This window comes from Podarcis gaigeae, assembly GCF_964106915.1.
Source record: "Podarcis gaigeae genome assembly, chromosome: 8".
NCBI classification, from domain to species: Eukaryota; Metazoa; Chordata; class Lepidosauria; order Squamata; family Lacertidae; genus Podarcis; species Podarcis gaigeae.
Genome location: NC_139684.1, coordinates 28,443,657 through 28,513,473, shown reverse-complemented (window position 1 = coordinate 28,513,473; position 69,817 = coordinate 28,443,657). Strand labels below are relative to the sequence as shown.

Sequence of the window (69,817 nt, the reverse complement as noted above, 5' to 3'; positions counted from 1 at the left end):
CCAGCACGAATTCCCCAGATGTCAGTGGCATCCTGTTAGTTGAATGAGGAGCTGAATTTTCATGGCTGCCAGGACTCCCCCTTCCCCAATATCTAGAGAGCAAGTGTAGTGGTTAGTGTGGTGGATTCTAAGACCAGGGAGAGTGGATCCCCACTCAGCCACAAGGCTCACAGAGTCACCTTGCGCCAACCAGTATATCAACCTTGCCTACCTTACAGGGTTGTTGTGAGGAGAAAAGGGGGAGGGAGCTGATAATCAAATATCTAATATTCTTTGCTCAGACATTGTTATTTTAACCCATGTGTGGCTGTACTCCTCCTCTGTGCCCACTTTATAGTTTTGTTGTTCATCTTTTTAATTTTCATCTGCTGTTATAGGGGTTCCATTTTATACACATTATAAAACGGAAATTTCAAAAACGACATTTTTCCTTTACTAAGATCACAATGTCTGTGATCCCGTAAAATGTATACACTGCTAGATTGCTGCTTTAAAAACAACAACCCAAAGTGGTATTCAAATACATTATGAAGAGAAATGAAATCTTTCCGCCCCCAAAAGAGGGCAAGTTGGTACACCACCTTGCAGGAAAAATGATCTATATATGTAATGAATAAAATTTTAAAATCCGGAGAGCCCCCCGTCCCCGCTCTCTGGGGCATCTTGCCGTCCGTTGTTGGGAACTGGAGACTTGGTTGCTCCTCCCGCGGTTGTCACTCAGCCCTCCTTCCCCCGCCCCCCACTCCGGGGGCTGCGGCCTCAGCCCTTCCCTGCCGCCGAGGCGTGCTCGGGGAGGCGGAGGCTCTTGGCGCAGCCAATCCTGGGAAACAGGAGGCGGAGGCTGGCCGGCAGCTGCTGCCTCTGCTGCCCCCCGCTCCCCCCTCTCCACCCTCGGCGGGCGGCATTGTTTGCGCTTCCCCTTCCCCGGCCAGCCCGGGCGCGGCGAGAGCGCGGCCCGAGCCAGCGAGCCAGGAAGGAAGGCCCGGCGGGTGCAGCGGCGCGCGTTTTGGCACGCGCCCAGGGCGCACGGAGCAGGGGACCCTTTTGGCACCGCCGCGCGCGCCTCCCTCTCCCGGGGCGAACAGGTGCTCAGCGCGGCCGAGGCGGAGCGCGACTCTGCCCGCTTTGTTCCGGCCTCTTCCCCCCCCCCCCACTCCCGATGCTGCGTGGCGGGAGCCCGGAGGCTGCCTCGGCCTGCCGCCGTGCCCGGCTGCCCTCGCCACGGTAAGGGCTCCGGCGGGGACGCGGGGCCTTTGTTCCTTCGCCCTCCGATGGGACTTGGAGTTGCTGCTGTTGCGCTTGAGACTCAGGTTAGCGGCGGGCGGGTGGGGGTGGAGACTTCTCTGTTTGTTTGTTATTAACGATATTTCTCCCATCCACGGTTGCCAAGTCCAAGAAAGTGGGACTGGTCCCCAAAGGGAAAACACTCAGCGGGAGCGATTGGAGGTTTCCTTTTTTGGATGGGTGTTTGTGTGTCTGTCAAAAATAGATAATAGACCTTTGTGCCGGGGTTGGTGGTGGAGAGGGGCTGTTGTCAAAGTGACGGGTAAGTAGGGTGGTGTTTGGAATTGCTTGGCTGTGCACGGTTTAGAGGCAAAGAAAGAGGGAGTTCCCTCAACTCCCTTCTAAATATTATGGGGGTTATTTTTATTTATCGTAAGAGTTGTTTTTCTGGAGTGTAAGGCTTGGGGGTCAGCCCCATTGTTCAGTTGATAGCATTTATACCTGACCTTCTCCTCCAAAGAGTTCAAGGTGGCTTGCAGGGTGCTCCCTCTTCATTTTAACCTCACAACAACCCTATGAGGCAGGTTAGGCTGAGCGGCAGTGACTGGCCCAGGGCTATCCAGTCACCTTCATGGCTGAGTGAGGAGTTGAACCCTGGTCCAGGTCCTACTCTGACTCTCTGACCTCTGCCCCATGCTACTCATGGGCCTCCCAGTAAAGCTGTCTAGAATCGTTCAGTTAACTGTTACAGCTCAGTAGAACCTCCATATCCAGGGGCAGCCTATATGACAGCCCGTGGGGTGTGTGACCTTCTTCTCTAGCTGCCTTGGATGACTTCCAGGATCATCCAGTGTTGTTGGAAAGGTGAACTCAGGTCTATATGAGCCTGGGGCTCTTTCCTACCTTACTTTCCCCTTTGGGAGGGGCTGTTCATGGAATTACCGCCCCCCCCCCCAGTAGCAGGAGTCCCCCTGGGGTTGAGGTTAGGCACTGGAATAATCCAGAGGCAGGAAGGCATGATAGAAAATAAAGCCTGGTGCCATCAAGTTGGAAAAGTACCGGTACGTCTGGCCAAATCTTTTCTTCCCTTCTGAAATTCAGCTCTCAAATGATGGAAAACGAATTCAATCTATATTGCTTCACCCTCAACCTGTAAGTGTGTTGCACCTCTGTTTTTAAAATAAAAGTGGGCTAAACATGGGTTTAAGGAATCTTTGCAGCCGCCGCTACCCTGCCCTCCCCCCAGGCTTGCAGTTTGCGGCATGATTACTCAGGGGTAAGCCCCACTGAACTTCTTGAATCAGATCTGGCTGTATGGCTAAGCCACAGGGTACTTAAACTGCACATTAATCCCACTGATTCCCAAGGGGACTGAGGGCTGGTCTGTCAAGTTAGAAGAAGCATGCATGAGCTCCTGTTTTCCGGTTGAGGGTTGGAGCTGATTTCAGCCAGTTGGGGATGGGTCCTGATTTTGGTGAGACTGCAGACTGAGGGCAGCAGCAGAGCCAAAGCTGGGCGCAAGCTGCCCAGGAACCATATATATGCAGGAGGTGGGCTTGCATCTCAGCTCTCCTGAGTTGTGGAGTCTAGCGCTACCTCTGCCAATCCACAAGTCATTAACTTCCTGCCTGTTTTCTTGGAAGCAAGTCCTGTTGAGTTTAGTGGTGTTTGCTCCCAGGATTCCAGACATGGAATGCCTTGTGGAGGGCACTCGGGGTCTCTCCTGTGTCTTACAATGAATGCCAAGAGAGTTTAATCCCCTAAATTTAATTCTCCATTGCAGGGCTAGGAGACCTGTGGAAAACTGCCCAGGTCCATCTAGCTCAATATTGTCTGCACTGATTGGCAGCAATGGCTCTCCATGGTTTCAGGCTGGAGTCTCTCCCAATTCTACCTCCGCTAACCTACATGCATTTACTTGTGCTGGACACACACCCAACCCCACCATCCCTGACTATTGAGCATGCTGGTCAGGAGCCTGGAGGCAACATTTGCAGGGCTACAGGTTCCTCTCCCTGGCTCGGCTGAATGTTTAATGCAATGTTAGCTGCTTTGGAGTACAAGTGGGCCTTTGGTGGTTCATTGATAGATTTGTTTGTTTTTAAAGAAGAAGCTCAAAGCGGTTTGCAAAGAGAAAAGGTTTTGGTCAGTTTACTTGTTAAATGCTACCAAACAACAGTTGCGTTCTCTGAAGCACAGTTGGATCGCAAAAAAGAATATTGCTTTATAAATATTTCAGTCGAGCTATGCTTTCCCTCACTGCAGCCATAAAATTGGTTAGCTGTTGTTGCGAAACCAAGCAACTTTAAAAAAAAATAATGAAATGAATTATTGCATTTTCCAGAAATGTTTGATTAGGTAGATTTATGTAATTTGGCTGAATAGCTCTTCCCATTGACTTCTATCAACAGCCATTTAGCTGTTTGTTTGTCTTTTAAAAAGCAGAAGTAAGGCAGAGCGGCGGCAAATCTTTGAAAACAAAAGGCGCTTTTGCTGACAAGGCAGCAGGCTGGTTGGGAAGGGTGCAGTTGCTCAATGGTTAGAGCACCTGCTCTCCATGCAGAAGGTCCCAGGTTCAATCCTCAATGGCTATATCTTCAGTTAGGACTGGGAAAGATTTAATGCCCGAAATCCCAGAGAGCTGCTGTTAGTCAATGCCTGCAATACTAAGCTAGATGGACCAGTGGCCTGGCTCAGTTTCCTAAGTCCAGTTACCATTTGCACCAGTGTTTTGCGGAAACTTTTGCAATAGTTGACCTCATTCAAACTGGAGCGGATTGCTGGTCTTGCCTCTGTTGCTTTAGGGGACTTGTAGGTCTAAATGCATATTGAAAAAATAAGAAGGCCTTTAATAATAAAGTTGGTCCAATCACAGGTCCGTCTAGCCCACAAGTGAATAATGTGCAGTCCTCCAGAGGTTGTTTTTGTTAATTCTCCAGCCAGCTTGCCCACAGATCGATCACACCTGACTCTATAGCCTGTGGGGTTTTAGTTTCGTTTTTATATTCTTAACTCTCTTTGGTTATTTTATGCATAAACTGCCTTGAGATGGAGGTTTGGAAGGTGATTTATAAATTAATGGTAATAATGATGAGCCTTGGCATTTTTTGCCGTGCTGGGGAAGCCTGATGGGAGTCAGCCAACACGTGGCAGAAGGCCACAGGTTAGGCACAAGAAACCTGGCTATCAAGGTTGCCTAATGATGTTTGCACCTCTGTTTTGTTTTTAAATGTTTTAAATAGGTGCAGCTTGGCTCACTTCCTTGAGCCATACAAGTGGGCTATCTGTACAGTGGGGCCACAGAGAAATCAGGGGTGGGGATATGGCATGCCCTCCATCATCCTAAAGTACAAAAATAAACGGAACTTGCTTACCCCTTTGCAAAAGCCCAGTTGTGACCGAGCATGCTCAGTAGCTGCAGAATGTTGGAAAAGAAAGGCAGGAGTGGGATTCTCGGCTTCTGCAGGGAGGAATGGCTGGCAGGGACCCAGAATGGAGCACTCCTGTTCAGAAGGGGTTGGCTACGCTGCTGTACTCCCACTGCAAATGAACTATGCTTTCTAAACAAAGCAGCTGCCTAAAGAGCTTGTGATAACAGCACTTCAGCTGGGTACCATCTCCAAAGACACTTCCCTGGAGTGGCTCGCACATGACTCATTTCTTAGGCAGCAGGTTGGCAACCAGATGCCCCCTGGCTGAAAGGGGACTCTAAGTTGCCAACCTCGGCTGAGAACAGGCAAAGAGTTTTAAAACATTCTGCCCCTGCCATCATCCAAACTTGGGAAGCTGCCTTTTATTATGAGTCAGGCCACTGGTTCGCCCAGTTCAGTATTACCTGCGCTGTCTGGCAGGGTTTTGCAGGCAAGAGTCCTACATGGAGACATCAGGAATTGAACCTGAGACCTTCAGTGTGCAAGTAGGTGCTCCGCCATGGAGCTACAGACCTTCCCTTAAAATCAAGCCAAGATTCTAGTCCTCATGGTTCTGATTTAAATAGGAACAAAAAGAGCTTCCTTGTAGCAGGCCATACCATTGGTCCACCCAGCTCACGACTGTCTACAGTACACAGTGACTGGAAGCAGTGATCTTACCTGGAGGGGTCTGTTCCAGCCCTACCTGGAGAAGCTGGGGATTGAACCCAGGACTCTGCATTAAAATCAAGTGTCTCCTTAACCACTGAGCTGTGGTTCTCCCCTGGTCTCCGTTATTCCCCTGCCTCTGTTTTCTCTCCAGTACAAAGGATATTTGAATATAGCCCTTTTTATGGGTGATGCAGGCTAATGAATGCATTTCAGTACAAAGGGTTTTGCTTTAATCTTTGGGATTACAGGCATTGTGATAGGATATTAGTGAATTTTTTTGGGGGGGTAAATATTTTTAAGTTTCATTTTATAATGTGTATATAAAGCAGAACATTGATAACAGCAGGTGAAAATTGGAAGATGAAAAAAAAAGCTGTGAAAGAGGCACACAGAATGAGTACAGTTGCACATGGGTTAAAATAACAAGTAAGGAATATTAGTGTTACTTAATTACCAAGTGTGGTTCCAGATTGGCCAGGCATGTGACGAAGGTTGTTTTGAAAACAATGGTTCTGCTGTAATAAAAGAATGCTAAATTATATGAAACGAGTCCAGAGGGTTCTAGCCCTCATCATCCAACAGGCTGCAATAAAGGAATGCCGGATCACCTAGAAAGCAACCGGAGGTTCTAGTCCTTGCCGAAATCTAAAATTACGTGCAGTTTTCTGCATTATACCTGTAATTGTTTGTGTTCCTGGTGCGCATAAGTGGAATGAGGAAGAGAAATAGCCACTTGGAATTCTCCTTCTGGTGGCCTGGATGGTGCTGGCAGCTCCCTTCCGTGCGGGGAGAATTCCAGCCAGGGTTTCTGTGCCACCCTTTTTCTGTGGCAGAAGGAGAGAGCTCATCTCAGCACTGAAGCTGTGCCTGATGCATCTCCCCCCCCCCCCCCCACAACCAAGCACCTTCCCTCCCCTATGAGGGAGGAGCAGATTTCTGGGAGGATTGGCTGGCCTCCCAGCAAGCTGGCTGGCTCAGAGAGAGAGCTTTCTTGAGGTCTGGCCATCCTACTGGCTGCCCCCTTGTTGCAGATCCTGTGGGGGTGAGCCAGGCAAGAAGACCTTATGCCGTTGCTCAGGGGGTTGGGAGAAACCCAACTTTGAGCCCTGGGTTTCACAGTCCCTTGTCTGATGCCTAGGATCCTGCCTGCTCTCTCCTGAGCTTCTCCTCTTCCTCCAGCAGCTGCTGTCTTCCCCGCCTGCCCCTCTTGTGTGTTCATGCGCGCCATGTGCCTGCTCTGCGCTGTTTTCCTGATCCTGCTTGCGCAGCTGGGGAAGAGGCGCTCTCTGGAGAGGTGCTCCAGTTTCACACTGCAGTCCATGCACTGTCAGGTGGTTCCCATGCCTGTTCCCATTATGAAATGGGGGGGGGGGGAGAGTGGACTATTGCTCTTCTCTCTCCCCACCCCCTTCCTCTAACCCTTGTAAGGATCAGTCGCATGTCCTTTGTGATTGATTGGCAGGAGCTCCGGAATAGACAGCAGGTGGCGCTCTTCCATGCTGTGCATTGTTCACTTGTGGGACGTAGGAGTTGCCATATGTGAGAGTCGGACCGTTATGACCCATTTATCTCAGCATTGTCTACACTGCCTGTGCTGGCAGTGGCTCTTTGGGTTTTCAGGAGATTCCCAGTCATACTTGGAGATGCCGTTTGGGGATTGAACTTGGGGAAAAGCAGCTGCTCCTTCCCCTACTCAAAAATGGCCAGGGTCTAATTTGCACAGTTCCGAATAAATGGCTGATTTAAACTTGGAAACCGCAGTATATGATGCTCAGTCCATTGTGGTCCATCTACCTCAGTATTTGCTATACTGACTGGTAGCAGCTATCCAGGATTTCAGGCAGGGAAAATTTGTCGGCCCGAACTGGAGGTTGCAAGGAATGACCCTGGGACCTTCTTTATGCAACGTGTCTACTCAACCACTGAGCAGAGGCCCTTCGCTTAAAAATAAAGCAAGGTTCCAGTCCTCATTTTTCTGAATAAAGGACTGTCTCTAAGTGGGAAGAGACCTTCTACTGAGTCACATCTTTGGTCATCTAGATCAGGGTTTCCCAAACTTGGGTCTCCAGCTGTTTTTGGATTACAGTTCCCATCTCTGATGACTGGTCCTGGTAGCTAGGGATGGTGGGAGTTGTAGTCCAAAAAAAGCTGGAGACTCAAGTTTGGGAAATCCTGGTATAGATCAGTGTTGCCTGCATGTATTAGCAGCAGCTCTCCATGAATTCAGGCAAGGGTCTCTTCCAGATATAGCTGGAGACACCTCGAAGATCTTCTGCAGGCAAAACAGGTGTCACAGCCTTTTCTAAAAGGGGCATCAGGCCAGTTCTTTGAAGCCTGCAACCAACTGCAACCCAATTTTCACTTCCTAGTGCAGCACTGAGGGATGCATCCCCTGCCGGTACTACTCAGAGTAGGCCCATTGCCTGCTGAAGGCAGCCGGTGTGACCTGTGTTCATTAATATGAATTTTGTTTGCACTGCTTACTGCCGGGGGGGGGGGGGCATAAGCTACTCGCCCTCCTGCCTTCCCCAGCAAATGACACTGCAAGGGAATGTTCAGAAGCTGAGCTGCCAACTTGAAATACACCGCAGTGGCCTTGGATTCCCCCAAATATTTGTCCTGCTCAAATGAGAAGCAATCAGTTGACCTCTCGCTTGACAGTGCGAGTTGACCTGTGACTTGGCAGTTGTGCCCTCTGCCTGGAATACTTGACCAGGTCATCTGGGATAGCTGCTCAATCATGGGAGCATCTCCCCCTCAGCTGTTTCCTGCCATAGGAAAGGACCCCTTTGTTTCTTAAGGCTCCCTTCTCATAGAGAGATTGTGTGTGGAGGGAGAAGTTCTCTATCTCTCATAATGCTAAAATGTGGGGCAATGAGTTCAGGGCAGAGTTTAAACTGTGGAACTTATTGCCCATGGATTTGTCTACCAGTGGCCAGTGTTAGAAACTCAGATATATAAGCCAGTCGCCATAGGGTACCTTAAACCTATGTTGTGTTCACCACAATGGAATGTCTAGGCGCCGTTTTGTTTTTACAGTGGAGTTGCGTTGTCGTTGTTGTTACTCATTTCTGTGCCACTTTATATTTTAAAGAACAAATCTCAAAGCGGGTTGCAACGCCTTCAAACATCAAACAATCCAGGATAAAACAAATTTGAGCTTCAAGGAGAATATTTCAGATCCTTCTCTAAGTGACATTTTGCTTTCCCCAGTCACCAGCCTGGCATCCAGAGTTCTCCACATGGTCGCAAAACGCGCCTGGAGCCTGGCTAATTTCTAACACGGCCAGTGGCCGCTCTGCCTCCATTCTTGGAGGCGGCACCCTGCCTCTGAATACCAGTTTCGTGGAATCGCAAGCAGGGAGAGCCCTTTTATATGCAGAAGTATGTTCTGTCCCACTGAACATACCGTTACAATAAATACGAAGTCAGCTTCCAGTCTTTCTCATTCATTCAGCTCAGAGTTGTCTACACAGACTGGCAGCAATAGGTCTCCAGGGTTTCAGGCAGGCTTCTCTCCCAGTGCTACCTGGAAGATGCTGCCACTTGGGGATGACCACGGGACCTTTTGCTCTTGTCAATGAGTTATGGTCCTTTTCTTTCAACATAATGCAGGGTCATAGCTGTCAACATCTCCCTTTTTTAAAGGGAAATTCCCTTATTCTGAATGGGAATCCTCGCAAGAAAAGGGAAAAGTTGACAGCTATGCGCAGGGTTCTAGTCCTCATGGTGTTGAATAAATAGCTGATTTAAACAGCAGCATAGGAAACATGCCTTGTGCAGAGTCAGAATACTGGCTCCTGCCAACCAAATCTCTTATCAGAAGCTAACAAAGCATTTTGGACCTCAGGCAGAACCCCCAAATTAAAATGAGGCCGGTTTGAGTTTTGCCACTGTGGTACCATTTGACACCCCTGCTCATCCGCCAGCGGCTGGATTGTATGCCGTCAGAAGTGGCTGCGTTCCCCCTTTGTTGGGTCTCGGCGCGGCAACTCCCAGCATGCCTTGCTTTGAATCCTTGGCGCCGCGTGCGAAGCACATCCTCCAGGGTGGTTAATATTTAATGCAGAGCTGGCTGGGCGAACGGACCGCAGTCTAGGAAATCGAGAGAGAGAGAGAGAGAGAGCGCAAATCCCAGAGTCTCTGAGGAGGTGGCATTGAAAGGGGTCTGGAGTGGGAGGTGGGGAAGAAATGGTTTTGTCTCTCGGCTGCGCCTCAGCAGCCAAGGATTATGGACCCTCTTGTGTGGGGGTGCTAGCGGGGGGTGGGTGGGGTCGGCAGCTGTGGTGTGCAGAGTGCTTTGGCACTCCAAATGATGTCATCCAGGCAAAGCTGCGACTCTGGTCATCCCCCGAAATCGAAGTTGACACGCAGATTAAAAACGGGGGCCCGGATTCTTCTTCAAGAGAGAGCGAGAAAGAGCATAAAACTGAGCGTTCCTTGTTCATTTTATGGCTCGGTTTCGTGTGTTCTGCTCTTGCCCTTCTTGGGAGGGGCAGCAAGTTACGTGGGACAGTTTCCAGCAGCCGTTAGGATCTTTTGAGAAGGAAAAATATATAAAGTGCTGGAGAGGTGGAGCTGGCTTTTGTTCATTGTTCCACCTTCTGTATTTCTCACGTAAAAAGCCTTGGCTTATGGGTGGTCGCGGTTAGGATTTTGGTAGCGTATTTGGACATGAAAAAGGAGATGTGGAGAAGATTGGGGGTGGGGAAGCAAAGTGATACCGGAGGGGAATAACCACAGTGAAACATTTTTTTTTCTTCAGCACAACATGAGGCCTAGAAACTTGATGCGTTGACATCAGGATTCTCAAAACAGGAGTCCTGGCTCCGTGTGCTTCCAGTGTGTAAAGTAGCCCTGGGTTGCATATGTACTTTGCTAGCTGCCTGTTGGTTGTTTGAGAGCGGCATTCGATCGTGCCGGAGTTTGCAGATCATAGAATCATAGGAGTCGGAAGGGACTCCAAGGCTCTTCTAGTTGAGCCCCTGCAATGATGTGTTGTGCAGGCGCGTTGGCTAGAGAAGTTTGTGGGTTGCTAGCTCTGTCCACACAGTCCCTGGGATTCAGCCGCTTTCTGCCACATTCAGCCACTACAAAACTTTAATGTGGCCTTCCCGAGCCTCCTCTCTCTCCCCATACTGTGTTCTGGACTACAACTCCCATCATCCTGTGCTGGCTGAGGCTGATGGGAGTTATAGTCCAAAGCAGGGGTCAGCAAGATTTTTCAGCGGGGGGGGGGGGCGCGGTCCACTGTCCCTCAGACCTTCTGGGGGGGGGGCTGGACTAGATTTTGAAAAATAAATAAAAAATGAACGAATTCCTATGCCCCACAAATAACCCAGAGATGCATTTTAAATAAAAGCACACATTCTACTCATGTAAAAACACGCTGATTCCCGGACTGTCTGCGGGTTGGATTTAGAAGGTGATTGGGCCGGATCTGGCCCCCAGGCCTCAGTTTGCCTACCCATGGTCCAAAGCATCTGGAGGGAGTTCAGTTGACAAGCAGCCCTTCTCAGATGGACTTACCTGCCAAAGAATTTCTCTGTGTTACAGAAGATTCTGGGGCATCAGTGTACACCCAGTTTGTGCAAGGCGTCAGTCTGGTCCGGGCAACATTGTCATTTCATTAACAGTGATTCCTGTGTTGTGGGAAGTTGGGCTCGATGGCTCCTGAGGTCCCTTGCAACTTGATCATGCTGTCGGTAATAGCATCACGTCTCTGATTTTCATTTCTTCAACAGACCGTGTGTCTGTCGTAAGGGGTTCTTGGAAATCTGTCCAGATTTGCAGACAGCCTAATTCTTTGCTGAAAGGTTATTTAGTTACTGAGTTTCTTTATGCCGTTCCCTTAGTGGAGGAGGGTGGGGTGTTGATCTGTAATTTGGTACAATATTGCAAAGGGACTTGTACATCCCTCCCCAAAAAAATTCTCAATGCAAAGCTTAATTTGTTGGAATTAGTGCAGCAAAGGTCCAAGGATTTGTAATTAAAAATAAACAAATCACAAATTTTCACCTTTCAAACTTCGCAACTCTTTCTTTCTTGGGTGAGGAGTGATGGGGGCATTTAGGCGACCAGAGTGATACATAAATGGAAACCTTTTAGCTACAAATTAAAACTAGCATAATATCCCAGTTGGGTAAAAGGGTCTTCACCACAAGTGTCTACCTGCTGGCTTTCTAAACTTGTTTTAAATGTATTCTTGGGGCGGGGGGTGGGGAAGCGGGTGTTAAAACTTTTAAAAATCATCTTTCGTGTAAATTGCCTTGAGATGGTGGTTTAAAAGGCAATTGATAGATTAATTGTAAGACAGTCCTTCCCTCCTAGTATCCGATTGTAGTCAGTCCGGGCTAGACCCCCACCCACTGAATCCTTTCTACAGTTGCAGAATTATTGCATTTTGAAGGGGTGCACTTGTAATGTCCAATTCTCAGGCCCCACCCCCACCCCTAGTGCTTAGACTCTAAAGTGGTTCCAGAGTCCAGGAAGGGCTGTACCACCTGGCACCTGTTGACAGAATGAGGACAGCAGAGTGGGCACCTATGCCAGGCAGGGTCCTTGTCTTAGCCCCACCCCCTGCCGTTGTTAGCAGTTTTGGGGGTATTGGAGGAGAGCGTGAATCCCCCCCAAACCCCCCACTCCACAAATCACTTTGCAAATTGCAGAGGAATAATTTAAAAGGGGGCAATAGCATATTTCTCCTCCTATCATGGTTGCTAGGGGATGTATGTGGGCTCTTTTTTGGTATATTGTTATAGTCTCTGTTGTGTTGCTGTTTTGTCACGTTCTTATGAAATCGCTTTTGCCCTTAGCATCCTCGTTTCCTTTCTCTGCGAGCCGCTTTGAGTGCGGCTTCCCCCCCACAGAAAAGCACCAGGCGCATAAAATTGCGACCGCAGCAGCTCTCTGGTGCAGCCCCCTCCAGAATCTGACGTTCAGGACTGGAGGTGGCAAACTCCCTTGGGAAGTATTTGTAGAAGCCTGGGACGGAAAGTATAGGAATCATGGCCGAGAGTGGGTTGTATGTAGTGTGGCCGCTCACCTCCCGCATGCCACACACAAGTCTTTCCCAGGCTTCTGTGCCGGTTGGAAAGAGAGGGCATGGATTTAAAGCCAGGGGTCTGCGAGCGTCAGAGTTGGCGCCCCCCTGCCTTGGGCACGCCGGGTCCTCTGTGCCATTTCTTCTGCTCCAAACTGCCTGGCAGACTCCTCTTCTCTCTCTCTCTCTCTCTCTCTCTCTCTCTCTCTGTGTGTGTGTGTGTGTGTGTGTGCTCCTTCCTTCCACAACCCTCTCTGTGTGTGCTCTACACAGAGGTTGGAAGGGGGGGCAGGCGTCCCATGCGGCTTGTAGCAGGAGCAAGTCAGCTGTATGGTAATGGGCAGAGCGGGCGGTTGGGGAGGGCGTCGGAGGGGCAGGGCCGGTGGTCCAGCCTCCTTGGTGCCTCTGCCTTTGTCTCAGCTTGCCTGTCACACTCGGCTTCCCTCCTCTCCCTCCTTCTCCCATGCAGAAGTCGGCCGGGACAGCCTCCGCCGCACGCCTCCGGACGCCCCCGGCAGCCCCGGCATGACATCAGGGAACAACGGCAGCTCTGCCTCCACCGTCGCCGGCGCCCCTCAGAACGGTGAGAACAAGCCGCCCCAAGCCATCGTGAAGCCGCAGATCCTGACCCACGTCATCGAGGGGTTTGTGATCCAGGAGGGGGCTGAGCCGTTCCCGGTAGGTAGCCAATAAACTGGGGGGGGGGGGTGAGTTGGGGGTGGGAGAGCCTGAGGGCAGCGCATGGGTAGGTGTTGGTGGGCTGCCTTTGTTGTGGGGCTTTGGGAAGGGTGGGCATGGAAATCCCATTGCAAGAAAACTTGAGGGTTGTGCTTGGGCACGTGCAGAAGGCAAAGGGTTTCACCCACCCACACCCTGGTGTTTCTGTTTTCAAAAAGGCTGTGGGGGGAGAGTGAACTTGGCTGGGACTGGAGGGGGGCAGAGAAACTGGTCGGAGCACAGAGCAGGGTGTGTGTGGTTTACATGGTTGGGAGGATTCAAGGGAGCCCAGGGTCCCTCCTCGCAATATAAAATCTTACCAAGTCCCAAGCACGTTTCAAGTGCTGTGGTCCCAAGCACGTTTCAAGTGCTGCGATGCCACTTTAAGCAGCTGTGGCTTCCCCCAAATAATTAGAAGAGCCGTAGTTACAGGTGCTTCAAGTTGTAGGGGAGACTCCCTTATCCTCCGTTCACAGCTACAGTTCCCAGAGTTCCCTGGGAAGAGCTATTGATTCTTAAACCACTCTGTAGCTCTGGGAGGGAAATACAGGGTCTCCGAACAATTCTTAACAAATGGCACATCCCAGGATTCTTTTGGGGGGGGGGAATTCAAGGTGGCACTGTAGCGGTTTAAATGTGTCGCGTGGAATGTGGCCTCCGAATGCGCTGTTCAGAGATCCATGCCCAGCCAGGCCAGAGCCACCCACCCACAGCCCTGCGCTCCCATTTCTGGCGCTCTTGTTTCCAAGGTGCATATAGCCAAGCGTTTCTCCCGCTGCAGCTGTCAGTCGAGCGTCCGCCCTCCCCTCGTCCTGCGGGGCCAAGGCCACCCGGGTCTCCCTGGAAGAAGAGAAGGGGGAGGGGGCTGCCTTCCAAGCTGCCTTTCGCCGACTCCCTTGTCGAAGCACCTCCCTCGCCCATCTCTCCTTCGCTGGAGGTTTGTAGAACAGAGGTCTGGATGGCCGTCCGGCAGTGGAGATTCCAGGGGGTTGGACTAGATGACGCTCGGGGGGTCCCCTTCCTGCTCGACATGACTGTGGTTCTTTGCCAGGTGGGGCGCTCTTCGCTGCTGGTGGGGAGCCTCAAGCAGAAGTATGCCCAGGACCTCCTGGCCGAGAAACCCCAGCACCAGGACAACAACACAACCACCACCACCGACTCCGAAATGGAGGACCCCTATCTACAAGGTAGGCCCAGCGGAAAGCCTAGGTAAGCAGAGAGGGGGGGGGGAGACCTGGAGCATGTGCAGAGTGCCTTTCACTTGCTCCCTCAAGGAGCGTTAGGGATTGATGGGGCAGCTTCCCAGCAGAGAGGTGTCGTATCAAAAGGTGCAGAAAAGCAGAACAAATATTTGGCACAACCCTCTTCTGCAAAGGTGGAGAACCCGTGGATGTTTCTGGGCTCATAAGATCACCAGCAGAGGCTGCTGGATGAGCCTGTTCTCACAGTGGCCGACCAGTTGCCCCAGGGGGAAGCCAGACTGGGAGAGTCCCTTGTCTAAAACCCTTGAGAAACGCTGCTGGTCTGTGCAGGCAATAGTTAGCTGGAGGGAGAAAGGGTCTGCAGTTCCTGACGTTCCTGTGATGGGAGCCACATCTGGTGGCCGCAGGTTCCGCAGGTACCTGGCTGGAAAGACAACAATCAATTGCTGGGGGTTGGGCTAGATGACCCCTGCGGTCCCCATTCGGTTCTGCCATTCTGTGGTTAAGAGGTGCCTGATCCAGCAGGGCTTCTTAAATGTGGGTGCAAGGGTTTGGGGGGCTTTGCTGCCTTTTGTTGCTTTGAGGTGAGGGGTCCTAAAAAACTCTGCTCTCCTTCCCCAGAATCCAAAGACGACGGATCACCCCCGAAGCTGAAATGCGAGCTCTGCGGCCGCCTTGACTTTGCCTACAAGTTCAAGCGGTCAAAGCGGTTCTGCTCCATGGCCTGCGCAAAGAGGTACCTCCCTGGCAGAAACATCTGCCTGCCCTTCTCCTTGAAAGCAGCTGCCTTGCTTGCGGAAGGTCCTGATAGCATCTCCAGGCTGACAGCTCTAGGAATCTCCCCTGCCTGAAAACCCAGAGAGCCACTGCCAGCCAGAGTAGGCTGTGTTGAGCTAGATGAACCCAGGGTTTGACTCCATTATAAGGCGTATTCCCACGTTCCACAAATTTTTTGCTGGGTAGCAAAAAATTATATAGCTGATTACACACACACTAGGCTGCACTGCTTTTATCGTCTGTATTTTAACATGGTTGCTAATTATAGTGTTGTGGTGCTGTTTGGGTCTGATTACTTTCTAGAAATAATAATAATAATAATAATTATTATTATTATTATTATTGATTGGATTTATATACCACCCTATACCCGGAGGTCTCAGAGCGGTTCACAGAACAAAATAAAAACCTAAAACCACAAAATATACAATCAAAATAAAAACAACAACCCAATAAAATAACTTGTATGTTTTTAAGCTTTTTGTATTTTGCCCGGTGTTGTTTTAATTTGCGAGTTGGCGGGGTGGGAGAAGGAGGGGTAGAAATAAAAACAATCATAATTAATAATACAAGGTTGAAACTTTGGCCGTGCACAGGCTTTTGACCTTCTCTCTGTCTCTCTCTCGCAGGTACAACGTGGGTTGCACAAAGCGTGTGGGGCTCTTCCACCCAGACCGCAGCAAGCTTCAGAAGCCCAACACGCCTCCACACGGCCGGCGTCGGACCTGCAAGGGCTCCCTTCCCCCTCTCAGCAAAGAGAACAAGAAGCAGGTAAGAGCCTTCTGGAATTATCCAGGGGCAAGGAACTTTTTCGCACGCCGAAGGTGAAACTTGGGAGCATCGGGTATCTCTTTGTGCCTCCCTCCAGTGCACCTGCCACAGGCCCAAGGGGAGCATAGTGCATGGTTTTATCTTTCTTCTTCTTCCCCAGAGTCCTCAGTTTCTGACCTCTAAAATGGGCCCAGTTGGGGTCCTGCATGGAGGAACTGCAGCATTTAATCCTCTCCTCAAAACCCTGTGAAGTAGGTTAGGCTGTGAGAAGGCAGTGGCTAAGTGCCCAAGGCCACATCCAGGAAGCTTTATCCATGACCAAGTGGAGATTTGAACCCAGGTCTCATGTGCCACTCCCCCCCCCCATGTTATCCTCACAGCAAGTGGCTTTCTAAGAGGTGAGGCTAAGAAGCAGTGACTGGCCAGTGAGCTTCATGACCAACGAATAGGGGACTTAAACCCAGTTCTTTCCCAGGTCCTAGTCCTGCACCCTAACCACTACACCACACTGTCTCCCCTGGAACACGATAACAAATTGGTTGATACACATGCTTGGAAGAAGAGTTATCAGCTGCAGAGTGGACATTTGCTTTCAGGCAGTGCCGGCTTCAGTTATAATGATAATTTCTTAACTAAATTTGTATCATTGAAAGATCTCAAGAGTCAACTTCAGGGGAAAGGTATTATTTGCTGCATGTTAATCTGCCCATAATTTATGCAGAGATCCAAGGGAAAGATTTCCTTGCTGATGTGTGGGAACAGGAATACCCAGTTCAGTTTCTTCTGAGCTGTCTTGTGACAAATGAAGAAGCTCTTTTCGCACAGTCTGCAATAAAAGATTACAAAAGGGAAACGATATTGCTAAAGCTGAGTTCCTCTCCTTTTTTTCTTCATCTAACATTGCTGATGTTCGTTAATATTAGTACTGTATTCGCATTTTGGTATATTGTAGCGTAATTTCGAAAAGTTTCTCAATTTTGTTGAATTAAGTAAATAATTCCAGTTGGGTTCTGAATAAACGCACAATGAATCGTTCCTGTTCTGCATTTTATTGTGTGGTTACCTTCCTCTCATAAGCTGTGCAGACTGCTATTCCATGAGCTTGTGGAACCAAAGGGCGCAGTGGCTCCAAAGAAATTGAGGAGCCCAGGGAGTTAGCGCAGTAAACATACAGATGTTGTGACTGAGCCCTCCAGACAGCAGCTGCCGGCCAGAGAAGGCAGCACTGGGCCGGATGGGGCGATAGCACAGCCTCCTAAAGTGGGGTGCTCCTCTGTGTTTGCAGGCGCCGGTATCGCTGCCCCCTGGCTCGGGGCCCATTTCCGTCTCTGGGTCTCTGCAGCTGGCTCGCGTGCAGGAGGACTCCAGCCGCTGCTCGGACAACTCCAGCTACGAAGAGCCCCTCTCGCCCCTCTCGGCCAGCTCCTCCGCCTCCCGCCGGCGCCAGGGCGAGCGTGACATGGAGCTGCCCGATGTGCACGTCCGAGACCTGGTGGGCATTGGGCACCACTTCCTGCCCAGCGAGCCCACCAAGTGGAACGTGGAGGACGTCTACGAGTTCATTCGGTCCTTGCCCGGTAAGGATCGGGGCCTTCTGCCTGCCTGCCTGCTTAGGAAGGGAACCTTGGAGCGGTCCAAGTTGGGCAGAAATGAGCCTGTCCCCCTCTCTCCCAATTCTCTGGTCTGGTGGGAAGCCCAATATTTTCCAGTGTTGCTACTTTAAGGAGTTAAGTTTATGGATGGATTTGATTTGGTTACGGAAATATCCCAGGGGTCATTTAGCCCTAACTTCCCTGCATTGTGGGAACCACAGCTGAAGCATCATTGGCAAATGGCCACCCAACTTCGGCTTAGAAATCTCCAACCAAGGAGAGCTCACCAGCTTTTGAGGGTGGCTCTGTGGGTTAAACCACAGAGCCTAGGGCTTGCCGATCAGAAGGTCGGCGGTTTGATTCCCCGCGACGGGGTGAGCTCCCGTTGCTCGGTCCCTGCTCCTGCCAACCTTGCAGTTCGAAAGCACGTCAAAGTGCAAGTAGATAAATGGTAGGTAAATGGTGTTTCCGTGCGCTGCTCTGGTTCGCCAGAAGCGGCTTAGTCATGCTGGCCACATGACCCGGAAGCTGTACGCCGGCTCCCTCGGCCAATAAAGCGAGATGAGCGCCGCAACCCCAGAGTCGGTCACGACTGGACCTAATGGTCAGGGGTCCCTTTACCTTTACCTTTATCCCAAAGTTGGAACAGCTCTTATGAGAAATTCTGACTGTTTTCTGGTGATGATTAAAAACATAATAAAACATCAAACATGGAAAACTCCTGACAGAGGGCTGTATTTCAGAACTCCTCTAAAAGTTGTGTCATTCTTAATCTGCTTGACGTCCGACGAGAGGGCATTCCGCAGGGAGGGTACCGCTGCTGAGAAGGCCCTCTGCCTGCTTCCCTGTATTCTCACTTTCTCGCAGTGATGGGGCTTTTCCTTTCCTCCTGCCACAGGTTGCCAGGAGATTGCAGAGGAGTTCCGGGCGCAAGAGATCGACGGCCAGGCCCTACTGCTCCTGAAGGAGGACCACCTCATGAGCGCCATGAACATCAAACTGGGCCCAGCCCTCAAAATCTACGCCCGCATCTGTATGCTGAAAGACTCCTAGAGGCCTTCAGGCTGGGGTGGGTGGGAGGCCCTGCTGGCAAACGGATGCTTTCTTTCTCGGAGGCTGGGAAGGGGCTGGGAACAAAATGGACTCTGCTTTCTTCTGCCTCCCACTCTTCACAATGCAACTTGAGCATAGAGGCAACACCCCCAGCCTCCCTCAACGACGGGAGGGGCGCGGAGGGACCCCGACTCGGGTGGGATGTCCGTAAGCTAAAGCCGTTGTGGGGCTGTACATAAATATGTAGCATTAGCTTCCCCCCTGCAGCAATGGAGAGAGTCGTGCAACCTTGTTTTTTTAGTGGTGGGGGCGAGGACCCTCTTCCTCGCCCTGGAAGCTGCTTCTCCTGCGTCCCAGAGACCACCCCCCCCAAGGATCAGACACACCTACTTGAAACCTCAAAAGCCAAACAGGACCATTGCCTTAAATTTTTTTGTAGGCGTGTGTGTGCGTGCGTGTGGTGCCGGGTAGTGCCCTGTTTCCTCCTCCCTCCCTGCACCCTTTCCTCTTCTGCTATATCTCTTCCCAAGGTACAGCGGGGGAAGCAGTTGCCCTGATAGATCTCCTGATTCCCATGGGGGATCGTGCAGAAGGAATCTCCGTCCAGTCTCGCAGGGGTGTTTTGCTCCCGTTTTGCTTTGGTTTTTTTAAAACAATTTTTTTTAAAGGGGAGGAGTAAGTAGCCAAGCGCAAGTCGTGCAAACTGGCTGGCTGACATCCAGGACTACTGGGGAGGCCTCTATTCTGATTTGGGACCAGGTCTGCAGCTGCCTTAAAAATTTAAATAAAAGGCCCTTTTGGCCCCTGCCACAAACACCTCACCCCCCCCCCATTCTCCCCCTCCCATAATATCAAGGCAGGGCAGGAGGAGCCGGCTCTCTCCCTGAAGATGGGGCTGGCCTCAGGATTGTCGAGAGTGGGCAGGCTTTTTCCTCGGGTGATCAGGAACTGCGGGGAGTGGGATTGCAGCTGAGCTGCACCCCCTGCCCCTTTTGACGGTTTGTGTGTGGTGCCCCCCTTCTTCGTGCTGGCCACTCTCCACAGCCTCTGGGCTGCAAGCAAAAGGACTTTTTACTGTTGCCCCCCCCCCCCCCCCCGTTTTTAATAAACGCCTTTTGGAATTAAAAAAAAAGAAAAGACGCCATGTATTTAAAAGGCTTCATTGCTATGGGGCTGGGTGGTTGGGGGCAGGTCCCGGGACATTTTAGCTTCCTAGGGCGGAGAACGTTCAGCTGGATTCTCCAGGTGAATCATAACGTCAACACCACGGAGAGAGACGAGAACTGACAAGGCGAAAGAAAGGACTTCTTCATGCAGCACGGAGTTCAACAGTGGGACTCGCTGCCACAGGAAGCGGTGATGGCTTGGACGGCTTCAAGAGAGGATTGGAAAATTTTGCAGTCGGAGGCAGCCATGCTTCTGAATAGCTGTTGCTGGAAGCCACGGACGGGGAGAGGGCTCTTGTTGACGATCCTGCTTGCAGGTTTGCCCACTGTTGAGAGCAGGGTGCTGGCCTGATCCAGTGGGGCTCGCCTTGTGTTGGCAAGACAGCATCCTCCTCACCTTGGGGCAGCAGTCTCTCTTAAGGAGCACTGGGGATCTTGTGCCTAACTGCCCTCCAGTGCCTGCTCCCTCAGGGTTGGGGAGTCTCATTGGCTTTTAATGCAATTAGGATGAGAGGTGGTTCCTAAACTGCAATCTGAAGCTTTTTTCCCTTCATATTTTTCATTTTCATCCTTTTCCCTCTCAAAGCTCAAGGTTATGTGCACAAACCCCGTGAGGTAGGAGAGGCTGAGAGATGGCGAGTGGTTCAGTGTCACCTGTGAGCTTTATGGCAGAGCCAGGAAACACTGGTTTCCAGGCAGATGCATGGCTGAAACGAGTTCTTCCTAGAGCAGTTTTCGGCTTGGTATTCTGAAATTTGCAAAATGCACCCCATGCCTCTCACTTCTCCAGAGTGACTTTCCTTCCATCTGCCACCACCTCTGGCACACACAAGGCTTTTCCTCAGTTGCTCAAGCGTAATTTCTGTCACCTGAGGATGCTGGGAACTTAAGTTCTTAAAAGACGCTTGTTTCAGCAGTGGCTGGCAGGCAGGATGGCTACTTTTCCCACCTTCGGAGGCAGTTCCTGGGATCACATGGGGAAAATTGCCTGTGGGAAATCTTCAAGCAGGACCTGAACGCATCTAGCTGGCCACAGGGAGCTGGATTAAGTGGGCTTTCTGTAAATCTTTAGCAAAACTAAAGTACTTCACATTACATGTCTGGTGTCCCAAATACTCACCAAGTATCCCTGTTCATCTCATTTTTTATTTAAAAAACCCTTAGTCAGAAGACTGGTACGCTTTCCAATCCAGCCCAAGGTTCCAAAGACGCTTTTATTATCTTTTTTCCACAACAGAGAAATACAAAGCAATTTTTTATTTATTTTTCCTTCTTTCCCCCATTTCATTTCAAAACAATGCAAATGGCGTTTGGCAGCGAGGCAAACGTTGCCTCCTCTCACCAGTCCCGGATTCCACAATGCAAGACTTTTCTTTGAAGGGAAGGGGTGGGAGGGAGAGACCCTTTAAAAAAACTTTTTTAAAAATTCCTTTTTTCAGTTATAAGGTAATGATAATAACTAAGGATCTAGCTAGATGTGGCCTGGGCTTCTTTTTTATATATAGAAAAAAGTTGTTAACATTATGCATAAGAGTCCTATTTACACAGTTATTAACATGCGGATCAAAAAAAGAGAGGCTACAATATTGAATATCATACAACAATTCAAAACCGACTGAAAAGGGAACAAGGTTTTGTATTTTTTTTAAAAAAGGAAAAGATCAAATCAAATACAAACAGTAAAAGAAACAACTGATAAAAAACAAAATTATATATTTTTAAGGCTTAAAAAGTTTATCTTAAAAAAAAGTTCGTTTTTGTTTTTTAACGCAACTGAAGGGTACATAATACAGAGGTGGTTTTTAAGTCTTGTTGTTTGGGGAAGTTTTGTGGCCCCTTTCCCTTGCACTTTGAGAGAAACTGCCAAGAGAACTTTGTTTGAGGGAGGTGCAGCACCACCTCAGAAAGCTACTTTCTCTTTTGGTGATGGGCTCCTGGGGCGAGAGCAGTTGGCATCATGCCAGTCTCTTCACAGCTATCCAAGAAGCCACAGAAGACCTTAAGAGCCAGAGAGGGTGCCATCCTGTTGGCGCTTTGAGCCGTTCTTTACAGCACCCAGGAGGCCATGGCCTCTCCTCAGCCACTAGGGTGGCCACAGAGAGATGACCGGTTGACTCATGGCAGTGGGGGGTGGAGAGAGAGCTGGAGCTGAAGCAGTCGGGGACACATGTAGCATCTGGGAAAACTGGAAATGGCCAAAACATAGCAAGTGAAACTGAAGTCCCATTTGACAGGCTCCCCCCCCCCCCGCCCCATCAAGGGAAACTGCAATGTTGTCCTCTGCTTCCAATCTTGGGTAGCAAATCTAGTGTAGCAATAAAGCTTTAAAAGGCGTTTTCCCCATTTGACAGGAATTGGAGGAAAACAGCCTTGCAGGAGATAAGAGTCGCAGAGGATCACAGCACACTTTCTGTGTTTCTGCGGTTTGCAGATTTTCTGAACCCCATGGACCCTTCCCCACAATCAATGGGGCTTCCAGAGACTACTTGCTTAGAGGGGTTTTTTTTGGGGGGGGGCGGTATTCTAGGAGGTGCTCAGTCCTCTGGGGTCACTAAGAAGCTGACCCCTCTCAAGGCAACAGAACGTGGCTTTGCAAGCAAATGAGCCCTTTGGGACCCCAGAATTCTCTGGAATACTGGTGTGGATTTTTTAAAAAACCTCTCTAACCCCCCTGGATCTAGGTGCAAGGAGATCAAACCCCCTCAAACGACAGCAACTGGAGAAGGATGACAATTCCACCTATTCTGCAAATATGTGCCTGCTATGGCCATGCTAAAATGGAAATTGGAATGAGCAACTTGCTTATGTTTCTTTTCTGGGGCTAGGGAGGAACCTGTGCCCCCCCCCCACCACCACACCAATGCTGTGGGCACCTCGGGAGAACCATAGATACTTCCAGCCCTGCCAACCAGTGCTGGAGACATCCTTGGAGAGGTTGCAAGGTGGTGCCTTGAGCAGTCTTGAAGGGTAGGGCAGCCAGGATCAAGACCCACCCCCCACCTGTCTTCTGCCCCAAAACACCCTTGGGGCTTCGCTTCTGCCAGCTGACAGCCCTCTGTAAAGATGGGAGAAATGGACTGGCACATCTTACTGTGGGTGAGCCGAATGGCAGCATTACCCAGGAGCAGGTCAATGCCCACCTTTCCTCCCCGCAGAAGAGACACCCCCCCTCCTTTTCCATACAAGGAGAGAGCAGGGCTGGTGGCTACTCATACACAAAGATGGTGCTGCAGGTGGGCAAACTTTCGCACGGTGCCTCAAGATTAAGGTGATGGGCAGACAAAGCCATGTGTACTTCTGAATGGGCATAACACTGCCAGTCTCTTGCCATCTTCCTCCCTGCTGCAGTGTGTTTCCCAATCATATTCTGAAGGTGCCCCCTCATCTATTTCTAGGACAACCCCCCCACTCCTTTCCACCTCCTAGCCGAAGGAGCGGCAAACCCCATAGCCTCTGAGCATTGATGTAATCCTTTGCACCAACACTGGTGCAATGGGTCCTGACCGTGTGATGTTGCAGCATCCGAGACTCCTCATCTCCCACTGTGCCCACCCTAGCCAAAGGCCACTCCTGGGGTGCCCACCCCCCCCTGCAGCGATAACCTCACGCTGCCCCATTTTTGGCCGAGGCGGTCCTGTAGCGGCTCCAGAGAAGAGTCCTGAAGGGGGCCGGCTTCCCGTTATCTGCACTGCAAATTCCTGGCCCATTGGGTGCCAATTTTCCTATGCGAAATTAAAGTGGAACAGGGATTTTGGAGGGGAGAGAAGTGGGGATCCAAAATGAAAGAATGGGGGGGGAGCTGTGACTGGGGCAGAGGCTCTGTTACAGGGAAGGGAGAGGTGTGGACGTCTTCAAAGTGCTCTGGGATTGTCTTTGGCTGCCACCAACATGGAACGAAAAATCTCTTTCCCCTCCCCAGTCTCCCTGGCTGCCAACAGGGCTCCATCCAGTGTCTCTCTCTCTCTCTCTGTCCTGACTGGTGGCGGAAGAGGATCACCCCATGGCAGGAGGGGCGCTGCGGAGCAGGGACCGTGGGTTGTTTGACCGTGATGCCAAGGTGTCCTTGTCTTTTGCTCCCCGCTTCTGGGATTCAAGAGGGGGTGGCTGCATGGGAGCGGGGCCAGGCCAAGGGTGGAGGCTGCTCCCCGTGACTCAGATGAGCGAGATTCGGACAGGGATACTGGGAGACTCCGTCCTTTGAGGAGAGTGTTGACTCACTAGATGTTCAACCACTGTGTGTTTTGACATGTGCTTCATCAAATAGGTCTCCTGGAGAGGGAGAAAGGAAAGGTCAGGTTTCGGGGAAGCAGGAAGAGGCTGCCCTCTCCCAGCCTGGAGTGACGTAGATTCATTTCAGCATTTTTGGGACCTCTCTTCACCTCCACCCGGACCTCCTCCCACAGCATGCTTTGGGGGAGATTGAGGATCGGCCTGATCTACGGAGGGGATCTCCTGGCCCGCCACCGTTTCCCACAGGGCAGCTAGGGGAGAAACACCTCCACCCCACAATCACCAAGCAGAAAACTAAAGTAAGCTGTGCACCCACACCCCACAATATCCCGACTTGAGTATTGTCCTCACAACTATGAAACTTGGATGGCTTTCAAAGAGAATTGGACCAATTCAAGAGGGCATAAAGCTATTGATGGCTACTCTGATGCGTTTTCCTCCTCACAACAACTCTGTGAGCTGGGTTAGTCCCAGAGCGGCCAACTGACCCCCCCAAGGCCACCCCCAGTAGACTTCATGCCCAGTGCGTGGGGGGATTTGAACTCATGTCTCTCTTACACTCCCCACCTGCCTTGCTTCCTGCCCAGCCAACAGCCCCTGCTACTCACTGAAGTGTAGGCCCGCCCACACATGCTGCAGCAGTAGGCCTTGGCGTGCTTGATTGCGTGTGCCGAGAGGTGGATCTGGAGCGAGGCAGAGTCCGAGTAGGCCCGGTAGCAGTTCGGACACTTGTAGGGCTTGTCCTTGTTGTGCTGCCGTTGGTGAGACTGGGTGGGAAAGGGGCAGGAAGGAACAGGAGATTGACATGGCAGCCCTCAGAAGTCCTGGGGGTGGGGTGGGGAAGACCCTTAAACAAAAAGCCACCTCGCCACCAACCAAGGTACCCCCTTGCAACTCTGAAGACCCAAGTCCTTCTACACTACTACTTTCATTGAGATCTCTGCAAAATCTTTTATCAAGCCCTCCTTGCTAAATCTGCAGCAGGGCAGTCAGATGAGACTTGCACCCTTTCACTCAGCTCAGATCAAGATGCCAACCTTGCGAAGTTGCTTAGGCTGAGAGATACCAGCTGGCTCCCAAGGTCACACCCAGTGAGTTTCATGGCTGAGAGGGAGGAGGGATTTGAACCTAAGTCTGGCACTCTAACTGCTACACCACATGGGTTCTGTGCTGCAGCGAACAAAAAAATCACCAGGAACTGACCCCAGGCATTTTGTCATTTTCCTCTGGAGGTTGTGACATGACTGCAACTTTTAAAATGTTGACGCCAATTTCATTTTACTCTGTGCTACATACATACATACATACATACATACATACATACATACATACAGCTATTAGCTGCCTTTCACCCCAAGGTCCCAAAGCAGGTAATAATGTTCACTTGCTATTATCTTCAGCAATTAAGTGGAACCTCCGTCTTTAGAGGCAATATACCTTTGAACCTCAGAAACCGCAGGACAGACAAGAGGTCTCCTCCCCTCTTTCTGGGCCAAGCTTTTGAGCATCCAAAAGTATCTGGCTTTCTGCTCTTGGAAGCAGAGGACTAGGCTAGATCAGCAGACCATCAAGACCATTTTTTTTGGTGCTTGCAGCATAAGATACATAAATATTCTGCATAGGAAAACCGCAGTCCCGTCTTGCCACACAGGGCACCCTATAAATGCACCCCAATTATCTCTGACCCTCAAATGCTTTGACCCACTCTGGGACTTCCAATTCACTTCCCTGGCACATGCCACCCGAATTCCCAACCGACTGACCTGGAGGTTTGAGAGCTGTGTGAATGCCTTTTCACATCCGGCGTGAGGGCACTTATAGGGTCTGTCTCCGGTGTGAATTCTGAAAGGCAGCGAGAGAGAACGCTGAGGTGTTTTCCGCCTCTCCTCCATTGCTTCACTTACCTGACTCAGTTCAAAAACCAACTCCCGCAAAATATCTCACAGCGATTTCACATTAGGAAATGGTGAAATTAGTGGTTGCAAATCAGGACGGTTTTGAAAGGTATGGGCCACCATCTGGATTCAAAATGGCACCTCGATCCTAGGGTCCTGTCCTGTCCTAACACATAGCAAAGAGACAACTTTCCAAAATATGTAGTAGATACATAAAACAATTCCATGTCTACAGACATATTTAAAACTGTTTCGTATATGTTAAAATCCCACCCTAACCAAGTTCAAGAACTGCTGGTTTAATCTATCAAGTAGGAAACAAATCCTGAAAAATGTGCACCATTATGCGACAATTCATTCTGACGTTGCTGGTCAAAGAAGGTCAATTAGGACTAGGGGCTTGCTTTTTTACTTAACCTTGTTCTTGTTAACGAAAAGGGGGATTTCCAGTTTCTGAATTTCAGGTGGCCATCTTTGCTTCCCGTGCTCACCTAAAATGGCAACCCAGTCGACTGATCCCAGCGAGCATAAGCAGGTCCCTTACCTGGTGTGTTGCTGGAGGTGGGAAAGTTGGCGGAAGGATTTCTCACAGTAGGAGCAGTGATAGGGCTTGACGCCCAGGTGGATGCGCAAATGCTGCGCCAGGTAGGAGGCGTTGGCGAAGGACTTGGAGCAGTGGGGGCACTTGTGGGGCTTGGCCTCTGTGTGGGACTTGGAGTGGATCTGCATCTCCGACTTGGTGAAGAAAGTGAGGGGGCAGACTTTACACCTGGAGACAGTCAAGGACAAGAAGGGGGAGGGGGAGGCGTTTGAAAGACACAATTCTGCATCAAAACATAATCATGACCATCATTTATTTCTTTACTTGATATCTTCAATGTCCTGCAGTGCAGCAGCTTGGCATCCTCTCCAACTCTGCCATTCCATGATTCTATACAGTGGTACCTTAGGTTGAGAACTTAATTCGTTCCGAAGGTCCATTCTTAACCTGAAACTGTTCTTAACCTGAAGCACCACTTTAGCTAATGGGGCCTCCTGCTGCCACTGGAGCACAATTTCTGTTCTCGTCCTGAAGCAAAGTTCTTAACCCGAGGTAATATTTCGGGCTTAGCGGAGCCTGTAATCTCAAGCGTATGTAACCTGAAGCGTCTGTAACCCGAGGTACCACTGTATATAGATATCCTGCCTTTCTCCCAAGTTGGGATTCACGGCAGCTTCCAGCATCACAAAACATCATTATAAAATAGAATGTATTTTTTTTAAAAAAAAACCCAGTTAAAAAACATCCATTAAAATACGCCTAAACACATTTAGAACCAGGAATAAAAATGTAAGCTGCCCTGACAGCAGCCTAGTGGCCAGCATCACCTGCTCCTTGGTTTCTAAAGGTCTGTCTGAGCAGGAAAGTCGTGGCTCATTAGTTCACTGTAGCCTACTCTGACTGGCAGCAGCTCCGCAGCAAGCACATCCAACAAGCTGCCGCTTTTGTGTACAGCTTTTGGACTTCTCTAAGGCATTTCCTCTCCAACCATGGGTGGGAAGCTATTTCCAGCTCCATGGGTCAGACCATCATCAGGATTGGTCAAATTTGAGAGGTCAGCCGCCCATCTGTCAATAATGCAGCATCCTTACTGCATCACATGACTGAAAAGTGGCTGGCCCCACCCACCCAAAGCCCATTGGTGGGAGTGTCTCCTCCTGCTCACTGATTGGTTCATAGAGCTCAGTATTATCTACTCTGACTGAAAGCAGCTCTCCAGGCTTTTTTCCAGGCAGGGGGCATTCCCAGCCCTCCCTGGAGATGCCACTGCAGGTTGAACCCGGGGCCTTGTGCACACAAAGCAGCTGCTCCGCCGCTGAGCTGCACCCATCCTCCTATCTCGAGTTTAAACTGGCACAGTCCAAGAACAGTGACCCTCTTCCTGACATAATTTTCATTTGATTTTACAAGTATTAAAATTGTAAAAAATAACCTAACACATATCCACAATTAAGAGATTCCTCCGAATCTCTGACTTCCCCCCTCCCCCTCTAGGGGTTCTGTTATTAAAACTTTTCCACTGCATCTTTTTCTGTACTCCATTTTTTTAAATAACTTCATTATCTCCACAATACCCGTTACATTACAAGTGTTATTGCAATCCTGCTAATGTTTTCATCTGTTTACAGTGGTCTCCAAGATAAATTATACATCTTCCCCATTCCTTATTAAAGTTTTGGTCTTCTTGGTTCCTGAGCTTTCCGGTCTTAAACCTGTCCATCCTTTGTATGCCATTCCAACATCAATCTGTACATTTTTGACAGTAATTTTATATTGTTTGCTAGCAGATCGTGTTGAAACCTTGAGATTTCATAACTGAAAACCCCTCTTTTTATCCATTTTGAAGACACCATTGACCCTATTTCTGTACACAGAATCACAGAATTGAAAGGGACCCCCAAGAGCCATCTAGTCCACCCCCCGCCATGCTAAGGGGCCTGAGGTCCCTCCCACGTACCTGTACGTCTTCCCCTCTTTGCCGATGTCGCCCGAAGCCAAGATGGGGTAGGGCACCACCAGCACAGGGGGCCCCGTGGGGTTCTCCGCCTTGATCTTCTTGCGGCCACGCTCCGCCTTGGGTGCTCCCCCCAGCAGGCTGTGACCCTGAATGGTCTTGATGGAGTCCAAGAGTGGGGGGCTGGTGATCCCTGAGATGAGGGTGGGCGAAGAGGCAATGAGACGGCTCTGTGTGGTGGAGGTGGGGGTGGAGGGGGTGCTGGTGCCCGTCCCAGCGCTGGATTCCGAGGTGCTGACGGCCGTGGCGCGGGACCCCAGCCCCAAACCTGGAAGACAGAAGCCAGGGGCGGAGGGAGAGGACAGCTTAAGACAAGCCCCAGAACATGCCAGGAAGGCTGAGGGGGAAGGTCTTTGGCAACAGCTCAGAGTAGTAGTGGTTCATAAGCATTTGCCAGCACCGAATGTGGAGGCAGAGTGTAGCAATTGTGACTGGCAGCCACCCATGGCCCTCTCCTCCGTGGATTTGTCTCTTGTGAAACCGTCCAGGTTAGTGGCCATCGCTCCCTCCTGTGGGAGGGAGTTCCGTGGTTTAATTACGCCCTGTGTGGAAAAAGTCCTTTCTTTTCTCTGTTCTGAATCTTCCAACATTCAGATTCACCGGATGCTCACACGTTCTGGTCTTAGGAGAGAGCCGTCTCCTCTAACCGGTAAGGCACAAGCTTGAGCTTCGGAATACAGCATGATCGCATCTTACTCAAACCATTGAACAGCCACCAACAGCAGGTGGCAGGGAGGGGGAGAGAAAGAGAACATCCAGCACTCCCAGAACCAGTGCCCCTAGCTTAAATAAATAATAATAATAATAATAATAATAATAATAATAATAATTAAAAAAAAATTATTTATATCCCGCCCTCCCCAGCCGAAGCCGGGCTCAGGGCAGCTAACAATAAAACAGTACAACAGTACTTTTTAAAATAAAATAAAATAAAATAATAAAATAAAATTTTCAAATTTACAAACAATCATCAAGCAAGCAAACAAAAATCCATAAATTTCCATGGACTTCCCCCCTTCCCTTTGTGGGTCCTTATGTTTACTTTTTTCCCTCCTGTATCTTCTCTGTTCATCCAGTTCTATTAAATCTCCATTACAACCACAGTCCAACGTTTAACAAACGTCATTCCAATCCTACTAATTATTTTAATTGTTTACAGTGATTTTTAAGGTAAATTTTATATATTTCCCATTCCTGATTAAAATTTTGGTCTTCCTGATTCCAGCTTAATAATAATAATAATAATAATAATAATAATAATAATAATAATAATACTCCACCCATCTGGCTGGGTTTCCCCAGCCACTCTGGGCGGCTCCCAACAGAATACAAAAAACACGGTAAAACATCAAACATTAAAAACTTCCCTAAACAGGGCTGCCTTCAGATGTCTTCTAAAAGTCAGATAGTAGTTTATTTCCTTGACAACTGATGGGAGGGCGTTCCACAGGGCGGGCGCCACCACCAAGAAGGCCCTCTGCCTTTGAAGCTCTCTGCCTTGCTTGCATTTATCTTGTAGGATTTCAACCAGCTGGCCTTCAACCATGTATGGTTGAAATTGTGCAAGTTAAATGGGAATAAGATGTGGTCGCGCCGTGTGTGTGTACACATTACATCACAAGCTGCTCAAAAAGCACACACTTGTTCTGGGCTTGCAGAAAATTCACTGCCTAGACATAGTCCCAGTTTGGGACTGCCCCCTCTTCCCCGGTGCCTGTTTGCCCCCGGCTTACCTGTGACAGTGCTGGTGGCTGGGCGTGCGTGCAGGGCCACGTCGGGCTGCGGGACCGCCTGAGGGTGCAACCCAGGGACCTGCTGCAGCTTGGGGATAGACATGATGGACTGGCTCCCCTCGGCAGGTGAGGGGGGCACCAGCAGAGGCTGCTGGGAAGACACGGAAGTCGGGGGCAGGTGTGGGGGCCGGATCTTCTCTGCCATGAGCTGCTCCTTGATCTTGTTGATGAGAACTAGATTGTCCAGCTGAAGGGGGAAGAAGAACAAAAAGGTTATCGAGCAGCAAAGGGAGGAGTGTGCACTTTTCTTGTGGACAAAGGTGTGGGCAAGAAGGTATGGGCAAGTATGTAGAAGGGCAGCAGCTCAGTGGCTAGAGCACCTGCTTTGCATGCAAAAGGCCTCATGTTCAATCTCGGCATCTCGAACCACAAGGAGTAAGTGTAGACAATAGGAACGAGGAAGAAATTCAGTTTGGGCTTTAATGCAGATCTACCTAATTGGCACTTCTTTTTAAACATCTTTATTGAAAGTTCAAAAAGTACATAATTGTATGCGCACTAAACATGGTGAGACGTAAATAAAAGAGAGAAAGAAACAGAACCCGTGTACCCAATTTTCACTTCTTGAAACAACATGTGGGCTGAAATACAGGGACTCCTTTGAAATTCCCATTCCTCCAAATTTTGTAATAAAGTTCTCCAACAAAAACATGTACAAAAATTGTATATATTAGTGAACAGAACACACAAAAATTAATTATATTGGAGAAAACTGCTTGCAAAAATGAGCAATTCACATTAAAATGGGTTTTCAGGAGGACTTCTTAAAAATAAATTTTCAAATGGATGCATGAATGATGTGAACTTAAGACTTGAAAAATGAAAAAACAGAAACCAACAAATCTGTTTATTCTTCCTAGACAATACTGAGCTAGACCAACCGAGGGGTCTGACACAGCGTCAGGCAGCTTCCTATGCTCCTCTGAAGATCTGGGGGTATGTGTGGACTAGAAACTTTAGAAGACCTTGTATGTTTGGAGAACAGGTCCTTACCTGGCTGGGCATCGTGGGAGGGGGTGGCCAGAAGTAGGGGTTGTTAAAGCGCGGCTCCGCCATCCTGCGGGGAATGCAAAAGAAGAGGGAGAGAGGTGGTTATGGTGGGTTAGGACTGGCCGTGGTGGCAAAAGACATCCTCACACCTCTGGGAAGGAAAAACACATTCCCACTCCCGGCTCCCCAAAGGACGGGCAACTCAGCCCTAGCCTCAGGAGAGAGCCAAAGAGGGCGATGATCCAATTATAGAGGAGGAGTAATAAAATAAGAAAGGACCAAGTCATTCTTAACACTTTCATCACTTCACTAACTTGATTTGGGGGTCAAATACTCTCCAGTTTAGTCACAATTAAAAAAACACAGGAGATTAACCATGACTCCCGTTTCATGTAATAAACACACACACACACACACAGCCAAGCCCCTGCTACTATTCCCCTCACATTAACCCCTCCCCAGCTTCCCTTTCCAACCCTATGTAGCTACTAAGCTCGCTTTTCACTTTCCCAATCCCATTTTTTTGGTGTGAAAATCCCGGATTGTGATGCAGCACTACAAATCTGCAAGTGGTGGCTGCGTGACCACAGCCTTATACTTTTATGCATATAGGAAGATAATGACATTGTATTCAGCATGATTGTTTATGGAGCACAACTAGACAGGGGTGGTATTTGGGGTCCATAATGACCTTGTCTTGGTGCCATTCACAGACCCCTAATCCCTTCCTCATACATCTTCCCCTTCAGATCAAAAACTGCTAGGATATGGTCTGAAGACACACTTCTTGCTGACCACTTTGCCTGGGTCAAGTCAGTGCCTAAATGGATGACCAGGTCTTCCCTTTCGGCCCATGATGGAAGAAAGGTGGGATGTATATGTGAGAAAGTGATGATTTAATGGTAAGGTCTTTTTGACTTAATTGTTTCAACATAATTCTAGTCGGTATCAATAAGGCTGGGGCCATTTCAACCTCCAATGCCTTGAACCTGCAGTCAATTCCCCCACCTCACCCCAAAATCGTTTTAATCAGCTTTTGACCTGGGTGGCCTTTTAGGGTAACCATCAAATTTTTATTATATTTAAAAAATGGGAGGCAGTACCAAACAATTAACCCCTTTACTGTAGGGAAACTATAGTGTTATGAAGCAGCACAGGCTAGGAGAAATTGCTTTGCCACTTTTTATATGACAGAATCATAGAATCTTAGGTTTGGAAGGGACCCAGGGGTCATCTAGTCCAACACCCTGCAATGAAGGAATCTCAGATAAAGCATCCCTGGTAGAGGATTGTTTTTAAGCTATTTATAAACCCACATTATGTGGGAGGACAAAACTATGGTCTGGAGACTTGTCAGTGGTCCAGGTGGTCCCCAGAGTCATATAAAAAAATGACAAGGGCAGACATCTAAAGTTGAATCAACAGAAGCTTTAGGCTGCATTCCTATTCACACTTACCTGGGTGTAAGTCCCACCGGTCTCAATGGGGCTTACTTTTGAGTAGACATGTATAGGCTTGCCCTGCCAGTTAAATAAATGGTGGGAAACCATTCATTTTAATCGGGGAGAACAATTTTAAATCAGCAGGGTTAAGAATTAAGGACACACTTGCTTATTTATTCAAATGTTTGAGACTTTTCTGGACTGCGAATTGCTCCCACAATAGTGAATTGATAACTACAGACAAACAGAGTTGGTATTTGCTTCTACAATGGATGGCAGCTTAGAAAATGTATTATTTAATTGTTTTTGTCCCAGGGTCTGTTTGAAGGCCCACAAGGCCACCCCTCTGCTAAGGCTAATGGCTGGATGAGTGCCCCACCTGAGATTTCATGAGGGAAGAAAGGTTGGATCTCAATGTAAGAAAATAGCTGGCTAAATAAAATTATCCTGCGGGTCCTTCAATAAATATTGCTCTTTACTATTTATAAATATTGTTCTTTACTATTTATATATACACAGATAGTAAAAAATAAATAAATCCACAAACCTCAAAGCGGCTTAAAAAATATAAAACAATAAAATTATCACTAAGGAAAATGAACAACAATAATTGAAAACTTTTGAAGAGTTAAACAATAGACTAAAAAAACAATTCAAACTCACACGAACTTTATAGAACATCTAGACAGGCTTGTCTAAACACAAATGTTTTTAGTAGGTGCCTGTCTCTATAGGCAGGGAGTTCCAAAGCGCAGGTGCTGCCACACTTAAAGACCGAGTTATTGCAAATGCAGAATAGATGTTATGCAGCACTTGTAACAGAGTCAGTTCCACCAATCGAAGCCACTGAGTGGGTTCAAATGGGGGAAGGTGCTCTTCTCCCCACCCCCCCAAAAATGTCATCTGCACTGAGATTTGATAAGAAGCAGCATTCTTATTTAACAAGTGTATTGTCTGGAATTAAACCTTTTTAAAATGCTTTAGTTGGATGATTCTCTAACTAAGCCCCGCCATTTCCAAATTGGGCTAATTGTGCTCGGGGAGGGGGTAACTTAGGAGAGGAAAGTGAGGCCAGGAGTTGTGGGGGTCCTCAGGAATGGGGTGGGAATACTGGCTAATGGCTCCTTGGTTCCGTAACCCACCTAGTAAGTTCCAAGTCAGCAAACGCAGACTGAAATCCCATATACTTCACCTCTGTATTCTAATAACAGCCATGAAGATACGCAACAGAAACCACATACAAGTTTAAAATGTGAGATATCGGCTAAATATTACAGAAATATGTTTTCTTAAATTGCTCGTATAAGCCTGGCTGCACCGAACAGTTTTCAGCAAACGTTGAAAAGTTAAAACAGACCACACACGCTAAATCTTGTCGTTCCACAGGCCACCCTTGCAGGACAACGGTATGTCGGAGAAAAACAAAACACACCTTTCTCTAAAGTGGGATACAATTACTCTGCAATGTGTGAACATGACAATCTATTACCACACAGATACGCTTCCGAAGCTGGCCTGGAGATCCCTGTTGCATGCCTATGTCATCATCTACCATGGAAGCCTGTTGCTAGGCAGACTCAAACTTTTAAAATAAAATAAGTAACCACGGCTGAAGGATGCTGCTAGTCTGGGGGCCCAAACGCTGTAAATGTGCGGAGAGCTTACAAAACGCTTAAAATAATAGGGTTGTCCCACCCCTCCGAAAAAATGCAACCATGCCAACAAAGTCTATTTTTGTCTCTGCTCAACAGTACAGTTTTCGACGACGCCCCTTTAAGGCAAACACCACCAGTAGTTTGTATGGAAGGTAAAATGTGGCCTCTACTGTTCCAATCCATATTTAAAACCCAGGTTGAAAGCATCTAGATGAGTCCTGTGCTCTTCAGATGCTTTTGACTACAACTCCCATCAGCCCCGAAAGTATCTGGGGGTGTGTGTGTGTGTACGAGGCTGAGAAAGACAGGTTTGCGGGGGGTGTCAAAGGACAGTAGTAGGGGATGAAGCTGACTGGGGAAAAACAAGAGACCCTTTTATTTTGATGTGTTCATAGCCAGAGAGGCAAAATGGAAGATGCTACACTGCAGGAAAGCAACTCAAAGAGAAATTACGGGGTAGCAGGGACCACTTGGGACAAGATCCCTCCCAGCAAGGCAGTCAAAGTTAGCAATGCGTATGGGGTTTCACGGCCCCTGTCCAACTTTGCCAACTGCAGAGCACCACAGATGCCAGTCTGAAAATAAATTCTTAGAAAAGGTAGCACATGTTCATTGTATACATACACATGTATATGTGACTATATATATATATATATATATATATATATATATATATATATACACACACACACATACACACACAGAGAGAGAGAGAGAGATATGCAAATTTAGGTCAACTTTCAAAAGGAGTGAGGATAACCCCAAATTCTGTCTCTTGCTGCAATGGTTTACTGTGAAGTGCCAACAGTAATTGTGGGCCCCCGACTTTAATTTGTTCTGGAAAACTAAGAAAACTCCTGCTGCCCCTTAAACAAAGATTTCTTTAAAGCTTTAAAAAAAATTAACTGGGGGAAGGGCAGCAGATTCAGGGGGCCCAGGTCACCCCATCAAACTGCCTTCCCAGAGACCATCAATTTAGTCCTTTTCTAGCTAGCAAAAGAACTCTTCCAGGACAGAGGTTGTGGGCAGACTACAGGCTTGTAGACTCTGATTTGTTCTTTGCTAGAATCTTGAGGGCTAGTGACCAGGTAGAAAAAAATAATAAACTGCTGCTATACTTTGAAGAGCAAAAAAGAGGACACATTTGTCAACTACTTTTAACTATGGTTCGCTATGATGACTCTAATTTTACACGCCCATGAAAAAGAGGCCGTATCCCAGAAAAAGAGGACACAGGGTAACCCTAAATCGTAAGGAATAAAGGTGCCTCTGAGCATGTGCCCAGCGCAGGAATTTGTGATCCAAGCTCACAAGTCCTTTCATCAAGTGAAGTGCAGTGGAAATGTTCCCCAAACACAACATTTATTTATTTATTTAGCCGGATTTAAATAATGCTTGGTCATCAAAACTTCTAAGCTGTTTACATTAAAATTCCAATTTCTAAGCTCAGTTAGGAACAATTGCAAATATAATATTAGACAAGCATGTCGGTTTCAACACATTTAGCTTTGTTTACTAAACACAAGCAAACCAGACCTGCTAAATTCAATCACTGCCTAAGGCTGGGCATCAAAACATTTCCGCTGCAAAGTTATCTATGGATTCTACTATTCTATCCAAGGCAAAATAAATAAATAAGAAATATTTGCACAGGAAAACTTTCCAATTCCAAATTCTCTACAGCAAAATGGAAAGAATAATAACAATAATCCAATGCAAGTTACTGTCATTCGCATAAAAAGCATTTCCGGAAATATTTTTCCAGTTCAAAACCTTTCAAGAAAGTTTCACCTTCTACACCAAACCCACCATTTTTCAGTAGCCTAATTTAGGGGGTAGATAGCATGTGAACTGGCAGACCTATGGAGCGAGATGGGGGCAGGGAGCGGGGGGAAGATCTACAGCATCCTCTGACCAGAAGCAAGCAAGACCTAGCCATCATCTGGTTAAGTCCTGCCTCGAGGACCCTTACAGCCAAGGGGCCTTACAGTCAGCAGATATATACACACATAAAGAAAGACGCAAGACAAACCCATTTTACCTCAGGCACTATGACCAGGCCTGGCACCAAAGCCCAGCACCCTTGGGCAGCTACTATGCCCCTCCTGCTCTCATAGGGCTGATTGCTCTCACCCACTTTGTGCTGCAGAATTTTTTTTTATCAGGGCAAAGGAATTCAGCACTGAGTTTGGGAGTTTCCCGCTCCAAAAATGAAAAGTGTCCGTACGACAATTTTATTACTGATCATTTACTTAAATCATTTCTGTCCATCTCTTCAGCCCCCAAAAGCTCTGAGAGTGACTTCACAAATGCAAAGCAATGCGTGCTCCACGCTTAGAGCACCTGCATTGCATACAAGAGCCCTCAAGTTCAATCCCTGGTATTGGCAACCCCAGATCTACTATATTAATCCAATTTTTTTACTGCCATGTAGTGGGAGACTGAACACAGACCTGTTTGAGATCTTGACCTCCCAACTCTAAGGCTTAATACTGATGGACAAACCGGCAATCTATGTCTGAAAGAGTCGATCAGGTGGGGAAGCCACTACTTTTCAATAAACCTTGCATGCTTTTATTTTATATGCAATGTCGATAAAACGTGGTTACAGGCCTCCGAGGACACACGGCAACTTGTGGAATGATACCTTTGTTTAAAAAATGGAAATGACCTATAAGTGAAATGTAATTCAAGAGACATTTGGTGCTTCTGTGCAAGGTGGGTAGTATTGTTGAATTTCAATAAGTGAGAACAACTGGGAAAATAATCCACAATTTAATTTATTTATTTTTAAAAAGTGGGAGGGCTCAAACTGGGGACGAGATTGCCACTCACCCAGGTTCTAATCTTCCATGCTTACATCTACTAGCCGCAATAACTGCACATAACCTCTAATTTGCGGAAATGTCGATTTAGAGGAAGGGCAGTAGATCAATGGTGGAACATCTGCAAAGGGCCCCAGGTCACGTCCCCAAGAGCATCTCCAGTTAAGGTATGAGAATGCCCCTGCCTGACACCTTGGAGAGCTACTTGCCAAGTCAGTGTGGACCATACTGAGCTAGGATGGACCAGTGATCTGACTTCCACATAAGACATCTTCCTATGTTCTACATTCCAATGCAGTTATACCTCTCGAATACCAAGATACTTTGGGGAGAGACCACCCCCTTCCTACTCTGCTTGAGATCTCCCAGAAAGGCACCTCGCTTTGCCACCACGGGAAACAGAATCCCGATGGATTCCCAATCTCGGTTCCCCCTTCAGGTGTCCTGCACCCCAGCTCCCATCAGCCCCTTGTCAGTGTGGCCACCAGTGAGGAACAATGGGAGCTGCAGACCCAAAAGATCTGCAGGGTAGCGGAAATGCTGGACAAGTGAGCTCCTGGTCTCAGTTGGCAATGCAACAGCATATCTGCCAGGACTAAGGAAGGTATTTTCGGCCCACAAGGCCAGGGGCTAAAGGCCAGGGTGGGAAGAGGCAAAAGCAGGCCACAGAACACGTGCAATGCTTACATTTTAGCCATGCAAAAAGCTGCAAGTTTCTTCGTAGCCCATCTCTCTGTCCAGGCAAGCACAGAGGCCGTTAGCAGAGTCCCTGCCAGGCAAAAGCACGTTGGAAGGGCATGAAGCAGGGCACAGGGAGAGTCCTGGGGGAGGCAGATCAAGAGGTGTGGAGGGCCACATTTGGCCCATGGGCTGGACTGAGAGGAAGGACTGCTTGGGGGGGGGGGCTGTTATACCAGGGAGAGGAGTCGTTTTCAAGGTTCACGCAGCCAGGGCAGGGCAGGGCCCCGCTGCAGCCCTGCAAAAAGGGAAGACATTAGCAGCGCCGTGGTTCGTACTCACAGGCTGGCCTCGGAAGCCCGGTGGCCGCAGCTGCCCGAGGAGACGTGAAGATGGTGCTCCAGGCTGGCGGGCGGCAGACGGTCCCCCGCTGGTGCAGGCAGGTACGAGCACCAGTGCCCAGGGCTGGCCTGGGGGTTTCACAGGCCTTCGCCAGCTCCTACCCAACTGTTGTTAAAACAAGCTAGGGCCCCATGTGGGACTGCTCTGCTTTTGAGGCCCCCTCTGTCTCGCCTTGCTGAAATAAAGAGAAATAAATAAGATGTTTTGTTTTTCCCCCACGCAGAAATGGCAGGTTCGCTGATGGGAAGGGATGCCCTGGCAAACACTGACCAAACCCCGGAGAGAGAGAGAACCAAGCTGAGCTTTTGAGCTGCGGCTGGTCCTGTAAGCCCCACATAGCTCAATGGAACCTCCAAGTCCAGAGGAAGTCTACCTCTCAAGCCCTGGGGAGCAGCAAATCGTGGAGGGAAATGCCAGTTGGGACCACTCAGTACGGGCTATTTGCACCACCTTTCTCTGATTTTGCAACTGAGGTGTTTTGACTGCAGGAAAAGACTTGATTCAAAATAGGGCTTGTGCGTATAGAACTGATGAGGAAAAATGAATGGCGAAGGAGCCCAGTGTTGGGTAGTGCCAGTTAGAGAGGCAATGTGGTGTAGTGGTTAGAGGTCTGAGTGACGGACTAAGACCTGGGACAGAGCAGGGTTCAAATTCCCCCACTCAGCCATGAAGCTCAACTTGGAGTCCTGTCACTGTCTCTCAGCCCAAGTTACCTCACAGGGTTGTTGTGATAAAGACACAGATATTTTTTTGTGGGGGAGGGAGAACTGTGTATGCCACTTCAAGCTTCTGAGAGAAACAGTGAGATATAAACGCAATACAGTGGTACCTCGGGTTACATACATTTCAGGATGAGAACAAAAATCGTGCAGCAGCAGCGCAACAGCAGGAGAGGCCCCATTAGCTAAAGTGGTGCTTCAGGTTAAGAACAGTTTCAGGTTAAGAACGGACCTCCGGAATGAATTAAGTATGTAACCAGAGGTACCACTGTATATAAATAAAACTTGGAGCTGGCACCTGGAATGACAGGGCATCAGAAAAAATTATTGCTCAAAAATTTAAAAGACTAAGCACAAGATTGGAAAGCAACTGGAGAGGAAAAACGGTGTGGGGGGTGGCGCTTCTAAAAGGATTAAGTAACAAATTAAGCTCTCCTGTCACCTCTCTTGTAAAAGGGAGCCAATCTCTAGTGATTGAGCCTTGGCCTGGAACTACAAATGCTGCCAAACTTAGCTGTGAATGGCAGCCCTGGGCTGTATCCAACCAAATCCTACTTAGAATACACCCACAGAAATCAATGAACCTAGGGCAGGAATGTCCATTCATTTCAGCGTGTCTACTCTGAGTAGGACTATCACTGTCTCTCCCACGTTCCAGCGTGCTATATCATGTGTATTCATCAGGCAGCCAATGGGGTCTCAGAGCCCCCCCCCCCCATATAGTGTAAGAATAGGGTAACCAAAACCATCAAAGGGAGATGGAGCGACTCCCCCATGAAGAAATGCTGTAGCACTTGGGACTTTTTAGGTTACAGAAAAGGCGAGTGAGAGGCAGCACGATATTGTATTTTAGTGTTCTGTTGGATGCTGCCCAGATTGGCTGGGGAAACCCAGTCACATAGGCGGGGAATTAAATAATAATAATAATAATAATAATAATAATAATAATACACATTTATAAAATTAAATGTGGCATGGAGAGAGTGGATAGGGATTGGCCTGATCCAGCAGGCTCTTCTTAAGTTTGGATAATGCCAAAGCCAGCGCAACAGAGAATGTGCATCCTCAAAACATGTCCGCAATTTTTCTGCAACAAACAGGTGTTGCAGTTGCACACAAGTCTAGCCAACAGGAAACCTGCAAGCTAGACCCAAGCACAAGACGCTCTTCCCTCCTGTATTTCTGTGAGCCTGCTCAATCAGGCCAATGGCCCATCTAGTCCAGCATCCTGTTCTTACAGATGGCCCATTGGGAAGCTGGACACGAGTGAAACAGCACTCTGTCCATCTGTGATTTCTAGAAACTGGTGTTCAGAGGCATGCTGCCTCCGACTGTGAATGCACAGCATAGCCTTTATGGCTAGTAGGGTTGTTACTAATGAAAACGAACCCTGAACATTCAAGGAGGGGGAAAAACACACAGGGCTACAGTCCTGAGATAGTGAAGCCCAGATTCTGGACTCTGCTTCTGGATCACTTGTACTGCATCAGGCATGCAAATAGCCACTGGCCTGGTAACAATCGGCTCCATGCAGAGGAAGCTTACAAAAACTGATTTCTACTATCTCCTTTCCTTTCTTCTTAAAATTATATTGAATATACACCTCAAAAGAGAGAATGAGCATAATGCAAACACAAGAAAATCTACCATTCGAGATCTGAAGTTGCATGAATCTATTTTCACCAATTTGATGAGTTTGTCAAGGTTAGGAAACTGCTGAATCGTAAACCCTGAAAAGCAAATTCTTTCTAAGGGTAGAAAGGTTTCCCCTCTCTTCCAGCAGAAGCAAAGCTTTACTTTACCAGCGCCATATCATCCTAGTCCACAAGGAGCCCCCTAGAACCTAATGCAACATCTGGAACGTTCAACTAGCCAGCAGGTCTTTTCCTTCTAGCTACAAATCACTGAGATAGATAGGTCTGGGCAAGTGGGAAAGTAATTTTTAAGGTCTCAAACGGCACAGCTGCCTCCAGTTCCAGATGTTGGCACAGATCCAATCTGCCTGTAGTAATGTCTCTATCCATCAGCATCTTCCTATTATTTGAGATCTGCTGGTGTCCCCGCTTTGCATGATTTAAAACCAGGTGGGGTTCAAGCAGAGCTCTCTTGGTGGTGGCACCACAGCTGCGGAACCGGCTTCTCAGGGAGGCCACACACAGCTTCCACCGCATCTGAGGCTGCACCTTTGTAACTCCCTCCCAGTAGAGCTGTAATGGGAGGCTACTCTCCAAGCTTTTTAGAAATTCCTTCATTGGCTTTCCCCTGAATAATATTCTGTCCCACTGACTGGTTGGAGGCTGGAATATGGTGGTGCTATTTGTGTTCTGAGTCTGTTCTTATTTTCCTTCTGTTTTATTCTTAGGTTTCCTTCCTGGTTTCAGTCACGCTAATTTTTCTTTTTACTTGTCTTTATTGTGATGCGATGCTTCAGGTGGTCTTCCCCCAGAGAAGGAACATATATTTAAAAATAAATAGATGCAAATAAATAAAGCAAGCATCCGTATTCTAAGCTGCACTGGACTTTAAATTTTAGCACACACACCTTGAGTTGGGTGGCATATTGGCAGCCAGGTGAAACTCCTTTAGAACTGGTGTGACACGTCTCTGGCAAGCTGGCTTGCTTAACAACCTACCTGCTGATTTTTGCCCTGGCTGCAGCTTCCGAGCCAAGCAGACAGCATTGCAAAAGTCCAACCTTGCAGTTCCCAGCGAACAAATCAAGTAGTTAAACAATGGCATTTGCTGCCTGAGCTGCATCACTAATTTAGGCGGCTTCAAAGGCGTGGAGGTAGGTTTCGGAGAAATTAAGGGGGGGGGGAGCTGTCAATGGCTACTTTCCATGGTGACTGTAAGCTTCCAGCAGGAGCAGTCTATCTGATGCACCAGAATTAGGCAGCATTACTCTAAAAGGCCCACAAACCACCTCAGTTTACCCTGCTGAGGAACAGGTGGGCGAGCCTGGCGTAAAAATAGCTGCTGAGGCACTAGGTGGCAAAATGTATGTTCACAGGGAATACCAAAAGGCAGCCTGTGGGCTGTTTCCTAGAGACTTCCTGTGCTCTCTCCTGAACCCTTCCAGTGACTTGGGCTTGATAGGGAAGCCCATCAATTGGTTGCCAAGCAACCACTCCGTCTGTTAACTCACCCTAGGCCAAAGATGAGGAACCGGAAACACTCCAGCTCCCACCACCTCCAGCAGTTGGTCCTGCTTTCTGGGGCTGATGGCAGCTGGAGGCCTACCACATTTGGGAGAAGCCCTCACAGGCTCTCCACCTCTGTGTCAGGCTGCTGAGGTGGCCGCCTCAGGCAAATTGGCTGGGATGTCAAGTAGTTAGCCCTTTGATTAATTAATTGCTGCCAGAGACAGGATTTCTGGGATTTTTCTGCCAGGTGTCTAAATAAACTCAATCTGCTCTGGGTACAAAGCACTTTGGGTGATGCCATAACTCAGAGTAGGCCCACTGCAATCGGGGAACTTTAGGTCACATCCACACCATTCCTTTAAAGCATGAAGAGCCCACTTTGAACAATTCCTGGAGTTTCCTGGGAAGAATTGATTGTTAAACCACAACCACAAAATAACTTGCAACCATAAAACTAAGATGGGTCCTAAAAATATTTGGTTTGCTTGAACAATGACTTATGGTCATTATAGACGAGATGTGAAAGGCCCCCTCTTTTTTCCTTCCTACTATATGGCACCCCAAATATCCTCATGTCACCCCATCGATTTCTTCATCCTTCCAATTAAAATGTCACTTTGCCACATGAAGCGCTGAAGAGCCCAGTTTCTTTTCATTCCAAGTCTTGAAACGAACCCTGAAAAACAGCTTGCCTCTTCAGCACGTGCCAGGAAAATCCCAATAGGACCCATGCTTTCCAGGAAGGCCTCAGACCCTACCAGAAACTGCACAGTGGGCCACTTGTAGCCCCAAACCCAACATTTTAAGAGAAACTACCCATTAGCAGGGAAACAACAGGGTTCCCAAACTTATATCTCCCCCAAATTTTAATGCATGGGTGGGCAAGATTTACTGAGTGGGAGATGGGTGCTTAACTCAGATGTTGAGAAAGTTGATGCGAGTCTTAAATCTGCTTTTAGTCTTGTTATTTCAACTTTTTGAATATCTTCAATTATTACTATCAGTTTTTTTTAAGTAATAATTTTATTCTTTCATCTTTTCTGTTAACTGCTTTGAGGTTTTTCTAAAAAAAAATTGAGTAGCTGAATATCAAATACTAGAGACTAGCAACATTTAACTATTCTTCCCTGGTCTGTATGATTTATGCCAGAATAACTTGCAGCTAACTAAACGTTTGAGCTGGAAATATGACCCTGCAATTATTGTTATTCATTTATTGTTTGTTTATTAATTTACTGTTTGTTTATTATTTATTAATTGAATTGAGTTGATTATTTATTTATTAAATTGAGTTGCCAAAGGCAACTCAAAGCAACTTCCAACCAAATAAATAAACAAACAAACAAAACCCCACAGATACATTAAAACCAAAACAAACAAACAAACCAATTAATTAAACTAATACATTAAAAATACATTTAAAAACATTCTCCTACACTCTAAAAGGCCAGAGAAGAGGAAATTTTTTGCCTGATGCCTAAAGATATGTAACAAGAGCCTCCCCAGGGAGAGTATTCCTCAAACGAGGAGCCACCACTGAAAAGGCCCCTTCTCGTGTTGCCACTCCCTGATCTCCCATGGAAGAGCCACACGAAAGAGGGTTCAAGACCTGGTTTGGTTCATATGGAAAGAGGTTGTCCTTAAGCTTCTTAACTGCTCCCAATCCTGCTCCTTAATTCTACAACTGAGAATTAGCTGCTTTTGAATCTGTACACCAGGGATAGGGAGCCTGAATGCCCTCTGCATGTGCCTCCCTGGACCCCCAACTCCAATCAGTCCCAGCCAGCAATAGCCAGTGAGCCGCAGAAGAGGCAGCCTACAGCAAGCCAACATCTAAGCCTCAGCCCCAACTGCAATACAGAGAGGATAATACCAGCCAGCCTTACAGGGCATTCATGTACCTAAAACTCCAGTACGCTGCAAACCCTTCTAAGCATCATCATCACAATATTATCTCTATATATTGGGAGTGGGGCTCAAGCTTCAAACTTCACAAAAAGCAACAAAGTGGTTCATTTTGAAACCAGCCCATAGCTACGCTCCCAAGGAGAGTGTATCAACGCAGACAGCTGTGTGGATCTGCGACATAGAATATTAGATGGGTGACAGGTGAGCCTGTTGGAATTTGGCTGCAGCAAGGTGGGTGAACAGATGTGGACCTGGGATCACAACCTTGATCAGCCAGGCAGCACAATTGCAATGCTACACAGAGTTACCTGAGAAACTTCTGTGAACTCAGAGGAGCTCACTTCTGACCACGTTGCTCTAACTTGTAGGAGGACACATTTGAGCACAAGCCCACCAGAAGTTGGAACTGCATCGCTGGAAGAAACCACAAGTGTCATCTAGGCCAACCCCGTACAATGCAGGAATCACAGCTGAAGAATCCCTGACTGAAGGTCACCCAACTTTGGCTTAAGAACTTCAAATGAAGGTGAGTCCACCACTTTCCAAGGGAGTCTGTTCTGCTGTTGAACACACCAGAAAGTTCTTCCTCATGTTTAGTCAGAATCTCCTTTCTCGTCATTTGAATCCACTGGTTTGGTTCCCACCCTCTGGAGCAGCAGAAAACAATACTGCTCCATTTTCGATGTGATAGCCCTTCAGAGATTTGAAGATGACCATCATATCACCTGTCGGTCTTCTCTTCTCCAGGCTAAACATGCAGCCTTTAACTTCTAAACAGAAATGCAAACCATCTTCCAAGGTCTTGCCATTTAAACTGCAACCATGAATTAGGAGCATGGGAACCGGCGTATATACGGAGCCAGACAACTGGTTCACTTGGCCCAGAGTCTACACCGAATTCCAGTGGCTCTCCAGGATTTGAGGAAGGCGGCAATCACAGCCCTACCTAGGGATGCCATTTGGGGACTGAACCCAGGGGCTTCTGCATAAAAAGCAGATGTTCTACCTTTTGAGTATCTCCTCCATTATTTTCCTTATTCTTCAACCCCCTCTACACCAGCCTCCTCCGATTTGCTGCCCACCATATATTGTTGAATTCTTGCCACCGTCAGCCAGCAAGGCCAAATGGTCAGGGATGATGGGCACTGTGGCCCCAGATTTTTCAAAGGCTGGCACAGACTGGTCTATACTAATCAGTAGTAAAATTTGAAAGCCTCATTATCATCTCATCCATTTGCCAGAACCAGGAGGGTTCCTCTGTTAACCCTGGCACTCCAGCAGACACCAGCGCTCTGAGAAAAAAAAAGAAAGCCCAGAGTTAAGTTCTTCCCACTATTCCTGCTCCACTAAATATATGATCAAAGGGAGATCATCTGTTGATCCACCTTGTATGAGCAGCAAGGGAACCATGCAACTGTCACATGCAGCTTTAGAAACTCAAGATATATTATCTAATCGCCAAAACACACCTTAAACCTAGGTTACGGTCATCACAACAGAATGTTCAGGCACCATTTTTCTCCATTGATGTTTGCGGTTGTTGTTATAATTATTATTATTAATTTCATTTCTATATTGCTTTATATTTTAACGAACAACTCTCAAAAACACATTCAAATCAAGCAATGCAGAGTAAAACAAATCCAAGCTGCAAGGAAAACATTTCAGATCCTTCTCTAAGTGACCTTTTGCTTTCCTCAGTCACCAACCTGCCCCCCCCCCCCGAAATCTCCACATAGTCGCAACTGGACCTGCGCCTGAAGCAAAACGCGCCTGGCTAATTTCGAACACTGGTTGCTCTAGTGGCCTGATCCACTAGAGCTCTCCTCATGTCCTTATGTTTAAATGGAAGGAACAAACTTCTCCGGCTGGCCCACATGCGCTTGGTCAACAACAACCATCCTGTACAAGCATGATGCCGGAACTGTTTCCTCAGCTAGGAGCAAGAACCTCTTGCCCTCATGTGCAACCCAGTCGCCCTTTCCCATAAGCCATTTATCTATCTGCCTGTCTCCCGTAAGTTCGGTTTAATGGCCGTATTCAGCGTGGCAATGTGCTGCCGTTTACTCCATTTGCCCTCATCGACTGGCTGTTTTAGTTCACACCATCAACCATCCTAAGCATCTCCCACCAGGAAGGGGAACCCACAAGAAGCATTTCCCTCAAAATAAGTCGCTTTGCCAAGGCCTCTCTGCTGGAGGAGGGGAACCAAGTGCCCTTTCCCACAGAATCTTCCAGCAAGAGGCAAGACAAAAGGCTCCATCGAAGCCTTGGTTGCTGGTCACTCTGTGGAGGGGAGAGGGTGTGTTTGGCCCCGTGGACCATTTTTTTGAGGGAAAAGAGAATTGGGGGGGGGGTGTCTCCATAAGGAAGCCCATCTGGGTCAAGTTGGGAACAAGAGAAATAACAGCAAGCACACAGCATGCAAACCAAACATTTCTTGGCTTTTCTACCAGTGTTATACTGGTAAAGGGTGGAAAAATTAACTGTTGCACTGAACATCAGGTCCTTCATTCATTCCCCTACAAATATATCCACGACCAGGATTAGGCCCAATTTGTTCACGAACGCATTGTTTGATACATAAGGCCCTCATTCTTCCCGCACCCCAAAACCAGTTTTTCTAAGAATTACGAACCCAGGAGTCTACTTCTGTGCTTCTGCATGAGTCACTGTTTGGGATGCAACTCCTCACTGGAAGCCTGAGGTGGTTACCAATGCAGAGATGCAACAGCCAGCCTCCTTTAGAGTGTTGGTGATTTTGGTTTCCAGTCTACACTGGGAATGATCCCATCACACCAAATTATGAGACTTTGTAGAGTTGCCCATCCCCAGGAAGCAAGACCTGAGTTGTAAATAATGCAGAGACACAACGAGCAACCTCCTCCCTGGAGATTCTCATTCTTAGCAGCACATTACCGGTTCTCCTGCAATAGACACTTTGGGAATTATTGGGGTATTCTTTTGGCTTCTCCCCATAATCACATAACTTTAAGCATCAGGTCTGTATTTGTTCATGAATACATGGTCTGAAACCGCAGCTCCTAAACATGAAGGAGGGCCCAGTTCTCAGAGATGGAGCCCCCTTTCCCAAAACACAACAGTAACATGAATGATCAGCCAAATTAACACAGAACAGGAAATACCAAGCCAATTCCTCTTGGGGTAAGGAGTCCGGTATTATTGAGAAGAGCTCTGTATGATCCAAAAGCTTGCAAACTCATACACCAACATTAGTCGGCCTTGCTTGAAGAAGAGCCAAAACCACATCATTTCTATCACCGAGTCTTACCTGACCTTCTAAGTTCCTATTCTCTGCCAACGAGAAAAGCAACCAATGTCTTAAGATGCCAAATGGATAAACTACATGCACACACCAGGGCTGTCTGAACCCCTCTCTCAGCAATGTCCAGCCCAGCTCAGCCCCAGGAAGGCTCAAAAACTTGTGTGCCGCCTCTCGAGAACGTCTCTACCTCTTCTAAGGCCTCTGCCGGCCTGCTTCAAGAACAGCCACCCAATCCAACCTTTCCCAAGCCGGCATTTGGGGGGGTGGGTCAAATTGTGGTATTTTGGGCAGAAAGTCTCCATAAGGCAAACTGCAAAAATTATAACTGAACAAAAGGACGTGGAGTTATGCCTCACAGATCCATGCACAGGGCACCATTCCACTGGAGGAGCAATAAATAAAATTTTTAAAACCAGCACATTTCCCAACCACTGTCGCCACCTCCCCACTACCGTCCAAAAATAAATCCATGCTTGTCTTAGGACACATTGCTTCTTCTTTTTTAAGTCCAATGGCAAATGAGCTCACACAAGATTCAGCCACCAAACATCTTAAAATTTAAGTCTAGACCAAACACCACATATACGGGGAGACAAATGCACATGGAGACATGAAATATAAATATACGCACACACATATAAAAGCTTACGTTTCTCTGAAACTGTACAGACCTTTCTCTACCGAACTGCAAAAGTGGGGTAGGGGGGTGGGGAGAGAGAGACAGGATCTCCAACATTTTTTTTTTAAGCTGCAGATTCCACACCAGGAGAAAATACCACATTCCAATTCTAACAGCTAATTTCCAAACTATTCCTCAGCAAACGTGGCATTTGCAAAAGCTGTTTTAAGAAAGCGAGCACAATACCCCATTAAAAGAAAAGGCATGTAGAAAAAAAAAGAACCAACAAATTCAGTTACAACCGACCCCCACTCCTTAAATATTCCAAAAGGGGGGAAAAGGAAAGAAAACTGTACAACTCCGAGTCACTTGGGAGAGAGGGGGTGTCCTTTTTATGCAATATTTTCATAGCCAACTTTCGCATAAGTTAACTTCAGATCTAAAAAAATAAACAAACAGCCATTTCCTTTCCCCCCCTCCCCTTAAATAAAAGTGCAATCGACACGCAATTCACAGTGCAAGAAGCAAAAACAACAGTGCAACATCCCAGACTCACACACACAAAAGCCAAGCAAGATTGCAACAACGCCAACCCCCCTCCCCAAAAAGCATAAAACCCCAGAACAAAGCAAAACACCCCTTTTCAGGTGCCCCCGGTTCCCCCCTGGGCTGCCTCTCCAACACTCTCAAGACAGTTTTTTTATTATTATTATTAAAATTTGCAGACAAAAGGGGAAACAAAAATGGCAGCCTCGCTTATTTTTAAAACAGAAACGGGGACGCCATATTCTGCAGATCTGCAAAAAAGGGAGAAATCGGAAGCTTCGCCTGGACTCCGAGAGGGGAAGAAGAGAGGAGGGAAAAAAAAAATTTCAGGCAGCCGCAAAACTAGAAAGTCGGAGGGGGAAAAAAACGGGAGGAAAAAAGAAATTAAGCTCCTTTTTTGCCCTCGCCTTTATTTGCATTAAATCATTGTTGGCTGGAGGTCTTTTTGCACCAAAAGGGGTGTTTTGTTTTATTTTTTTTAACGTATTATTCTTAATAATCTTTCCCTCTTTTGAATAGCCCGGCTTTTATTTATTTTAAAAAAAAAAGACACTTCCTATACCAATACACATGCTCCGCTTGCAAATTGCAACCCAAGCCAGAGATCCGTCTGCAAAGGAAGAAAATGGGCACCCCCGTTTCGCTTCCTCTTCCTCGCCTCCTCCTCCTCCATCTCCACCCGCCCAACCTTTAGTTACGTCGGGGGGGGGGGCGGCGGAATGAGGAGGAGGAGGAGACGACCGGGGAAAGGGGGGGGGACACACACCGGGAAGACAGTGCCCCCCCCGCACGATCTCCGGTGCAGACCTGCTGGAAATGCGCGCATCGAATTTGCAAACGCAACCTCTCCCCCCCCCAATTCTCTCCCCCCCTTGCAATCTTAGCCTGAAACTGACATGCATTTTGCAGAAAGCCAAGGAAGGAGAGGAAAAAAGCATGCAGCGTTGCTACTGAGCTGCAACATTTGCAATCTATTCCCTTCTCTCTCCCCCCCCCCCCCAAACCTCCACAAGTTTAACCCCAGCACCCTCCAACCTCGCCAATCCTTGCTTGGAGCTGGCCTGGGAGAGCGCGTCCGCCTCTCTGCCCTTTCTTCCATAATAACAGAACACAGTAATCGGAAGAATACACACCTTCGATTGCAGAGGTTTTGGCAAACGTGGGGCGCTTTTAATGCAAATAGACATGAGGCAACAGTATAGATATCTAGAGATAAAGACGGGTAATAATAGAGCCACTCAAGTCTTATCAGGAGGGGGGGCAAAAAGGAGTGGGGTATTTTTTCCAACACTCCCCCCCTCAAAAAAAAAAAAAAAAGAACACTCCCTACCAGGGCGATCTTGGGAAGTTCAGTCTCTATAGCTTGGGGTTTTTTTTCCCTCCCCCCCCGCTCCCCGCCGAGTGCTTATAAAGCTCAGTTCAAATCTTCCGGGTCGGCCAAGAGTTCACTTCTGGTTTTTGCAACAACCCAAGCCAGCCAGCCGGAGGGTTGCTTTCTATGAGGTCCGAGCGAGCAGCAGAAGGGCTTTTCCTCTTGCGACCGATTCTTCCTTCCGCCTCCAAAAATAAAGCAAGTTTTCTTTAAAAAAGCATTTTTTAAAAAAACAGAAAACCTCCCTATTCTTTTTGATCGTGTTCTCTTTTTCTCTCCTTTTCCCTGCAATCTTTTTTTTTCTTTCTTCCTTGGTAGTTGTGTGCGAAAAGATTCTTGCGAGAGAGTTTCCAAAAGGGGCAGATCCAGCCCAGGCGAGGGAAATGGGGGAGGGAGTTTTGGAAAAGAAAACATTGGGGTGGGGTGCAGAGGGGGGTTTGGTGGGTGGCGGAGGGGGGTGTCTTGTGGGTTTGGCTGGCTACAGAATGTGCCCAGACATTGCTTGCTAGGCACAGAACAAGAGATGGGCTGGCTTACGAGCCTGTTTCCTCCACCCAGTGATTTTTATTTTATTTAAAAAGCAGATTCTTTATAATCTCCCCCCCCCCAACACAACCCCCAGCCCCAAAGTTGCCCTAGGCAACTTTGAATTTCCAATATAAATTCATAGGCACCTCCCTCGCAGGGGGAAAATAAAATACTGTACAGGGTGTGCTGGTTAATTCAGGAATCCCTCTTTATCTGGGAGCAAGCACCACCGCAAAATCAGTACGGAACTGTAGAGTTGAAAGGAGTCCCCAGGGGTCATCTAGTCCAACCCACTGCAAATGCAGGAATCACAGCTTTGAGTTGCTTTTGTTTTTTGTTTCTAAAGTGACTTAGAAGTATAATAATAATAATATACAAAGGCTACTGCTTGTCTAGCCAGGCTGCTACTCTGGATTTGCTGCCCCCCCCACCTGCGGTAGATGGGAGGTAAATCCTGAACTCAGGACCAAGTCATGTGATGGGTGTCATCTGCAGCTCCACAGGGTGTCTGGCTCCACTGTCCCCTAAAGAGCACTTTGCTCTGTAAGTGTGCCTCCCCCGGATGAATGTTGTTGTCGTCTAGATTTACGTACCTCCTTTGATTCATAAGATCTCAGGTTGCTTCACAGGAATAAAAATACAAAGTAAAAAAACAGTAAATAGTTAAAGCAAAAGCAACAAAACAGTAACCCCGTCCCACAAACACATTTAAAAAAAAATGTAGAATATTTAATTGGCCTTACCAAAAAACAACAACCAAAAAAACAGAAATACAAAATATAAATTAACATATAACACTTAAGAACAATTTAAAACAACCCCAGCCTTCCCAAATAATTCCATTTTTTTCTGCCAGATGTTCTTGCTGAGACTTAAGAATAAAATTGTTAATTTTGGAAATAATACGTCCCCTCTTGCCCCCCATGCTATGCCCCTGTTGGGAAGACCATTCCATAGAGAGGGAGCCACCACTAACAAGGCCCTTTTGTTAAAACTCCAGCTCCTATCAGCCTCAGCCAGCATGGCCAATGGACAAGGATGATAGGCGATTTAGTCCAAGACCTGGGGGACACCAAATTGGGATTATACACAATTTCCACCAGCTGTATTTCACCTCTTCCTGCTTTGTATGGGTCATTTCAAAATGGCTTTTGTGAGTGGGATCCTCTCACCTCTCTGGGTACAGATGTGGAATTGGGTGGGCTGGGGGACACCCGATGAGGACTGGCCCATTTAATTATTAGATGGTGGTGCAGTGGTTAGAGTATCAGACTAGGACCTGGGAGACGAGGGTTCGAATCCCTACTCAGCAATGAAGTTCACCGGGTGACCCTGGGACAATCACTGCCTGTCAGCCTAACCTACTGCACAGGGTTGTTGAGTACCTTGAGCTCCTTACAGGAAAGACAAGACATAAGCAGGCAAGCAAGCAAATAATAAGAGAGCTCAAAGAATGCCACCACCTTGAACAGGCACCCAATTCATGCTCTACCTTCTCAGCAACCCTGCATTATCATCCCCATGTAGTCGACGAGAGATCAATGTATTGGGCTCCAGCTCTCATCAGCCCCAGAGTTGACTAACCCTGGTTCTTACATTAAGGCTTCCCTAATCAGTTTGGAGCTGGGCCAAGTTTTGAACCCAGAACTTCAGTTCTTAGCTGCTGCTGCTGCTGCTGCTGCTGCTGCTACCTCACCGAGGAAGATTGCTGCTTCATTTGCCCCACACGCAGATGTGGAAGAGAGCACATCCCAGAAGCCTCTCTGGGGCAAACTCAGCCTTTTTGCCCTCCTGGTTGAGACAGAGACACTCGGCACGTGCTTCTGCTCTGCCAGATGTGCTGCCCGTAATTATGCATCAGCACACTCTTATTTGTGCTGATAAATTGCCATATGACTACAGTAATGCGCCATAAATTAATCCCAGGACAGGGAGTGAGAGAGGGTGACCAGACAAGCTTTACAAGCTCATCCCAGAGACCTCTGCCAAAAGAACGAGAAGGGAGCAGGTTGGGAAAGGGTGGTATCACTCCGCCCGTCTCTCCCCTAGGCTCAGAGTCAGACCAGTTGCAGGCGACAGCAGCCTCGCTGGATAGATCATTGGCTTCGTACCAATCAGCTCATTCTCCATAATGGAGAAACCCATGTTCAGGTTTGGAAACAAGGTCTATCTCACTGTAGTCTCCATCTTCTTACACCTTCAGCTCGCCCTAGCAGCAACCTCAGGTGATAAAGCAACAATAGGGCTGCTGCTAAAATGGACCCCCATGAGAAACAAGAGGGAACGATCAACACACACAAACAGCCCAATGAGCACTGGGCGTTCTTAGTACCCAGAGAGTGCTAGCTGTCAGCTGGAAAAGGAAAACAATTGGAAGGCAGGACGGAATGGTATCTGGGAAATGGGCATGGCCAGCCGGCTGGCTGGTTCCCTGGAGTATTATTGTCAGGAGGTGAAAATATACTGCAGCAATTCATCATGCCTTGGGGCACATCCACATCACATATTTACAGCAGTACCATGGCATTTTAACCAGTCATGGCTTCCCCCAAAGAATTCTAGGAGCTGTAGTTTTGTTAAGGGTGCTGAGAGTTGCTGGGAGAAACCTCATTTTCCTTCCTCAGAGAGGTTTAACTAGGGTTGCCATATTTCAATAAGTAAAAACCAGGACACCCCCAAAATTGTGTCCGGGTGGGAATTCTAGCTCTGTGAGGTGAATAAGTGTTTCCCCACAACTCTCAATAAATCCCCTTGACTGTTAAAGTGGTATAAGAGTGTTTCAAATGAACGATGCAGATGTGGCCAGTTTTCTCTTCCCTTTGTCCTTCATTTGGTTTTGGAAAAGCTTTGTCCCAACATTTTGCTGGGTGCTTTGTTCCTCATCCCCCCTCTGCAATAGTCTGGCTTGTGCCTAGTCAAAAGTGAGGAGGATAGCTGTTCTTTGGATTTCGGATAGACTCTCTCTGTATGTCATCGTCCCATAACCCAGTAGCAGCCGTTCAAAAGCAGCTGGGCAAGTTCTTGCTCAGCATTGGAAAAGAGCTACTAATTTAATAATGGATGCTTGGTTGGAATGAGCCCTCATGGAAAACTGTCAAAGCAATTTAAAGTTTTCTTTTGGTTTTTTTTTACCCACAAAGGTCAAGGATGGTTTTGAGAAAACACGGCCTGTGTTTGTTCAATACACTAGAAAGGACAATGCAACCATAAAACCACCAGCAGCTCATGGTAGCCCCTCAAACCATTTATTCAGATGAGAAAAACAATCTTCTGCAACCATTTAACACCCCAACATGTAGACTATATTACTATTGACTCTATATGCATGAAATCTGAATGCATGGAGGGAGGGGGCGGGCCTTAGGGAAGGGATCTTATATGCATTTGTTCACTTTGCAACGATTATGAAAAAAAGAAAAACTATTTTAATATTTATCAAAAAGAATGACACCTCGGCAATCTGCATTCTACAAAGCAGCAGACAGTGCATTGCAAGGGGATTTCTCATTCCTGCACATGAAAATAGGCACCTGCGCACGAGAGACAGGGTGAACGTAAGACCACCAGAAGAACTTGCTAGATCAGGCCAGGGGCCCATCTAGTCCAGCCTCCTGTTCTCACAGTGGCTGACCGGATGCGTCCTGTGGGTGTGAGTTCCATAGTTTAAGAATGTACCTTCTTTAGAGATGTAAATGTTTAGGGAGGCAGCTGAACCTTGATGTATGGGACCAGCTCTCACGGAGAGCATTCTAACAAGGGGTGGACAAAAAGGCCCAAACGAGGACCATGATCTACCAGGGACAAGGGCCCCCAAAATAGGGACAGCGTGTAGGGTTGTGAAAGGTGTGGAATAATAATAGGCAAACAAGTCAGCTGTATTCTGCACACACATGCTGCGTACCTTAAAACCACAAGAGGGAGCCAAAGCATAAGAAAATAAATCTTCCGGCGGAATAATAGTCTGTAAGTAGATTTGTAAGATCACATCTTTGTTTTGTGTGCGTTGGTGTGCCTGTCTCTCTCTCTGTGTTCCCTACATGCACATCTTTCTGAAGGTTTGGGAGGAAAATTCAGCTGGTTTGAAGCCCCTCCCAACACTGCAAGGGTGGCACTGATGATGGGGGAGCTCTGTATTTCCTAAAGGAACACCGCAGAGGGGCCTGGCTGATGTCACTAGGCAGGGAATTCCAAAGTGTAATGCAGGCTTCCTCAACCTCGGCCCTCCAGATGTTTTTGGTCTACAACTCCCATGATCCCTAGCTAGCAGGACCAGTGGTTGGGGATGATGGGAATTGTAGTCTCAAAACATCTGGAGGGCCGAATTTGAGGAAGCCTGGTGTAATGCCTGAGTCCTGAGGGCCAGCTAGAGAAGTCTGGAGGGCCGCATTCAGCCTGTGTGCCCAAGTTTCTCCACTTCTGTCCAAGAGGGTATCCCCCCCCCCCACACACAATCCCATTTTGGTTTCAAGAGAGACTTGACAAGCAACAATTGTCCCACCATCTCATCAAAATACAACTCAGCTGCAGGGTAAATTTATTTATTTATTCATTTGGAGAGGGTTTTTTTGTGGTAAATCTGCTCTTTAGCCCCACCCCCAAAAGTTCCCATACAATAAATTAAAAACAAGGCGGTCCCTGCCCACAGTCTAAAGGACACAACAGAAAAGGAAAGAAGGAAGGAAGGAGAACAGAGGAAAAGCGAAGCAAGTGTGGGCACCAATTCTTAAAGTTGGTTTCTTAGTATGGCCAGCTGTTATGGAAAGAGTTTGAGGACAACAGGAGCCCAGTGGAGATGATCTTCATGGCTTTCTGTGAGGTACTGTGGCCCTGCAGCTAAAAAGCGATCTCCGTTAATATAGAAAAAGCTGCCTCTATTCCTATCAATTAAATGTACCTGCTTGGAAAGCTGCAGTCTCCAGGAACTCTGCAGAACACAAGAAGAGTCTGCTGGATCAGACCAATGACCCAACAGATCCAGCAGCCAGCGGCACCCAGATACCCCAATGGGAAGCCCGGAAGCAGGACCCAAATGCAAGAGCCCTCTCCCCTCCTGTGGTTTGCAGAAGCTAGTATTCAGAAGCATGGCTGCTTCAGGTTGTATAGGCAGAGCTGAGCCATCATAGCTAGTAGCCATCAACAGCCTTTTCCTCCTGCAGGAATTTGTCCAATCCTTTTAAAGCCATCCAAGGAGGTGGCCATCCTTGCATCTTGTGGGAGGGAGTCCCATGGTTTAACTGCGCACTGTGTGGAAAATTACTTTCTTTTCTCTGCCCTGAATCATCTGCTATCCTTCAGTTTATAAGAACATAAGACTGCAGATCAGACTGATGGCCCATTTACCTCAGCTTCCTCTTCTTACAATGGCAGACCAAATACCACCCCCAAGCAGGACTAAGCACAAGAACAACTCTCCCCTCCACAGTATTAACAGACCCTCCAAGTGTCCCTGTTTTTTCCTGGCTTTACAGAAGTCACCTGGTTTCTAATTGGATCCCGGAATGTTCTGCTTTTCCTTCGGACGTCTCTATTTTCAACAGAGAAATGCTGGAGAGTATGGAATTGAGGCAAGGAGATAAGTAACTATACAACCTTTAGTAGACATCCAAAGATAGCCCTGTAGAGGGAGGGTTTTTTAATGTTTAATGCTTTTATGTATGTTGGAAGCCGCCCAGAGTGGCTGGGGCAACACAGTCCGGTAGGCGGGGTACCAATAATAAAATTAGTATTAGTATGGAATAGGATGTCCCTGTTTTCATTGCAGAAATGTATGTACTAATGTACATACTAATAGTACATACTAATGTATGTACTACAGTATGTACTACTATGTAGTATGTACTAATGTGCTCCGCAGAAAAAGGTAAAAATTGGGGCACATTAACCAGGATCTGCTGAAGCATTGCTTCTGCCTCCTTCCCTGACTGTTTCCTCCAGAGGTGCAGCTGAAGAGATTGGGAATGAAAATGAAAGAGGTGGTGTGTGTGTGTGTAAATGCTCCTGCCTTCAACCAGCTTCCAAAAAGGAGCAAATTCTGTGTGTTTCTGATAGGAGGGCCCCAGCCCTGCCAAAATAAACAGGAGGGGAGAGCTTGGCCGCCGTCCAAGAGTAGCAAGGGGCCCTCTGAGCTGCCGAGCCTCGGATGTCGTGCGGGCAGAGCGCGAGAGGAGTCCTCTGGGCAAAGCTTTGAAAACCGGCCCAGGAATGCGCCTTGCCACAGGGCTCCCACAGCACAGCTGCACAGCGTGTTTAGATAGCATCCTTCTTCGCACCACTGGAATGTCGGGGCAGGGAGCTGGCAGGGTGGGTCACTGCCCTCTGCGAGGGGAGCACTGCGAGGGGAGCACTCCCCCCACCAAAAGCACAGAAAGCGAGAGGTGGCCTTCTTTTGAAAGCTGGATGCAAACTTTTGAGTTACACTGGATTCTGCAGGCAGAGGTATAAAACATAGGGAGTTGCCTTATCCCGATCTGGCCCTGGAGTGTTCAACCTGACAGATTTAGGCTAGAAACCTTTTCTAGTCTCCGATACTATTTTAACTGGAGCTGCCATAAATTCCACATAGGTCCTTCTGCACTTCACTGTTTCCTGGTTTTTTCCCAACAACTCTTTAGAGACATAGGTTCTCAGGTTCACCTTGGTGCAGCAGATCCTGACTTTTAAACGTGAGTTGCTTTCTGTATCACCTTTGGTCACAGAATCTTAGTTGGAAGGGGTTCCCAAGGGTCATCCAGTCCAACCCCCTGCAATGCAAAAATCACAGCTAAAGAATCCCTGACAGGTAGCCATCCAAACTTTAAAAACCTCCAACAAAGGAGAGTCCACCACCTTATCAGGCAGTCTATTCCACTGTCAAACTGCTCTTACTGTCAGATAGTTCTTCCTATTGTTTTGGGGTTATTTTATAATTTTATAATATTGTTTTATAAAATCCTTAAATAGTAGATTTTTAAAAAGCCAGTCCCACCCATACAGGCCCAAGAGCTCTCTGTCTCTCTCTCTCTCCCCCCCTGAGATATTGTTTCCAAGAGAAATCCCTCTGTTCATTCTACAAATTGATGTCAACAATCAAATCGATAATCAATCACTGTTCAGCTGAGCATGGTCAGCAGGCGCAAAGAGTTGTTTGGAAAAAAAGTTACAGCCAGTCAATGGGAGGAGGAGAGTTACAGTATGTTACAGTGTCAATTCTGTCATCCAGGGCTTTCAAACATTTCACATACACCATAACTTCCTGCAATCCTCACAACGACCCTGAAAGGTAGGTCACTATTAGTCCCATACTGTACATGTAGCGTGGGGGAACTGAAGCTGAGAGGAAGTGACATGTGTTGCTAGCAGAGGCAAATTTCAAAGGAGGGGGTTATTCATACAAATCTCAGCCTACACAATGCTAAAAAAAGAGAAACTTAACTAAACAACAACAACCCCAAAACTCATCCAGCTGCATTTGAAGCAGTGAGGGTGTGAGGCGACGGAACAGGACTTCTGGAGCAAACTGAGTGAGAGAAAAAGTTTAAGCGTGCCTCCAAAATTAGCTTGCTGCTTGGAAGCCAAGTCTGGTTTGGGGGATCAAGGTGGAGAACGGCCTGGGGGTGTCTCTCCCCAGCTTCAGTCCCCCTGGTAGATGATTTTGATGGAGGTGTCTGCCTCTGCTTCCTGCTTGACGCTGCAGCTCAGCGTTGAGAAGAGACAGTGGTTCACTTCTTCCAGCCAGTGCAAGATGCGCTGCTCAGTCTCGGGGTCAAGATGAGGAGGTCTCTCCCGAGAAGAGAGACTGTCTGGATCTTCTTCTGCCTCTGACGCCCGATCTCTCTGGGGCTCTTGCGGGACACGTGCCGTGTGGGGCGGCCCGGTTCCTCTGCGGCCGAGGCCTTCCCCAAGCAGGAGCAGCTGCCCTCCCCACACATAGGGTGCAGAGTGCCGCCCACTGGGCAACGGAGGCAAGAGGAGGCTCTGAGAGAGAGCGCCATGTCCGGGGACTCTTCTCACGTGGTGGGAAGGAGCAGAAGAACCATTCCGTGCTCCTGGACTCAGCCTAGCGGGCCTGCTGCTGTGGCTTTTCCTTTGCTCTGCCCAGGCCTGGAAGGGCAGCGGTGGCTGTCGAGAAGGCCCTGGTGCCAGCAGCCCGCGGGCAAGGGGGGCACGCAGGCCCCGGCGCGACCCAGAGGCCAAAGACCTCCCTGCGATGGAGGCCGAGAGACGAGGGTCTCCTCCTCCTCGTGGCTTTGCCATCCACCTCCTGGCGCCGCTTCTCTCACCTCCTCTTTTGTTACAGAGCTTTCGAAAGGGAGAGAACAAACTCCACAAAAAGGCTCGCCCCGTCGTTCAGCTAAGGCTTCTCTTTTTCTCTCCAGATCACCCCAAGTGGGAAGATGTATCCCCTGGAAGTCCCAAGCTCCAATAAACCGAGGAGGTGGACTTTCCCCGGCAATGCACACACTCCGCAGGACCTCGTCGAGTTACAGGACTCCTGTGTGGTCTACGGCTGAAAAACGACACTGGCAACTGACAAGGCTGAGTCTTTCATTATGCAGAGATCGGCTGCATGGTTTTCTCGGTAACAAAAGTCCCCGTTCGCTCCAGGGAGGAGGAGGAAAATGCCTCGTTGCCAGCAGATCACACTTGAGTATTCCAGCAACGTGTACAGGATGGTCACCCTCCAAATTTGGCTGCCTGATTTGCAGCCGTACATCAAGTAGAAAAAAACAAACAACAAACCAAGCTAGCGCAAGGAAAATTGCTGGATTAGGTGGGGCAATCAGATTCTTATTTTAATGATGTGGAAGTCTGCCCTGGTCAGACTTCACCTGGAGTCCTGTGTCCAGTTCTGGGCACCACAGATTAAGGATATTGACAAGCTAAATGTGTGCAGCTGTGGGTTGACCAAGGTCATAAAGGTGTCTAGAAACCAAGCCTTATGAGGAATGCTTATGGGAGTTGGGTATGTTTAGCCCGGAAAATACTGAGAGGTGATGTGAAAACCATCTTCAAATATCTGAGGGGCTGCCCCATGGTAGCTTGTTTCCTGCTGCTTCAGAGGGGATGGCCCAAACCAATGGGTTGAAATGACAAGAGATTCCCACAGAACCTTAGGGAGAACTTTTTGCCAGTAAAAAGTGCTCTAAGGTGGAACGGATGACTTTGGCAGGTGGTGGACTCTTCTTCATTGGAGGTTCCTAAGCTGAGGGTGGATGGCCATCTGCCAGGGATTCTTTAGCTATGATTCCTGCATGACAGGGAGTAGGATTTGATGCCCATTGGGGTCCCTTGCACCCCTAGTTGTTGATTCAGGGATCTCTAATATTATTAAGGAAAATCTCCAAAACAATCCTATTAAGCCTGCCCTTATTTAGAGATCCTGAACCTTTGACTCTTGAATGTTATTGACCATAGGATTTCAAGAGGCAGGGGGCAGTGGTGGAGGGAAGAGAGACCACACAAGATCCCGTATATACATGCACCAGGGTGGGCCGGCTTCAGGAGAGGCTGGAAACTGCTCTCTGTTAATATTAAGCTAATTTCTTTCCTCTCCCCCCTGACCCTCAAGGGGCCCGTGAAAAATCTTTTGAAGGTCCTCTGGAAATCTCACTTACATAAACATTTGCTGGGAATGCGTTAAATGCTCTAGTTTAATGGACCTCTCATTCTCCCACCCCAACACAAATCCTAGTTTTATTTTTAAATGGATCAAATTGCCATTCTGATGCCCTCCCTCAAACTACCAGCTATGCAGAAATCACGACCTTAAGAATAGCCGAACGCCTTAAGAGAGTGATGGGGAGCCTATGCCCATCCACAAAACTTTGTTGAACTTCACTGAACCCCGCTGGGGTTGATGGTAGTTAAGGGTTTCCCATCAGTCTTGAAAATATGGGAGCACCCTCCATTGCTAAACCAAATTCTTATTACAGCACAGTCCTTCAGCTTAATTTGGAGCAGAGCTCATCTCAACCCAGCGTAAGAAAGCTTGACACAGGGTCCAATGTGGAACGCCACAGTTTTTTCTCTGGCTCTTGGGTCTCCCCCTAGAGACGCACCTAGACAGGCTCCGCTTTGCACCTTCTGTGAGCGTTTTTGCCTTGCTGAAATGCCCTTAAATTCTGGTGATGATGATTAATTACATTTGCACCTCACCTTTTTCTCCAGGGAGCTCAAGGAGGCTTACATAGTTCTCCCCATTCCCTCCTCACAACCACCCTGTGAGGTAGGTAGGGCTGAGAGGAAGTGGCTGGCCCAAGATCACCTAGCGAGCTTCACGTTTGAGTGGGGATTTTAACCCGTCTTCCAGGCCCTTGTCTGATATTCTAACCCCCACGCCACACTGGCTCAAAGCTTCTTACTTGCCTGGAGGATAGAGGAGTGTAGGAACAAGCTTACTGTGCAAAGTCATGCCTGTTGCCCCACCCACTTTTGACTGTGGCCCTGACCACCGCTGGCAATGTGGCCCCTAGAAGGCTGCTTGAATAAGAATGTGGCCCTCAAGAGTGAGAATGATTCATGGCCCCATTACTTTCAGTAGCACGGACAGGCACTCCTTCCGGCAGAGCTCAGGTTACTCTCCTGAGGTTGTGGACTCTCCTTCCTTGGAGGTTTTTAAGCAGAGGTTGGATGGTCACCTGACACGGATTCTTTAGCTGAGATGCCTGCATTGCAGGGGGCTGGACCAGATGACCTTTGGGGTCCCTTCCAACTCTACAATTCTACGATGTGGCCCAGAAGGAAAGTTTAAGGGGGCTGGGTCAGAAATTATCAGCCACTGCTGCCTCTATCCCCACTCTTATTATGAATCTGAATTAAGAGGATGGCATCCCCCGCCCCCAATGAAAAGGTGCACAACTCAGCTGGATTACAAATCCATGATAAACACGCTAGGAAGGGCAGCATAAACAGAACTAGCACCACAGAGTGGGTATGCAATATTACTGTGAAAACTGTTACGGTGTGACATGAAAAAAAATCTGATCAGGCTCTTTGGAGGAAAAGTTCAGCATAAACTGAAATAATGAATGGAAGTTCACACTTGTCATTTTCTCCTTTATTTGTACTCTCCCCCGCCCGCCCCCCCCCGCATCACTGACTGTTACATTTCCCAGTTCTTCCATGCAATCAATGAGGGCTAGAAACCTGGACCACGATACAGGCCTTTTAGGCACGAACAGAGGGGTAGTGTACATGGTCCAGTGTCATTACTGACTTTTTTTTTGCCCCTGTGGAGAGCAGCTCGTGGCTCTTCCCAATGGCAAACCATTGATTTTGAAAGAAGCGTCAGTTTCAAAAACCGAGTTTTCTACGTGGCACGAGGGAGGAAGGGTGGGGTAGATGCTCCCCAAGACACACAAGTCTGTAGACCTGTTTGTATGGCTTCACGCTACTCTGCTGGCAAGATGTGAAGAAAAGCCAGCGTGGCATAAAGTGAGAAAAACAGTTTGGGTGTCAGTGCAACCTCTCACATACTCTGCAAAACACCTGAGTGTCATGGGGAGAAGAGGACTTCAGAGAGCAGCAGCAGCAGCAGCAGCAACCACACCACCCAGGTCAAGGTTACAAAGCAGGCTTCAGAGTCTGAAGCAATAGCAGGCCACATTTGTATTGCTAGAAAGCACAACACCTGATTAACAGTGGTGGCAGCAGGTGAGGGGGTGTGTGTCTCTCACCCACAAAGCTTCCTACCTGGCCCTGATGCCCAATTATGCAGAGATTATAGAGTACCATTATGCCACGTGGATATTAGTGTGTCTCATTAAAATAAATATGATCCCGCACCTTTATTCAAGAGATCCGTGTGGATCCTTGGCTTGGGTAGAAGGTCTTCGAGTCTCTCTCGAGACCACAAAAACCCTGCTTTTAGCTGTCAACCAAGCTCTCTCCAAAGCACAGCATTGGATCTCTGGCTGACGAGTTAAAGAAATGATAAAATCCTGCAAGGGGAGGCTGTTCACAAATGCTGTCTAGAATGCCCCACAACAGGGAAAGGAAACCAAAGGCGCTTAATGAATCACTGTCATGAGGGACGCGACCATACTGAAATCAGTTTTTGATGGATAAAGGACTTTTAAGTTCCCGTCCTTGTCCACAACCCGAACCTGTTCCAAAACGAGAGGGAGGGTCTTGGAAATGCCTTCAAGCCTTGAATTCTCATGCCCGACAGTGTCGTTTGATTCGTGATCTGAATCCAGGTCTTCGCCTGTATTCTCTGAAGTGGATCTGTTCAGCTCCGCCATTTTCTGTGGTGAAGGAATGAAGATTGCAACATAAAGAGTTACTCAAGAGATATGGCAATGTTTCACCAGCTGAGAACCTGAGGTTTCCCTTCAGTTAATATGGACTGGAGGCCCAGGTGACAACATGATGCTGCTATGAATCCAGAATGCAGCATTTTAGGGTAAAGGCGGGCAGAAGATGCTAAAATCGAAAGTGGAGGCATATGAGAAGGTAGACGTCAAAACACAAGGAGGGGGTGTGTGTGTCCTGCATGGACAACTAGGTACAGTACCTGGGTGCAAGAGCTGCACATGTAAAGGCCACAGACCTGATGGACGGCAGCTGAAGAGAACCACAAAGAGGTGATTTGATTTTGCACACTGGGCTTTGCTTTTGAACCGTGAATCCCACAAGTGCCTCCAACAGATAAATCAGGACCCTGCAAGTGAGAAGCGTGGGTGCAAAATGAGGAGAGGGCAGAAGAAGAGTGACTCCTTACTAAAATGAGGGTGTCCATCACATCCTTGCACGTCTGCAGACTTGTGGCACTTGTCACTTCCAGAAGCACATCAGAGGTGGTTTTCCCAAGCTTAAAAAGAAGAAGAGAAATGCCAGATGGAACCGAGCTATGAAGAACAGCATTATGGAGTATCATTTTAGGTCAGTAACATTCATAGACACACAGTCAAAATAATTACATGCGCTAATTCTCTCTCTTTTGGTGGTTACTAACACCCCTCCCTGGCAAATGTAGGTAAAAGTGATTTTTTGAAAGACATGCTGTAGATTGAGAACCTTCTTGAAATTCAGCTTGGGAGGGGGGAATACTTTGTGAAAAAACAACTTTTGCACAGTTAAGCCTGTGTTAATCCCCAAATTACAGAAAAGGCCATTTTATGGAGGATAAGGTTGTCACTGGCTACCAGCCACACTGACTAAGCTCTCCTTCCACTGTCAAGAGGCAGGATGCCTCTGAATACGAGGTGCTGGGAATTGCAGCACTTAAGTCCTGCTTGTGGGCTTCCCAGAGGCATCCGGTTGGCCAATGTGAGAAAAGGATGCTGCTGAACTAGATAAACCACTGGCCTGATTGTGTAGGCGTCTTCTTAGGTTCATAAAAGCATACACCACCGTAACATGGGTACCTAATTCTTTTTAGGGTGGAACAGTGTCTGGAAGCAGATCTGCATTTGAAATTCCAGGGTGTGATTGGCAGTGGAGAAGCAGTAGATGGGAGTGCCTGACCACCACTTTTCCTCTTGCAACAGCCCCTGCTCCTTCCCTCTGTGGCACAACAAGCACTTCACCCAAAACCTCAACTGGGAAGTATGAAGAGGGGGGAAGCAAACCCATCCCACCTCCCCAATTTATGTAGATCACAGAACAGACTTTTTCCTTGAAAATGTACAGCCTGGCCCGCAATCAAGTCAAAGCATCTGTACCTTTGTCTTCTCGCTGTTTGTGATTGGCGGGAAAGAAATCACAGCACCTTCGTTGTCAATCAGGCAGGGGTAATTCTCTTTCCCATCCAATAACTGGAGGTACCTGATCAAGGGTGGAATAAGAAAATGGAAGCTACTTAGGGGATGGGGAGAGGAAGTGCAAATATACATGTGAGGTTTAAAAATAAGAATTGCTTCTGCTCAATATATTTCTTTTTTTTTAAAAAAAAACCACAGCTCTGTGAAGACACAGACAAGAAACCTCTGAAGATCAGTTGCTGGGAATCGCAAGTGGGGAGAGGGTCATTGAATTCTATTCAATATTGATCCAAAGCAGAACTCTTTACGTATAGTTAGCAAAGAAAAAATTTAAACACATTGCAGGATTAAAAAATAGACCAGAGGCAATTAATATTTCATCCAGCAGAGCTTTACTGCTACTGAAGGCAAATGAGCATAACGGTCACAAATCCAAAACATTCAGGACTGGCACTGTCCATAAGAAATCAAGTTGCAGCCTAGTAACACTACAGCATACTATGTCCAGAACACCACACCAGAAGGAAAAGAGACAGAAAGAGAAAACAGAACCAGCTTAAGCCAGCTGTACTCAGCTTCTCTGAAGGTATAAGCCAAACATCATGAACCTTCTGCTTGTTTCTTTCACACAGAGAAGCTTCCAGAACACTCTTGAATTAATTAGAATAGGAAAGATCTCTACATATCAGATCAATACTTTCTGTAGTAAGAAATGCAAAATGAGAGTGCCGCTTACTGGCTTCTCAAAGGAATTTGGCTGGATGCTGTGAGAACAGGATGCTGGACCAGATGAGATTTTGGGAGCCCTTTCAGCAATAGCATGGGACATTAGTGATTTTTAAAAAATAAAGAATGAAAAGAAAGGACTTTTCGGGGAGCCTTCCTGGGCCTTCCAAAGACACAGACCTCCTGCTCCCGCTCCAAACCATCCTGATTGTTCTGAGGACGCTTTCTGCTTCCCTTCCCCATGGACCCTCCGTGCAAGATTTCAAGGGCTGTGCTCTGCTTTAAGGTGCTTTAAGACTCACTTGTGCAGTCCGGATATATTCTGCCTCCTCTTCTGCTTCCGCTGCTCCTCGGCCTCCAACTGCAGCTGACGGAGGAGGTCCTTGGCCTTGATTTCCTTCCGGCCCAAGGGGATGATCTGCAACATGAATGCAAGGCCAGAAGTGTCTTAGAGTCAGTTGTTGTTGTTATTATTATTAATGATATATATCCCACCTTTTCCCCAGACTGGGACTCAAGGCACCTTACAGATAATACAAAAACACAGATTAAAAACATAGTAATTAAATGCTAAAAGAATTACAACAGTATAAAAGCAGATCTATTAAAATACAGATAGTAAAAAGAGCACAGAATTATTTAAAAGTTCTTTCCTTAAAAAATACTCTCAGTTCCCAAACGGTTGGAATAAGAAAGTCTTCACCAGCTGGTGGGAGGATGCCAAGGAGGGAGCCAGTTTAGCTACTCTTGGATGAGAGTTCCAAACCCTGGGAACAGTCACTAAGAAGCCACTCTCCCATGCCCCAATAAGCCTGCTTGTGAGGGTGGCAGGACTGAGAGAACATCTCCCCTGAAGATCTCAGAAACTGGGCAGGTTTGTCTTTCAGATAGCCATCATGCACAACAGCACCAGAGCACTAGCTGCCTGCTGCTGTCCCTTTGTGGGGTATCATTCTGAATGGCTTTCTAATCTTGGTGTTGTCAGCCTACCTTCAATTCATCTGGCGGCCGAACGTCGTAGAGAAGAGGACCTTTCACAAGCTGCAGGTCATGTGTGGCAATGGTGGCTGCTGTTCGCTTCTCGCAGATGTCCTCGTGGAGTTTGGTCTGAAGTGTAAGATGTGTCATTAAAACAAGGCTGTGCTGAAGAGTCACAACAACAGGCTTAACTTTAAGGAGTGTGCAACAAGAACAACAACAACAACAATTTTATCATCTGTACTCTGCCCATCTGACTGGGTTGCCCCAGCCACTCTAGACTGCTTCCAACATATATAAAAACAAATAGAACGTTACACATTAAAAAGCTTCCCTAGACAGGGCTGCCTTCAGGTGTCTTCTAAATGTTATATAGTTACTCGACATCTGATGGAAGGGCATTCCACAGAGTGTAACAATCTGGCCCTTTCTCCTCTACCACACTGAGGGCAGACAAGGACCCCCAGGATCTAATTCCTCCTGATCAGGGGAGCCATACATCCTTAACTGTCCTGTGCTAGTGGAAGGCAAAGTTACCACCCACATGCCTGAGCTTGGAGATGCCCCTTTTGATTTCCCTTTCACTGTGCTCAAAGTAGGGCTGCCCCCCATTTCAATTCCGAGGGGGAGGTTTATCTTTACTTGGGGAAACCTAATCTACAACTAACTGAATCAAAGGACATCCCCCCTCTGAAGCTGGGCCATGCCCAGAACCAAGTGGTATCGTCTTTTGAACCTTACCTGAACCGAAAGAAACCTCTTCAAAGCATTGCCGGGCTTGAAGTTCATGCCTTTCACTACACAGCACACAATATAGGGGCGGACGTCTTTGACACCAGGGCTGGCTTTCACAACTAATGGAGCTGGATTCTCAGAGATGTGGAGAACTTTCACCAGCAGCTTCTGGGTTTCTTCCACCTCATCCTCTGCATCACTGCCTTTTTTCTTGTTTTTATCTCTCTTTTTCTTCCTCATCTCCTCCTTCTCAGCACCATCCTGCTTGCCTTTTCCTTTGCCACCCCCTCGACCTCCGACACGCAAATATTCCAGGATAGATTTTGTTTGGCAACCATTTACCATCTTCTCAAGCCGTTTGTCTTTGAGGGCATTTCCTTTTAAATTGACTTCCTTCAGCTTAGGGCAGTCAGCCAACTCCACAGGGATTTCTGATAATTTGTTGTTGGAAACATCCAAAGTCTAGGGGGGGGGGGGGGAAGTATATTAAGTGGTTGTCTTCTAATTCAGACACTGGAAGAGTCATCTAAAGTTCTGTCTACTGATGGACAACAATGAAAAACATTTTGTGTATAAATAAAAACTCCCAAGCCAGTGTGAGTACAGAAGCTGCCATACCAAATCAGACCATTGGTCCATCGAGCTCAGCACTGTCTACACTGACTGCCAGCAGCTCTCTGGTTTCGACCTGAGATCTTTTGCATGCTAAGTAGATTATCTGCCAGTGACCCCATTCCCTGCTCTGGTCATTTGCTGTTCCGTTTATTGCAGCAACGTCAGCGCTATTCAAGAATTTATAACAGGACTCCACACACCCTTCCTGACAACCTCCAATTTTTATGTGTGAATGGCAGCAGCAAAACAAGCAGTGCTCTGGAATGGACAATTTTCATCATTGACATCTCAGGAAACATTGATGCCCTGAACAGTCATCCTTCCTCATGCATGCTGAATTATGTCTTGCATTATTACTGCATTTTAAGAGTTGCTTTTGCTTTATTTGTAAAACTATTTTTTTCCCCTATCCATCATTATTCCTAGTGTTTAATTACAAAAGCAGAAACTGGGAAGCACCGAGGGCTTTTACCTTGAGGCAGGCCAGGCGGGAGATGTTGGGGCTCAGCTCCTCCAGCTCGTTGCCCGCCGCCTCCAGGGTGCCCAGCAGGGCTAAAGGGGCGGCGCGGCGGGAGTCACCTCCGTCGTCCGTGGGAAGCAGCCCCCCGGGTAGGGAGCGGAGGCGGTTCCCGCCCAGGAGCAGCTCCTGGAGGGCCGGCGCGGAGCGAGCCAGGCCGGGCCCCATTTCGCGAAGGCGGTTGCGGCGGAGGTTGAGGAGGCGCAGCTCAGGCAGGGCGGCAGGGGAGCCCTTCTTGGCCGCCGCCGCCACTACCACCTGGGGCTCCCCGGTCCCGCCGAGCTCCGCCGGCAGCTCCTCCAGGCCGTTGCCGGAGAGGTCGAGGGTGCGCAGCGTGGCCGGCAAGAGGCGCCCGGCCTGGGTCAGCCCCGACGGGCCCAGCGCGCAGCCGGGAAGCGCCAGCGTCTGCAGCCCCGTCAGGAGCCCCAGGACCGGCCCCGGCTCACGCAGCGCCGCGCAGCCGCCGCCGCGCACCTCCAGCGACCGCAGCGCCGCCCCCAGGGAGCCCAGAGCCCGTGGGAAGCGGCCCCCGGCGGCCTGCACACGCCGCTCCAGGGCGGCGCCCGACTCCAGGCTCAGCTCCCGCCGGCCGGACTCTGTCACCTCCGGCCAGTCCTCGTCTTCCCCTCCCGCCACTGCTACCGCCGCCATCTTTCTCTCGGCTGGGCACAGCCGCTTCCGCTTCCGGCGTCAACCGCGCTTCCGGTCCAAGACGCGCTTCCGCTTCCTGTGTGTGGCGCATATGGGTGATATCCTTAAAAAAGATTTGATGGTAATTTTAAATCTATTTCCTGCCCTTCAGCAGGTCCCAGCGCGTTACATTTTCAAATGTAGAATTTAGAAGTAAAAATATTACATGAAAACATGTAGACATGCGACATCCAGTTGCCGCTTCCGTTTCTCATTTGCACGGTAATAAAATGAAGAGGCCGCTCTAGCCCAATATCCAACTTCGATGGTATCTTTATGGTTGTCTGCATAGGTTGCCCCTCAGCGGATGTAAACCGCCCTATACTAAAAACTCTGTGGCTGTCAATGAAACGGAAACGGTGCGACTTAAAGGGTAGCTGGCAATCACATCGGGCTTCCCGCTTTTCCTTTTATGTTTGACTGGAATTAACCGAGGAGCTGATCTGCAACTGCCATAACAATCAATTTAAATCAACCCTGCTTGTTATTAAAGTTCAATATTTTTTTGGGGAAAAAATCATTCATTTAAAAGTGCCATAAGCACATTCTATAATTCTCTATATGGTGGTTTGTCCATATAGATGTGGTCCGAGTGGTCTGCGTACTCCAAAGAAGTGTCTGACGAATGGTGGCTATCTGAACTGCCTCCCTGATGCATTCAGGGCCCAATTCAAAGTGCAGGTGATGAAACAGAGCGGCTCAATAAGCCTGGATGTATCATTAAAAAAGCCTTCAGGCCCATGTCCCACTATGTCAGGGATTGGGCAGCTATGGCCATCCAGATGTCGCTCCATTCCAACTCCTTCCAGCCTGATCACAGAGATACCAGTGATCGGAATTGTAGTCCAGACCACAGGAACACAGGAGACTGCCTTATGCCAAGCCGAATAGTTTGTCCATTGCACATAGTTTTTATTCTGACTGGCAGAGGTTCTTTGGGATCTCCAGACAAAGATTTCTGGTTCCCAAACCTTTTGTCCCATCCATCCAGTCCGTCTTTTGAAAGTTGGTGGGTGTTTCATCCGACCACTTAGCAAACTTTTGCTGTTTTTGTAGTACAGATCAAAGCACATACATACATGTTATAAAGTTTACACCCAACTAATATTTTAATAACTAGTCTTGCCTTTCTAATGGAACGGATGCACCCCTTTTTAATGGATGAGAAACTCTGTTCTATAATGTACTATATGGGAGCAGATATTACCTTTCAGTTAACTCCATCATGTGAAACCCTTACCAGCACATAGCTATCTGTGGCCAATATAATAATGAAGCAGGAAGAGTTGGCTAGATTGCATCCAATGAAAAACACAAATACAGCTGACAAAATGTGACCAATAAAAGCTATGTAATATACAAGTGATACCATTTAAAAGGCCACAGATTTTTCATCTGGCTTAAAAACAAATATGTTATTGCCTTAAGTGCTGGCATCATTGTCAAAAATCAGTGCCATATCAGGAGTCCTTGTTAGCTTGAAATTTTGGCCCTGATCAACACAGCCTTGACCTTTGTTGTCCAGTAAAATAAATCAAGTGCTGAGCCAAACACCAATGTTCTTGAATGTTTGCAAGTTTGTTGTGGACCACCTGATACCACCAAAGGTCCACAGACCACCTCTGCACTATGCTACAGACTTCAACATCAGCTGAAAATGCT

The 69,817-nt window shown here is 47.9% G+C and overlaps 3 protein-coding genes across 13 annotated transcripts in view; 1 reads left to right on the top strand and 2 right to left on the bottom strand.

Annotated features, from left to right (window-relative positions):
- PHC2 (polyhomeotic homolog 2) overlaps positions 1 to 19,597 on the top strand; it is a 60,130-nt gene extending 40,533 nt beyond the window's left edge. For 2 of the 5 annotated variants that reach the window (XM_083752541.1, XM_083752540.1), the window contains exons 10-15: positions 12,818 to 13,026; positions 14,117 to 14,252; positions 14,889 to 15,003; positions 15,674 to 15,815; positions 17,101 to 17,392; positions 18,306 to 19,597. In XM_083752541.1, coding sequence (XP_083608667.1) covers positions 12,818 to 13,026; positions 14,117 to 14,252; positions 14,889 to 15,003; positions 15,674 to 15,815; positions 17,101 to 17,392; positions 18,306 to 18,460 — 1,049 coding nt within the window. In that variant the 3' untranslated portion in view covers positions 18,461 to 19,597. Of the gene's footprint in view, positions 1 to 749; positions 1,311 to 12,817; positions 13,027 to 13,846; positions 14,003 to 14,116; positions 14,253 to 14,888; positions 15,004 to 15,673; positions 15,816 to 17,100; positions 17,393 to 18,305 lie in introns of those variants that run through there. The other 3 variants (XM_083752539.1, XM_083752543.1, XM_083752542.1) reach the window with 3 other exon arrangements.
- Positions 19,598 to 20,821: 1,224 nt separating this feature from the next.
- On the bottom strand, positions 20,822 to 50,031 carry ZNF362 (zinc finger protein 362). Of its 7 annotated transcripts, none has more exons than XM_083752707.1 (8): positions 49,446 to 50,031; positions 31,093 to 31,156; positions 30,040 to 30,286; positions 28,250 to 28,574; positions 26,296 to 26,520; positions 25,620 to 25,698; positions 24,465 to 24,623; positions 20,822 to 23,895 (listed from the first exon to the last, which is right to left on the bottom strand). In XM_083752707.1, the coding sequence occupies exons 2-8, from the start codon at positions 31,153 to 31,155 to the stop codon at positions 23,779 to 23,781; spliced, it is 1,215 nt and encodes a 404-aa protein (XP_083608833.1). In that variant the 5' UTR covers position 31,156; positions 49,446 to 50,031; the 3' UTR covers positions 20,822 to 23,778. The 7 variants fall into 7 exon arrangements, with proteins under 7 accessions (XP_083608833.1, XP_083608835.1, XP_083608829.1 ...); XM_083752709.1 differs by having other exon boundaries at positions 49,643 to 50,012; XM_083752703.1 differs by having other exon boundaries at positions 49,348 to 49,622.
- Positions 50,032 to 61,232: 11,201 nt separating this feature from the next.
- On the bottom strand, positions 61,233 to 68,174 carry LRRC47 (leucine rich repeat containing 47). The gene is made up of 7 exons (XM_083752647.1): positions 67,421 to 68,174; positions 66,340 to 66,795; positions 65,611 to 65,727; positions 64,923 to 65,038; positions 63,856 to 63,958; positions 62,913 to 63,002; positions 61,233 to 62,436 (listed from the first exon to the last, which is right to left on the bottom strand). The coding sequence occupies exons 1-7, from the start codon at positions 68,114 to 68,116 to the stop codon at positions 62,200 to 62,202; spliced, it is 1,815 nt and encodes a 604-aa protein (XP_083608773.1). The 5' UTR covers positions 68,117 to 68,174; the 3' UTR covers positions 61,233 to 62,199.
- Positions 68,175 to 69,817: the final 1,643 nt, after the last annotated feature.

Excerpts from the sequence above, each read along its gene's own strand:
- ZNF362 (XM_083752703.1), bottom strand. The coding sequence starts at position 49,499 with ATGTCTATTTGCATTAAAAGCGCCCCACGTTTGCCAAAACCTCTGCAA. Across the intron at positions 30,287-31,092 it reads CTCCCACGATGCCCAGCCAG|CTGGACAATCTAGTTCTCAT; the intron begins GTAAGGACCTGT and ends TTCCCCCTTCAG. Across the intron at positions 26,521-28,249 it reads AAAGAGGGGAAGACGTACAG|GTGTAAAGTCTGCCCCCTCA; the intron begins GTACGTGGGAGG and ends GACTGTCTCCAG.
- LRRC47 (XM_083752647.1), bottom strand. The coding sequence starts at position 68,116 with ATGGCGGCGGTAGCAGTGGCGGGAGGGGAAGACGAGGACTGGCCGGAG. Across the intron at positions 65,728-66,339 it reads AGAGGTTTCTTTCGGTTCAG|ACCAAACTCCACGAGGACAT; the intron begins GTAAGGTTCAAA and ends CTTACACTTCAG. Across the intron at positions 62,437-62,912 it reads TGATGGACACCCTCATTTTA|AAAATGGCGGAGCTGAACAG; the intron begins GTAAGGAGTCAC and ends CCTTCACCACAG.